The 71,006-nt window shown below is 40.5% G+C and overlaps 4 protein-coding genes and 4 long non-coding RNA genes across 8 annotated transcripts; all 8 read right to left on the minus strand.

Annotated features, from left to right (window-relative positions):
• Nucleotides 1–7,244: 7,244 nt before the first annotated feature.
• On the minus strand, nucleotides 7,245–8,020 carry LOC102079938 (uncharacterized). The gene is made up of 4 exons (XR_002062366.2): nucleotides 7,941–8,020; nucleotides 7,756–7,829; nucleotides 7,573–7,620; nucleotides 7,245–7,435 (listed from the first exon to the last, which is right to left on the minus strand). It is a non-coding gene; the product is annotated as an uncharacterized LOC102079938 (long non-coding RNA).
• Nucleotides 8,021–12,343: 4,323 nt separating this feature from the next.
• Nucleotides 12,344–13,279, minus strand: LOC109202452 (uncharacterized). The gene is made up of 4 exons (XR_002062367.2): nucleotides 13,066–13,279; nucleotides 12,881–12,954; nucleotides 12,677–12,724; nucleotides 12,344–12,540 (listed from the first exon to the last, which is right to left on the minus strand). It is a non-coding gene; the product is annotated as an uncharacterized LOC109202452 (long non-coding RNA).
• Nucleotides 13,280–17,344: 4,065 nt separating this feature from the next.
• Nucleotides 17,345–18,184, minus strand: LOC109202450 (uncharacterized). The gene is made up of 4 exons (XR_003220648.1): nucleotides 18,067–18,184; nucleotides 17,882–17,955; nucleotides 17,678–17,725; nucleotides 17,345–17,541 (listed from the first exon to the last, which is right to left on the minus strand). It is a non-coding gene; the product is annotated as an uncharacterized LOC109202450 (long non-coding RNA).
• A 4,160-nt stretch (nucleotides 18,185–22,344) lies between these two features.
• On the minus strand, nucleotides 22,345–23,110 carry LOC102080003 (uncharacterized). Its single transcript, XR_002062364.2, has 4 exons — nucleotides 23,067–23,110; nucleotides 22,882–22,955; nucleotides 22,678–22,725; nucleotides 22,345–22,541 (listed from the first exon to the last, which is right to left on the minus strand). It is a non-coding gene; the product is annotated as an uncharacterized LOC102080003 (long non-coding RNA).
• Nucleotides 23,111–46,295: 23,185 nt separating this feature from the next.
• On the minus strand, nucleotides 46,296–47,319 carry LOC109202652 (spore coat protein SP96-like). The gene is made up of 4 exons (XM_019360492.2): nucleotides 47,211–47,319; nucleotides 47,022–47,095; nucleotides 46,844–46,912; nucleotides 46,296–46,717 (listed from the first exon to the last, which is right to left on the minus strand). The coding sequence occupies exons 2-4, from the start codon at nucleotides 47,076–47,078 to the stop codon at nucleotides 46,469–46,471; spliced, it is 375 nt and encodes a 124-aa protein (XP_019216037.1). The 5' UTR covers nucleotides 47,079–47,095; nucleotides 47,211–47,319; the 3' UTR covers nucleotides 46,296–46,468.
• A 12,132-nt stretch (nucleotides 47,320–59,451) lies between these two features.
• LOC109202638 (spore coat protein SP96-like) lies at nucleotides 59,452–60,306 on the minus strand. The gene is made up of 4 exons (XM_019360467.2): nucleotides 60,203–60,306; nucleotides 60,014–60,087; nucleotides 59,836–59,904; nucleotides 59,452–59,709 (listed from the first exon to the last, which is right to left on the minus strand). Exons 2-4 carry the CDS (start codon nucleotides 60,068–60,070, stop codon nucleotides 59,479–59,481), a joined length of 357 nt encoding a protein of 118 aa, XP_019216012.1. The 5' UTR covers nucleotides 60,071–60,087; nucleotides 60,203–60,306; the 3' UTR covers nucleotides 59,452–59,478.
• A 2,620-nt stretch (nucleotides 60,307–62,926) lies between these two features.
• LOC109202646 (spore coat protein SP96-like) lies at nucleotides 62,927–63,813 on the minus strand. Its single transcript, XM_019360483.2, has 4 exons — nucleotides 63,678–63,813; nucleotides 63,489–63,562; nucleotides 63,311–63,379; nucleotides 62,927–63,184 (listed from the first exon to the last, which is right to left on the minus strand). The coding sequence occupies exons 2-4, from the start codon at nucleotides 63,543–63,545 to the stop codon at nucleotides 62,954–62,956; spliced, it is 357 nt and encodes a 118-aa protein (XP_019216028.1). The 5' UTR covers nucleotides 63,546–63,562; nucleotides 63,678–63,813; the 3' UTR covers nucleotides 62,927–62,953.
• Nucleotides 63,814–67,321: 3,508 nt separating this feature from the next.
• Nucleotides 67,322–68,242, minus strand: LOC102080116 (spore coat protein SP96-like). The gene is made up of 4 exons (XM_005458729.3): nucleotides 68,107–68,242; nucleotides 67,918–67,991; nucleotides 67,740–67,808; nucleotides 67,322–67,613 (listed from the first exon to the last, which is right to left on the minus strand). The coding sequence occupies exons 2-4, from the start codon at nucleotides 67,972–67,974 to the stop codon at nucleotides 67,383–67,385; spliced, it is 357 nt and encodes a 118-aa protein (XP_005458786.1). The 5' UTR covers nucleotides 67,975–67,991; nucleotides 68,107–68,242; the 3' UTR covers nucleotides 67,322–67,382.
• Between the last annotated feature and the right edge of the window lie 2,764 nt (nucleotides 68,243–71,006).

Below are 71,006 nucleotides of genomic sequence, written 5' to 3' on the forward strand. Positions count from 1 at the left end.
GCAGCCTGAGGGGATGGAAGCTTCTTCAACCTCCACCGGCCCAGGCCTCGCAGAGGCGGGGCCATGGGAGGAAACGCTGCAGCCATCATCCCCATTTAGCCTAAGAGGCACAGGATTGGGATGGGCTCTCCATGCCCGGCCCTCCTGCAGCTGTTGTGTCAAACTCCATCCATAGAGAGAGCGACAAAATGGCCACCAGCAGGGCATAAGTAACCCTCACGCCCCTGTTAGGGCATGCCGCCCTGCCCAGGGAAGGCCCGAAGGGGCAATTAGGGACCGGGGGGGGGGGGGGGGGGCTAACGGGGGAGGGGCCAAAGGCAACTACTCCCGCCATGCACGGCAGCAACCAACTGTGGGCAGGGGACCATAAATGCTGGGAGGCAGGGCACTCACTGCCTGCAACCAGGCCAACCAGGCAGCAGCGGCACCTTAGGCAGTAGGTGCTAAGGCTGCATGATAGCAAGAACCTTGAGGTCCTCTCTGCTAGATGGGACCTCAGGAAGGGCTAGTTCCCACACCCGGCATGCTCCAATCATGAGCTGAAGGGACCCATCTCACCTGACACTGTACCCAGGGACCAGCAGGGGGGAGCCCAGTGACAGGTGGGCAACACCGGAGGAAAGGATGGAAGCTTCTTCGACATCCATCACCTGACAGTCAACCTCCACCAGCCCAGGCCTCACAGAGTCGGAGCCATGGGAGGGACACTGTGGGAGGGGCCAGCAGTAAATCAGCAACAGGTGTGGGAGGGGACCGAGCCCATTGCCTGCCCAACTGGAGTCACAGCAGTGGCAGCCATGTTCCTCATAGTAGCCTGCTCTCTCATTTTTGGAGGCAGGAGAAGGGGGAGGGGCGGGCCATTTAATGCTTTCAGAAACCAAGCACAGCCTGGCTAGTTCGTGCTGGCAACAAAGCAGTGCATGCAAGCGTCAGCTACTTTAGCCAGCACAGCATGCTCTAGGCTGCTTTTATGTAGTTATTTATTTTTCCTTTTTCACCCAGGCACAGCCACACTGCTCGTGCCTATCGTAAAAAGGCAAAAATGCCATTCACAGACATGTTTGGGACGTGTGGGCTGCCATACTTCTGCTACCAAGCAAGGGGGCGGGGCCACACGCTAACCAGGAAGAGCTAACAGGTAGCCGGCATTAGCCGCAACCTGAAGTCCCCTTTCACTGTTTATTAGCTCCTGCGTCACAGTGCTGACAGGTAAAAGCATATGCGTGGAACTGTGACACATTTCCCCAATGTAGCCGAGCTACGAGTGGAGCCCTGCTGGCCGCGTTAACCCGCCAGCGACACGCCAGACAGGCTAACCGGCTGGAATGCTACTCGCAGGCCGGCTAACGATTAGCTGGCACGAACCGTAGCATAATTCCCCACTGTTTATTCCCCACAGTGTTAAGCAGGCCAACAGCGAACACTTGGAACGCTGAAGCCGTATCTCCTCTGCTTTGTTAACACACATAGCAGCAAAGCTGCACAATGCCCAGGCGACAGCGTATGCTTGAACGCTGAAGTTGTGTCCCTGCTGTATTTCATCACTGTAGCCGAGCTACTCGCTAGCTGGCAGCCACACAGTGTGGTCCGACCGGTGCATAAGCCTTTTTTTTTTGAGGCGATAAGCCGGGGAAGGGAGACCAACCAAGGGGAAGCAAAAGGCCAGCTAGGGGGAACCAAGCTAAGGGATACCAGGGCATACCAGGGGAACACCGGGAAAAACCAGGGCATACTGGGGGAATACCGGGGCTACCAGGGGAATACTGGGGAATACCAGGGGAGAGGCGGTGCCCACGGAGGATGCCGAAGCACGCTCCTGACGGACGCACATGCATACAGCACTCTCAAGGCACTCACACACACACACAACACAAGTGGAGATCAAACGATCACCGGTGTCACGTCTGCACAGCTGTTCTATACGTGAGCTGTGGGGCATAGCCGGGCGTGCCGGAGTGTCTTAAAGAAATATCCACACGGCACGACCAAAGGGGGGTCGTACCCCGTACATATGGAATATGTAACGGTGTGGAGAGATAGTCTCGATATGCTAGAGAACAGCAATTTTCTGAAACACCAAACTGAGGTACAGTTAATGCTGATGTATAGCGACACAGTTACATGGGTGATTAATCCTTTTGACTTTTTGTCTTTAAATTTATCAATAAAACAGCTGCAGATTTCACTGACAGCACATGTGGTACTTTAACCTTTGTACTGTTTTCATCACTTAATTTTGGAGTTACTACAAAGAGTGAAGATATAGGATGATTTGTCTGCTGTCACTGGGTGGTGCTGAGGTCTGAATCTGAGGACAGCTCCTGTAATCACAAAGAGAACAGAATCATCACAAACTGAAATATAAAGTTTATCTCTCAAATCTGAAATAAAGCTGATCCTTCTCTGTCCTCACACACTCGGGATCTGAAGTTGTTCAGTCCTACAGTTCTGCTGACAGCTGACATGAGCTGTTTATTTATTTATTTATTTTTCCTTATATACTAACACATTTTCCAATATCATGTTTACCTTTGAGTTGTTGATGCTTTATAAATAGACATCTGCAAAGATGAGATGATGGAGCAGGTTTCAGTCCTGGTTCAGTCTGCTGCTGCATCCTGGTCACAACATCCGGAGGTGTTAGTGGTATTGAACAAGAAATATTAATGCTTCAAATTATTTGTCTTAAAGGATGCAAGCTGTACAGAGTACTGCACATGTGACTTTGTGAACATAACTCATTAACAATAATTCGGACAGTTTTTTAACCTGAATATTTGCAACAAACTCAGTAAAAAAATATACAGAGTCAGACATTTTAACTTAAGCTGCTAAGCGGAAGTAGTTGATTTCAGTACATAAATATCGGGCTTTGCTATTTAATCCGTAGCTCTTGACTAATGAGGGGTTACTGAAGTACCAGCTTTTTAAAAGTTGGTGTTAATGTCCTTCCACGTGTGGCAAGCGAGAGAAAACATGCTGCTGTTTGCACATATTTAATAATCAGCTCTGCACAGAAGCAGAGCCCAGCCTGTTGCTCTTACAGTATAATACTCATAGTAAAAGTACAGTAACCGTGTTTAGTTAGTCACTGAGCAGCCCGGTGCGTTTCTCTTGATTTCTTTAGTCAGGGTAAATTCATTCAGCTGCACGGGTTAGCTAAACGAACAAGTTTCCCCTACAGCCAAGTGCTAATCTTAGCTAGCTAGGTAGCTAGCTAAGGACCTAAATTACGGATTAGCTTACAAACACATTTAACTTATCAAAAATATTGCGGTGGGGCCTCAGGTCCTCCTGTCCGGTAGTCCAATTTACTGAAGAACATCTCAGGCTGTCACTTTGAAATAGTCGGTAATGTAAACGCTAGACCTCTCAGCATCTGCCATTCCCGAACAGTGTCGGCCGTGTTTTCTACAGTCATTGGTCAGCATTACAATATATGCAAATACATGCGGGTCGGAGCCCCCCCCCCCCCCCCCCCCAGCGTGCCCCCGGACGCCAAAACAGTGCCTGCAGATTGAAACTGAAAAATGGATTGAAACTGAAATATGGATTGAAACTGAAAAAAGTGGATTGAAACTGAAAAAAAAATTGTAAGTGAAAACAAAAAATTTACAGTTTCAATTAATTGTTTTTCATTATCATTTTTTTTTCAGTTTCAATGCAAGATTTTTCAGTACATTTATTTCAGTTACAATATTTTTTTTCAGTGTCAATATGTTTTTTTGGTTTCATTTCAAGGTGACATCATTCTGATCCCATACTTACCAGGTTTCAGACTCATAGATGAAATACAGGGCAGGGGCTGGTTTTTTGTAATTTTGTAGGGGGCGCTGTGGCACCATTTTGTAATATTCCATGAAAATAATCACATAACAGAAAAGCCGTCATCACATTGGAGGTGTGTGCAAAAAGACATGACATTTCCTGTTCCTACTAGGTGGCACTCTGCGTATTCCTAAAAGTGGGCATATCAATCTGTTCAGGGCAGGTTTGTCATCACGCCTGTAAAGTCTGGTACTGATCAGACTGGATTTCTTTTGAGTTATACTAATTTGTTTCTTCATGGTGAGACATCAATGTTTGCCATGTTGCTGGGGTCACGCCCTTTCGCAAAAGCTCACAGTTTTCAATGTATTGCCAAGACCAACTCCATAAGGCTTTCCTGGAGGAATTTGAGGCTGCACGGGTCACCCATCTCTATACTGTACTCCAAAGTGTAAAACGTTAAATGTCCTGTTCCCACAAGATGGCGCTGTCACTGATGTCAAATATGGCAGTCGAAATTTGTTCAGGGGTGGAGCCTTATCAAATGTGTGCACTTCGATCCAGGTCGGACAATGTATGACGGAATGAAAGACAATAAGATTTTCATGGAAATCACGAATCATCGAAATTCGCCGTGGCGCCACGGCCACACCGTATCCCGAAAACTCAAAAGAAAACTGACTGTTTTGTTTGTCTCCACATGATACACGTGTGGGTCAAATTTCATTCATGTAGCTCAAACTATGTGTTTGTAGGACTGCATTTAACAAAGCATAGGTGGCGCTCCAGAGCCATTTTCTAATGCTTATATGTAAAACGATCAAAATACGAAATTTTTCACTAGACCTGACATGTGTGCAAAATTTCATGAGTTTTTGAGCATGTTAAAGCCCTCAAAAAGTGACTTGTTTTGCCTGAATAATAATAATAAGAAATGGATCAGATACAATAGGGCAAGCATATTCAAATGGCGGCCCGCGGGCCACATGCGGCCCAGAAGCAACCTGCAAGTGGCCCTGCCTGTGTTCCTGGCAGAAACACAGAGAAAATTTAAAAAATTAAAAAATTAAAAATTCCTACAGCGTAGTGTAGACTGTGAATGCAACACCCCTAGTAGCATAGCAATATTTAACCCACAATGCACCGTGATGTAAACATATTAAACAATCATCGTAATATATGATGCGACAACAGCATGTCTTTCTCAGTCCAAAAGCATAAAATTGACAATGAAAACCATCGGTTTAACCCTGCCTGGACTGACAAATACTTATTCATTTTACCGCCAAATCCAAATGCCAAACCTATGTGTTTAATTTGCAGTGAGTGTGTTGCGGTACTTACGAAGGTACCACAATGACAAACACCAGACTTTCTACACAAACTTTCCAGAGCAATCTCAGGACAGGGGTTCAAAAGTACAGTTTAATTGCGAGTTTAATAATCTTACAACCGGAGTTGTACTACCATGGTGAGGGTCCTGTACAGCCCAAGAAAGAGCTGCAGCAGCTTCTTTTCGTGTTGGCTTCTTGGCGAAGAAGAAAAGGCCTTTCACAGATTCTGAAACGGTGAAATACTGCATGCTGGCCGTGGTGAATGCGGTGAAAAGTGACGAAAAAATTAAAGTAAGTGTGACATCTGCTATTAAAAACGTACCCCCTGTCAGACAGTTCAAATATTCGTAGAGTTGAAGTTATGGCGTTAGACGAGTTTGAAATGCTGTTAGATGACCTGAAGAAAACTGATGTAATGTCTATAGAAGGAGATGGGTTCACAGACAGAACTGATCATGCACAGTTGTGCGTATATGTCCATTTTTTTGGATGGGAAATTGCTCGGCTTACTACCGTAAGAGGGACACACAGCTGGCGATATAATGTTTGAGAAGATTTCAGCTCTTTTTCAGGAAAATGGTCTGGATATGAAGCGTGTCTGTATACTTGTGACGGATGGGGCTCCATCCATGGCAGGAAAAGTGAGTGGTCAGCAAAACATTTATTTTAATTTGAAAGGGAATTATCAAAATGTTTTTTTTAAATTATTATTTCAAATGTCCAAAAAAATAGTTTAGTTATAGCTCCTTTTTTTTTTAAATGGACCTTTTGGTGTGCATTTGTGAGAGGTCACGAGATTTACAGGGGAAAAAGGAATAAAAAAATTACTTGTTTGTCAATACAGTTGTGTGGGTTTAAAATTGATCATGATCTGCTGCTTACTGGCTGCAAAAAAATATATGACCCAGATAAATTCCTCGGTTTGAAAATCTGGCCCAACTAACTTCTTAGTTGAATAGCCATGCAATAGGGCTTTCGCACTGTCAGTGCTCGGGCCCTATAAAAAGGATGTCAGACTAGGTGTTGTCTGCTAACCGCTTAAGCCGCTAAATCTCCTGATTTGTAATAATAGACTTGACTTGACTTTTGATTTTCTGGTCACTGTTGTGTTTAGTAGCTGCCAAATAAAGTTCATCAGTGAAAATCAGTTAGACTCAAAATGTGTCTTTTGTTTTGTTTTGTTTTTCACAAACACCATTGTAAGCCCTCAAAAAGTCACTTAGGCACAAGTTTTTGTACACAGATTTTGCCATTTTTTCTCTGTACACGATCACAGGGAATTTTAAATCAAACAATTGAGATAATATTGCAGAACTGCAGACGTTTACCTTTAATGTGGGTGGGTCTTTACAAAAATATGGCATCAACTGTTTAAGTATTACAAACATTTTTATCTTTAGTGCCCAATTTTCAGCAGCTCAGTAGTAATTGGATGGCCTGACATCATTTTATATACAAACATCATTTTTTAATGCTTTGACTGAAATACTTAAGTCTATACACCATGAACATCACAAATACTGTGTTTCCTCCCTTCAGATGTTCTTCTTGGCATTTACTACAGAGTCTTCGGTTGCTGCTTCTCTTTGGTTCTCTTTATCTTCAGTTTTGTCTTTAATAGCTGCTGTACTGCTTTGGTAAGTGGACTGATTCTTATATAGTGCATTTATACTCTCCCTGCTTTATACAACATGCCACATTCAACCATATGAACTTCCCTAATTAACATTCACACACATTCATACTCCAATGGATGCATCAGAGTAACTTGGGGTTACTAACTTGGGCCAAGTATTTTGCATGCAGACTGGGGAAGCCAGGGATTAAACCACTAGCCTTCCTAATCAGTAGATGACCTGTGCTACCTCCTAAGCTCCAGCCACCCCTTTTTCAATGTGTTTTTGCACTGTGACACATTAATCAGCTGAGCAAGAGTAGAGAGTAAGACATTTTTCATTGAAAATGGTCTGCTTTCTGAAAATAATTCAGAATTTCAAAAGATTTTTGTTTTTCTGTTAAGCCACAACACTGACCTATGAATCGTACAAAGCTTTTTTAAACTCTATAAGACCAAGTCATTCAAAAATAAGTGGAGATTTTCAATAATCTGTGTGAATAAATTATGAAAAACAACAATGCCATTCAACATAGGTTTTTATTCATTGTTGGTTCATTTTCAATTCATTCTTTGTAACAGTAGTAGCTGTTGGTGAAGGAGCAGCTTATCGTAGAGCGGCAAGAAGCGCTGCAAGGAGCGTTGGATTCTGCAGAAGTGTTGGATTCTGTAGAAGAGCTGTTAGCAGGGCAAGAGAATTCGTGGTAGTCCCAAAAGTCTGCAAGAAAATCAGTAATAAATATTATTACATGGGGATAATGCATTCTCTGTTGAATGGCTTTCTGTGGATATGATCATATCGGAGAGTCCAGTGTGTCTAATGTTCAAACCTAGAAAGACAAACATGAGACTCACCCCCTCCCCAGATGAAGAACGTGCATCACGCTCATGTGCTGAGTCAGTCTGTTTAAAAAAAGAAACATGCAAATGTGTTGTTTGGATATGACCGTACAGGAACACTGATACAGTTTCTGGTGAGATATATTTCTATATTACAGATGACATCACTAGTACAGTCTTCAGTCATATTACACTTACAGGATTTGCCAGAGCAAGGCTCAGCAGGCATCCAAGCAGAAACACAACCTTAATCATGGTTTCAGTGATTTCACCTGTTAACAATATTTCAGATGAGATGTGGTCCAAACCATCTACAAAATCACCATTTCGCCAACATTACACTGAAAACAGAGAAGCAATAAGAGATTGATGAGAAATGTTACCGTCAGGTCTTCACAACTTCAGCAGACTGTCTCAGAGATGTGGATAATTGTGGTAATGCTGTACTGACAGCAGAGCTTTTTATACACAGTTGCAAGTGATGATTTAACCTCATTTGCGTAACTGTTGGGCAATTGTAGTTCTCAGAAAACATTCTCATCTTAATATAAGAGGAAACACTATTAGGCAATATTTAAGAACACACCTGATTAAATCCTTTTGGTAAAGCACACTTAAAAAGCAACAAGCTGCAGCAATGCTGAGTCTCCATGTCAACTCCATGCTGTTGAAAGTTTCGATTTCAAACTATGTGCCAGTTTTTAAATTTTACTGATAGGCCACTAAAACAAGAGTTTTGATTAACAAACAAAAAACTGGATACTTTTTTCTGAATACTATCATCACGTTCAGTGTGTGAAGAAACTGTAAAAAACTGCATCTTCTAAGGACATTGAAAAAAATGCCACCCCTTTCCCTATTGGTGAAAAAATGTATCCTGTCAACCAATCAGAGAGTTATATGGCAACACATGATATCTGGTTGTTTAGGAACCCCTGAAAAGGTTAGAGGTGACGGCAGTGAGAGGGAGAGAGAGAGAGAGAGAGAGAGAGGTTATGAGAGCAATATCAAAAGGATGTCAGACTGGGTGTTGTCTGTTAACTGCTTAAGCCACTAAAGCTCCTGATTTGTAATCATAGCGAGATATTTCCATCTGTTTACCAGTTTGCAAACACTATAGGGTGGACACCTACATTACAGTGGTAATATGCATTGCTTTATAGTTATATGAAGCAGTGTTTCAAAAATTTTGGGAGCCACGGTCCATATTTCACATTGGAAAAATCACACAGCACACCACCAAACCAAAATGTCACAAAAAGCATATTGATAATTTTCCCTGGAGCACCCGTAGTGGAAATGATTCGGTTTGTCCCCAATATACCTTTTTGCCTCGTTCTGACCACTAGTCATGTTATGGCCTTCATCTTGGTCAGAATTTTCTCCAGAACCCAGGTCAGATTGACTACTTTTTCTTTTCAAGTATTCATCTACTGGTATTACGCCCTGCGTGGTCTCACAACATGAATATTATGTAATTTTTTCTTCCTGTCCTTCTGTTTTACTGGGAGTTGGCAACCTATTTAATTAGAGCAGGTAGTTGTACTGCCCTCTAGTGGAAGAAAAAGTAATTGTTCTGCCGGTTACTAATGCCCATTGCTTAGAGTACTAATCAGGTGGAACCAAATAATCTTCCAGGGCACGCCTGATCATTTCTCCAGTGGTTGGCAAACACTGATATTGTCACGGAAAACGGGGTGAGCCGTGTGGAGTAATAAATGAGGACCCAAGAGCAGGCATTCGCTGAGATGCGAAGGAGGTTTATTGCAAAATAAAACACAAGGACAGAATGGCGAAACAGAACTAAAGATAAACTAAACTGGGAGAAACTAAATTACAAAACAGCAAACCAGAACATGAAGGAAGGTGGGCGAAGGCACATGAAGGTTGGCAGCAGGGAGAACACACGGTAGATACACAGATGGACCAGCAATCAGCACACAAGTAAGCACGACTTAAATACACACTGAAAAACACAGGGAGCTTACGCACATGTGGGGAACACAGCTGGAACTGATGAGCCTGATAAGACGGGGGCAAGCAAACTGAATACAATGACGTAAGACATGGACCTTCAAAGTAAAACAGGAAACAAGAAACAGTTCACAAAGACGCAGACTTGACACTGAACTAAAGCTACACTAAACACGAAGGCACAAGACACAAACCCTAAGAACAAAACCCTAAACCAGAATAAACTGAAACATAGAATTATAGTATTCAAAACAGGATAACTAAACAATCAGAACATAAACCATAATACAGATAAATACCAAAATACAAGAAACTGAAAATGCTGGGTCAAATGACCCAGGACCGTGACAGATATAAAGACTAATGTTTACATTGAAGTATTGGACAAATCTATTGACCTTATTATTTCATCAAGAACATCCAGAACCCCACTACAACAACCTCCTTCTCTCTGACACAGTCTGCTGCAGCCTTAAAACTTAAGGTAATTAAATCTTTACTCTCAGCATTTCTTGTGTAAGGATTGTGAAAGATAATTGTTTTTTTTGTTTTTTTTTTTCAGTTTGATGTATTTGTCATTTTGCTATCTTATTTTCTTTAATATTTTTGTTTTTTCAACAGGTATAATAACTGAAACCATGCTGAAGGTATTTCTGCTTGGATGCTTCCTGCACTGAACATTCAGAATGTCACTACAACAACCTCCTTCTCTCTGAGACTGTCACAGTCCTGGGTCGGTGACCCAGTGTTTTGTATCTGTTTAATTTGTGTTTCTTGATTATTTGTTATTCATGGTTTTCACTGTTAGTGTTTTGGTTTCTGTCCTAGTATTTCTAGCTCCCTAGCATTTCCTGAGTTCTAGTTCTTAGGTTTTGTTATTTGGCTTCCCTGTGTTCTGTGTTGTCTGCTCATTGCCCTCCCATCCCACGTTTCACGTTCCTATGTTCTTTGTCTCCCCGGTCTCTTTGTTAAGTTTACGTAGCTTGTGTTCAGTCGCCATGTTTCCTGTTTTACTTTGAAGGTCTGTGTCTTATGTCATTGTATTCAGTTTTCCTTCCTCCCTGTCTCCCTCCTGTGTTACCTCTGCATGTCTTCCCTGTATTGCCTCAGCGTTCTCTCCGTCAGCTTTTCTGTGTTTCCTGGTTCCTCATCCCTTGGTTCTGGTCCACCTTCAGGTTATATGTTTATGGTTAGTTTTCCCTAGTTTAGGTTTTGTTAGTTTTCTCTGTTCCACCTGTTTGCAGTATTTATCATCCATAAATAAAAGCTCGCCTTCTGTTCAAAACATTCTCCCGCATCCATGTCGGCATTTGGGTCCCCATTCTTCTAAAATCCCATACGTCTGCCTCCGCAGCCATGACAGAGACAGTCTGCTGCAGCTGTACAAATAACATTTTTACTCTCAGTATTTTTTGTGCATGGATTTTGAAGGATAATTTTTATTTGCTTGGATGAATGTGTCATTTTAGTACATCTTATTGTATCTTATCTTTTTCTCAACTTATCTATTCATGTTATTGAACATCACTTTCTGTAAAATGTTCTGTAAAATGGATATTTTTCTCTCTACAGATGACCAACAACAACAACAACCCCCTTTAGCAGCTTCTCTCTGCCTTCCTACAAGCACTTGCTACAACTATTACAACAGCTGCACCCACTATAACTCCCTGAAATCATAAAGGAAACTAAAAAACCAATGAGTGGTTTTAAGCCAGCATTGCATTTATGACGCCAGCACAATGTTGCTTGTTTTGCATTAGTTTTTCTCTTTTCTAAACTGAATCTTGACTTTTGACTTTCTGATCACTGTTGTGTTTAGTAGCTGCCAAATAAAGTTAATCAGTGAAAATCAGTTAGACTCAAAATGTGTTGGGGGTTTTTTCTGTTTGTTTTTCACAAACACCATTGTATTGTATGGTTAGGCATAAGTTTTTTTACACAGATTTTGCCAATTTTAAATCAAACAATTGAGATAATATTGCAGAATTGCAGATGTTCACCTTTAATGTGGGTGGGTCTTTACAAAAATATGGCATCAACTGTTTAAGTATTACAAACATTTTTATCTTTGGTGCCCAATTTTCAGCAGCTCAGTAGTAATTGGATGGCCTGACATCATTTTATATACAAACATCATTTTTTTATGCTTTGACTGAAATACTTAAGTCTATACACCATGAACATCACAAATACTGTGTTTCCTCCCTTCAGATGTTCTTCTTGGCATTTACTACAGAGTCTTCGGTTGCTGCTTCTCTTTGGTTCTCTTTATCTTCAGTTTTGTCTTTAATAGCTGCTGTATTGCTTTGGTAAGTGGACTGATTCTTATATAGTGCATTTTTACTTTCCCTGCTTTATACAACATGCCACATTCAACCATATTAACGTCCCTAGTTAACATTCACACACATTCATACTCCAGTGGATGCATCAGAGTAACTTCAGGTTACTAACTTGGGCCAAGTATTTTGCATGCAGACTGGGGAAGCCAGGGATTAAACCACTAGCCTTCCTAATCAGTAGATGACTTGTGCTACCTCCTAAGCTCCAGCCACCCCTTTTTCAATGTGTTTTTGCACTGTGACACATTAATCAGCTGAGCAAGAGTAGAGAGTAAGACATTTTTCATTGAAAATGGTCTGCTTTCTGAAAATAATTCAGAATTTCAAAAGATTTTTGTTTTTCTGTTGAGCCACAACACTGGCCTATGAATCATGCAAGCTTTTTTAAACTCTCTATAAGACCAAGTCATTCAAAAATAAGTGGAGATTTTCAATAATCTGTGTGAATAAATTATGAAAAACAACAATGCCATTCAACATGGGTTTTTATTCATTGTTGGTTCATTTTCAATTCATTCTTTGTAACAGTAGTAGCTGTTGGTGAAGGAGCAGCTTATCGTAGAGCGGCAAGAAGCGCTGCAAGGAGCGTTGGATTCTGCAGAAGTGTTGGATTCTGTAGAAGAGCTGTTAGCAGGGCAAGAGAATTTGTGGTAATCCCAGTAGTCTGCAAGAAAATCAGTAATAAATATTATTACATGGGATAATGCATTCTCTGTTGAATGGCTTTCTGTGGATATGATCATATCGGAGAGTCCAGTGTGCCTAATGTTCAAACGTAGAAAGACAAACATGAGACTCACCCCCTCCCCAGATGAAGAACGTGCATCACGCTCATGTGCTGAGTCAGTCTGTTTAAAAAAGAAACATGCAAATGTGTTGTTTGGATATGACCGTACAGGAACACTGATACAGTTTCTGGTGACTCGATTCAACACACAGTGCAAGATATATTCCTATTCTACAGATGACATCACTAGTACAGTCTTCAGTCATATTACACTTACAGGATTTGCCAGAGCAAGGCTCAGCAGGCATCCAAGCAGAAACACAACCTTGATCATGGTTTCAGTGATTTCACCTGTTAACAATAATTCTGATGAGATGTGGTCAAAACCATCAGCAAAATCACCATTCCACCAACATTATACTGAAAATACAGGAGCAATAAAAGATTGGTGAGAAATGTTACCGTCAGGTCTTCACAACTTTAGCAGACTGTCTCAGAGATGTGGATGATTGTGGTAATGCTGTACTGACAGCGGAGCTTTTTATACACAGTTGCAAGTGATGATTTAACCTCATTTGCGTAACTGTTGGGAAAATGTAATTCTTAGAAAACATCCTCATCTTAATATAAGAGGAAACACAATTAGGCAATATTTAAGGACACACCTGATTAAATCCTTTTGCTACAGCACATTTAAATAGCAACAAGCTGCTGACTTGTATCCTGTCAACCAATCAAAAGATTATATGGCAACATGTGATATTTGGTTGTTTAGGAACCCCTGAAAATTTTTGAGATGACGGCAGTGAGAGAGAGAGAGATTATGAGAGTGATAACAATAGCGAGCAGATTCCATAAACCAGGACCTGCTCTTGATGTTCTTTTAATTGATTTTTGTCTTCTTATCTATTAAATAAACTTAATGTACCTTTGTCCTATAACAGCAAATTGTTAAAAAAAAAAAAAACAGGATGTCAGACTGGGTGTTGTCTGTTAACTGCTTAAGCCACTAAAGCTCCTGATTTGTAATCATAGCGAGATATTTCCACCTGTTTACCAGTTTGCAAACACTATAGGGTGGACACCTACATTACAGTGGTAATATGCATTTCTTTCTAGTTATATGAAGCAGTGTTTCCCAAACTTTTGGAGCCATGGCCAATATTTCACATTGGAAAAATCACACAGCACACCACCAAACAAAATGTTGCAAAAAGCATATTGATAATTTTCCCTGGAGCACCCGTAGTGGAAATGATTCGGTTTGTCCCCAATATACCTTTTTGCCTCATTCTGACCACTAGTCATGTTATGGCCTTCATCTTAGTCTGAATTTTCTCCAGAACCCAGGTCAGATTGACTACTTTTTCTTTTCAAGTATTCATCTACTGGTATTACGCCCTGCGTGGTCTCACAACATGAATATTATGTAATTTTTTCTTCCTGTCCTTCTGTTTTACTGGGAGTTGGCAACCTATTTAATTAGAGCAGGTAGTTGTACTGCCCTCTAGTGGAAGAAAAAGTAATTGTTCTGCCGGTTACTCATGCCCATTGCTTAGAGTACTAATCAGGTGGAACCAAATAATCTTCCAGGGCACGCCTGATCATTTCTCCAGTGGTTGGCAAACACTGATATTGTCACGGAAAACGGGGTGAGCCGTGTGGAGTAATAAATGAGGACCCAAGAGCAGGCATTCGCTGAGATGCGAAGGAGGTTTATTGCAAAATAAAACACAAGGACAGAATGGCGAAACAGAACTAAAGATAAACTAAACTGGGAGAAACTAAATTACAAAACAGCAAACCAGAACATGAAGGAAGGTGGGCGAAGGCACATGAAGGTTGGCAGCAGGGAGAACACACGGTAGATACACAGATGGACCAGCAATCAGCACACAAGTAAGCACGACTTAAATACACACTGAAAAACACAGGGAGCTTACGCACATGTGGGGAACACAGCTGGAACTGATGAGCCTGATAAGACGGGGGCAAGCAAACTGAATACAATGACGTAAGACATGGACCTTCAAAGTAAAACAGGAAACAAGAAACAGTTCACAAAGACGCAGACTTGACACTGAACTAAAGCTACACTAAACACGAAGGCACAAGACACAAACCCTAAGAACAAAACCCTAAACCAGAATAAACTGAAACATAGAATTATAGTATTCAAAACAGGATAACTAAACAATCAGAACATAAACCATAATACAGATAAATACCAAAATACAAGAAACTGAGAATGCTGGGTCAAATGACCCAGGACCGTGACAGATATAAAGACTAATGTTTACATTGAAGTATTGGACAAATCTATTGACCTTATTATTTCATCAAGAGCATCCAGAACACCACTACAACAACCTCCTTCTCTCTGACACAGTCTGCTGCAGCCTTAAAACTTAAGGTAATTAAATCTTTACTCTCAGCATTTCTTGTGTAAGGATTGTGAAAGATAATTGTTTTTTTTGTTGTTTTTTTCAGTTTGATGTATTTGTCATTTTGCTATCTTATTTTCTTTAATATTTTTGTTTTTTCAACAGGTATAATAACTGAAACCATGCTGAAGGTATTTCTGCTTGGATGCTTCCTGCACTGAACATTCAGAATGTCACTACAACAACCTCCTTCTCTCTGAGACTGTCACAGTCCTGGGTCGGTGACCCAGTGTTTTGTATCTGTTTAATTTGTGTTTCTTGATTATTTGTTATTCATGGTTTTCACTGTTAGTGTTTTGGTTTCTGTCCTAGTATTTCTAGCTCCCTAGCATTTCCTGAGTTCTAGTTCTTAGGTTTTGTTATTTGGCTTCCCTGTGTTCTGTGTTGTCTGCTCATTGCCCTCCCATCCCACGTTTCACGTTCCTATGTTCTTTGTCTCCCCGGTCTCTTTGTTAAGTTTACGTAGCTTGTGTTCAGTCGCCATGTTTCCTGTTTTACTTTGAAGGTCTGTGTCTTATGTCATTGTATTCAGTTTTCCTTCCTCCCTGTCTCCCTCCTGTGTTACCTCTGCATGTCTTCCCTGTATTGCCTCAGCGTTCTCTCCGTCAGCTTTTCTGTGTTTCCTGGTTCCTCATCCCTTGGTTCTGGTCCACCTTCAGGTTATATGTTTATGGTTAGTTTTCCCTAGTTTAGGTTTTGTTAGTTTTCTCTGTTCCACCTGTTTGCAGTATTTATCATCCATAAATAAAAGCTCGCCTTCTGTTCAAAACATTCTCCCGCATCCATGTCGGCATTTGGGTCCCCATTCTTCTAAAATCCCATACGTCTGCCTCCGCAGCCATGACAGAGACAGTCTGCTGCAGCTGTACAAATAACATTTTTACTCTCAGTATTTTTTGTGCATGGATTTTGAAGGATAATTTTTATTTGCTTGGATGAATGTGTCATTTTAGTACATCTTATTGTATCTTATCTTTTTCTCAACTTATCTATTCATGTTATTGAACATCACTTTCTGTAAAATGTTCTGTAAAATGGATATTTTTCTCTCTACAGATGACCAACAACAACAACATCCCCCTTTAGCAGCTTCTCTCTGCCTTCCTACAAGCACTTGCTACAACTATTACAACAGCTGCACCCACTATAACTCCCTGAAATCATAAAGGAAACTAAAAAACCAATGAGTGGTTTTAAGCCAGCATTGCATTTATGACGCCAGCACAATGTTGCTTGTTTTGCATTAGTTTTTCTCTTTTCTAAACTGAATCTTGACTTTTGACTTTCTGATCACTGTTGTGTTTAGTAGCTGCCAAATAAAGTTAATCAGTGAAAATCAGTTAGACTCAAAATGTGTTGGGGGTTTTTTCTGTTTGTTTTTCACAAACACCATTGTATTGTATGGTTAGGCACAAGTTTTTTTTACACAGATTTTGCCAATTTTAAATCAAACAACTGAGATAATATTGCAGAATTGCAGATGTTCACCTTTAATGTGGGTGGGTCTTTACAAAAATATGGCATCAACTGTTTAAGTATTACAAACATTTTTATCTTTGGTGCCCAATTTTCAGCAGCTCAGTAGTAATTGGATGGCCTGACATCATTTTATATACAAACATCATTTTTTTATGCTTTGACTGAAATACTTAAGTCTATACACCATGAACATCACAAATACTGTGTTTCCTCCCTTCAGATGTTCTTCTTGGCATTTACTACAGAGTCTTCGGTTGCTGCTTCTCTTTGGTTCTCTTTATCTTCAGTTTTGTCTTTAATAGCTGCTGTATTGCTTTGGTAAGTGGACTGATTCTTATATAGTGCATTTTTACTTTCCCTGCTTTATACAACATGCCACATTCAACCATATTAACGTCCCTAGTTAACATTCACACACATTCATACTCCAGTGGATGCATCAGAGTAACTTGGGGTTACTAACTTGGGCCAAGTATTTTGCATGCAGACTGGGGAAGCCAGGGATTAAACCACTAGCCTTCCTAATCAGTAGATGACCTGTGCTACCTCCTAAGCTCCAGCCACCCCTTTTTCAATGTGTTTTTGCACTGTGACACATTAATCAGCTGAGCAAGAGTAGAGAGTAAGACATTTTTCATTGAAAATGGTCTGCTTTCTGAAAATAATTCAGAATTTCAAAAGATTTTTGTTTTTCTGTTGAGCCACAACACTGGCCTATGAATCATGCAAGCTTTTTTAAACTCTCTATAAGACCAAGTCATTCAAAAATAAGTGGAGATTTTCAATAATCTGTGTGAATAAATTATGAAAAACAACAATGCCATTCAACATAGGTTTTTATTCATTGTTGGCTCATTTTCAATTCATTCTTTGTAACAGTAGTAGCTGTTGGTGAAGGAGCAGCTTATCGTAGAGCGGCAAGAAGCGCTGCAAGGAGCGTTGGATTCTGCAGAAGTGTTGGATTCTGTAGAAGAGCTGTTAGCAGGGCAAGAGAATTTGTGGTAGTCCCAGTAGTCTGCAAGAAAATCAGTAATAAATATTATTACATGGGATAATGCATTCTCTGTTGAATGGCTTTCTGTGGATATGATCATATCGGAGAGTCCAGTGTGCCTAATGTTCAAACGTAGAAAGACAAACATGAGACTCACCCCTTCCCTAGATGAAGAACGTGCATCACGCTCATGTGCTGAGTCATTCTGTTTAAAAAAGAAACATGCAAATGTGTTGTTTGGATATGAACGTACAGGAACACTGATACAGTCTGTAGTAACACAATTGCACACACAGTACAAGATATATTCCTATATTACAGATAACATCACTAGTACAGTATTCAGTCATATTACACTTACAGGATTTGCCAGAGCAAGGCTCAGCAGGCATCCAAGCAGAAACACAACCTTGATCATGGTTTTAGTGATTTCACCTGTTAACAATAATTCTGATTAGATGTGGTCAAAACCATCAGCAAAATCACCATTCCACCAACATTATACTGAAAATACAGGAGCAATAAAAGATTGATGAGAAATGTTACCGTCAGGTCTTCACAACTTCAGCAGACTGTCTCAGAGATGTGGATGATTGTGGTAATGCAGTACTGACAGCGGAGCTTTTTATACACAGTTGCAAGTGATGATTTAACCTCATTTGCGTAACTGTTGGGAAAATGTAATTCTTAGAAAACATCCTCATCTTAATATAAGAGGAAACACAATTAGGCAATATTTAAGGACACACCTGATTAAATCCTTTTGCTACAGCACATTTAAATAGCAACAAGCTGCTGACTTGTATCCTGTCAACCAATCAAAAGATTATATGGCAACATGTGATATTTGGTTGTTTAGGAACCCCTGAAAATTTTGGAGATGACGGCAGTGAGAGAGAGAGAGATTACGAGAGTGATAACAATAGCGAGCAGATTCCATAAACCAGGACCTGCTCTTGATGTTCTTTTAATTGATTTTTGTCTTCTTATCTATTAAATAAACTTAATGTACCTTTGTCCTATAACAGCAAATCGTTAAAAAAAAAAAAAAAACAGGATGTCAGACTGGGTGTTGTCTGTTAACTGCTTAAGCCACTAAAGCTCCTGATTTGTAATCATAGCAAGATATTTCCATCTGTTTACCAGTTTGCAAACACTATAGGGTGGACACCTACATTACAGTGGTAATATGCATTTCTTTCTAGTTATATGAAGCAGTGTTTCCCAAACTTTTGGAGCCATGGCCAATATTTCACATTGGAAAAATCACACAGCACACCACCAAACAAAATGTTGCAAAAAGCATATTGATAATTTTACCCTGGAGCACCCGTAGTGGAAATGATTCGGTTTGTCCCCAATATACCTTTTTGCCTCATTCTGACCACTAGTCATGTTATGGCCTTCATCTTGGTCGGAATTTTCTCCAGAACCCAGGTCAGATTGACTACTTTTTCTTTTCAAGTATTCATCTACTGGTATTACGCCCTGCGTGGTCTCACAACATGAATATTATGTAATTTTTTCTTCCTGTCCTTCTGTTTTACTGGGAGTTGGCAACCTATTTAATTAGAGCAGGTAGTTGTACTGCCCTCTAGTGGAAGAAAAAGTAATTGTTCTGCCGGTTACTCATGCCCATTGCTTAGAGTACTAATCAGGTGGAACCAAATAATCTTCCAGGGCACGCCTGATCATTTCTCCAGTGGTTGGCAAACACTGATATTGTCACGGAAAACGGGGTGAGCCGTGTGGAGTAATAAATGAGGACCCAAGAGCAGGCATTCGCTGAGATGCAAAGGAGGTTTATTGCAAAATAAAACACAAGGACAGAATGGCGAAACAGAACTAAAGATAAACTAAACTGGGAGAAACTAAATTACAAAACAGCAAACCAGAACATGAAGGAAGGTGGGCGAAGGCACATGAAGGTTGGCAGCAGGGAGAGCACACGGTAGATACACAGATGGACCAGCAATCAGCACACAAGTAAGCACGACTTAAATACACACTGAAAAACACAGGGAGCTTACACACATGTGGGGAACACAGCTGGAACTGATGAGCCTGATAAGACGGGGGCAAGCAATCTGAATACAATGACGTAAGACATGGACCTTCAAAGTAAAACAGGAAACAAGAAACAGTTCACAAAGACGCAGACTTGACACTGAACTAAAGCTACACTAAACACGAAGGCACAAGACACAAACCCTAAGAACAAAGCCCTAAACCAGAATAAACTGAAACATAGAATTATAGTATTCAAAACAGGATAACTAAACAATCAGAACATAAACCATAATACAGATAAATACCAAAATACAAGAAACTGAAAATGCTGGGTCAAATGACCCAGGACCGTGACAGATATAAAGATTAATGTTTACATTGAAGTATTGGACAAATCTATTGACCTGTATTATTTCATCAAGAACATCCAGAACCCCACTACAACAACCTCCTTCTCTCTGAGACAGTCTGCTGCAGCCTTAAAACTTAAGGTAATTAAATCTTTACTCTCAGCATTTCTTGTGTAAGGATTGTGAAAGATAATTGTTTTTTTTGTTTTTTCAGTTTGATGTATTTGTCATTTTGCTATCTTATTTTCTTTAATATTTTTGTTTTTTCAACAGGTATAATAACTGAAACCATGCTGAAGGTATTTCTGCTTGGATGCTTCCTGCACTGAACATTCAGAATGTCACTACAACAACCTCCTTCTCTCTGAGACTGTCACAGTCCTGGGTCGGTGACCCAGTGTTTTGTATCTGTTTAATTTGTGTTTCTTGATTATTTGTTATTCATGGTTTTCACTGTTAGTGTTTTGGTTTCTGTCCTAGTATTTCTAGCTCCCTAGCATTTCCTGAGTTCTAGTTCTTAGGTTTTGTTATTTGGCTTCCCTGTGTTCTGTGTTGTCTGCTCAATGCCCTCCCATCCCACGTTTCACGTTCCTATGTTCTTTGTCTCCCCGGTCTCTTTGTTAAGTTTACGTAGCTTGTGTTCAGTCGCCATGTTTCCTGTTTTACTTTGAAGGTCTGTGTCTTATGTCATTGTATTCAGTTTTCCTTCCTCCCTGTCTCCCTCCTGTGTTACCTCTGCATGTCTTCCCTGTATTGCCTCAGCGTTCTCTCCGTCAGCTTTTCTGTGTTTCCTGGTTCCTCATCCCTTGGTTCTGGTCCACCTTCAGGTTATATGTTTATGGTTAGTTTTCCCTAGTTTAGGTTTTGTTAGTTTTCTCTGTTCCACCTGTTTGCAGTATTTATCATCCATAAATAAAAGCTCGCCTTCTGTTCAAAACATTCTCCCGCATCCATGTCAGCATTTGGGTCCCCATTCTTCTAAAATCCCATACGTCTGCCTCCGCAGCCATGACAGAGACAGTCTGCTGCAGCTGTACAAATAACATTTTTACTCTCAGTATTTTTTGTGCATGGATTTTGAAGGATAATTTTTATTTGCTTGGATGAATGTGTCATTTTAGTACATCTTATTGTATCTTATCTTTTTCTCAACTTATCTATTCATGTTATTGAACATCACTTTCTGTAAAATGTTCTGTAAAATGGATATTTTTCTCTCTACAGATGACCAACAACAACAACAACCCCCTTTAGCAGCTTCTCTCTGCCTTCCTACAAGCACTTGCTACAACTATTACAACAGCTGCACCCACTATAACTCCCTGAAATCATAAAGGAAACTAAAAAACCAATGAGTGGTTTTAAGCCAGCATTGCATTTATGACGCCAGCACAATGTTGCTTGTTTTGCATTTGTTTTTCTCTTTTCTAAACTGAATCTTGACTTTTGACTTTCTGATCACTGTTGTGTTTAGTAGCTGCCAAATAAAGTTAATCAGTGAACATCAGTTAGACTCAAAATGTGTTGGGGGTTTTTTCTGTTTGTTTTTCACAAACACCATTGTATTGTATGGTTAGGCATAAGTTTTTTTACACAGATTTTGCCAATTTTAAATCAAACAATTGAGATAATATTGCAGAATTGCAGATGTTCACCTTTAATGTGGGTGGGTCTTTACAAAAGTATGGCATCAACTGTTTAAGTATTACAAACATTTTTATCTTTGGTGCCCAATTTTCAGCAGCTCAGTAGTAATTGGATGGCCTGACATCATTTTATATACAAACATCATTTTTTTATGCTTTGACTGAAATACTTAAGTCTATACACCATGAACATCACGAATACTGTGTTTCCTCCCTTCAGATGTTCTTCTTAGCATTTACTACAGAGTCTTCGGTTGCTGCTTCTCTTTGGTTCTCTTTATCTTCAGTTTTGTCTTTAATAGCTGCTGTATTGCTTTGGTAAGTGGACTGATTCTTATATAGTGCATTTTTACTTTCCCTGCTTTATACAACATGCCACATTCAACCATATTAACGTCCCTAGTTAACATTCACACACATTCATACTCCAGTGGATGCATCAGAGTAACTTGGGGTTACTAACTTGGGCCAAGTATTTTGCATGCAGACTGGGGAAGCCAGGGATTAAACCACTAGCCTTCCTAATCAGTAGATGACCTGTGCTACCTCCTAAGCTCCAGCCACCCCTTTTTCAATGTGTTTTTGCACTGTGACACATTAATCAGCTGAGCAAGAGTAGAGAGTAAGACATTTTTCATTGAAAATGGTCTGCTTTCTGAAAATAATTCAGAATTTCAAAAGATTTTTGTTTTTCTGTTGAGCCACATCACTGGCCTATGAATCATGCAAGCTTTTTTAAACTCTCTATAAGACCAAGTCATTCAAAAATAAGTGGAGATTTTCAATAATCTGTGTGAATAAATTATGAAAAACAACAATGCCATTCAACATGGGTTTTTATTCATTGTTGGTTCATTTTCAATTCATTCTTTGTAACAGTAGTAGCTGTTGGTGAAGGAGCAGCTTATCGTAGAGCGGCAAGAAGCGCTGCAAGGAGCGTTGGATTCTGCAGAAGTGTTGGATTCTGTAGAAGAGCTGTTAGCAGGGCAAGAGAATTTGTGGTAGTCCCAGTGGTCTGCAAGAAAATCAGTAATAAATATTATTACATGGGATAATGCATTCTCTGTTGAATTTCTTTCTGTTGATATGATCTTATCGGAGAGTCCAGTGTGTCTAATGTTCAAACGTAGAAAGACAAACATGAGACTCACCCCTTCCCTAGATGAAGAACGTGCATCACGCTCATGTGCTGAGTCATTCTGTTTAAAAAAGAAACATGCAAATGTGTTGTTTGGATATGAACGTACAGGAACACTGATACAGTCTGTGGTAACACAATTGCACACACAGTACAAGATATATTCCTATATTACAGATAACATCACTAGTACAGTATTCAGTCATATTACACTTACAGGATTTGCCAGAGCAAGGCTCAGCAGGCATCCAAGCAGAAACACAACCTTGATCATGGTTTTAGTGATTTCACCTGTTAACAATGATTCTGATGAGATGTGGTCAAAACCATCAGCAAAATTACCATTCCACCAACATTATACTGAAAACAGAGAAGGAGTAAGAGATTGATGAGAAATTTTACCTTCACGTCTTCACAACTTGAGCAGACTGTCTCAGAGATGTGGATGATTGTGATAATGTTGTACTGACAGTGGAGCTTTTTATACACAGTTGCAAGTGATGATTTAATCTCATTAGCATAACTGTTGGGAAATTGTAATTCTTAGTCAACATCCAAATCTTAATATGGAGAAACACCATTGGGTAATAATCAGGGACATACCTGATTACACCTAGCTCATAGTAGTTATGATTTCTGTCAGAAATTATATACCATGGTTGGTTTGTCTAACATTCAAATGTGAAACTGTGGCGTACATTGTCCTTACTTGATGTCAATTTTGGTCTGAGATACTTAAAACTAAAGGGTTAAGTACCAGTCTTCCAGTCAGCATTCAGTGATATTTTTTTTTTGTCCTGGAGGTCTTGAACGTGAAGAAATGTTGTATTTCATAGAATAATACTGGGGATTTGTGGTCTGTTGTGTATGCAAGAGCCACTCTTGTTGCTGCACCACAGGGATATGAGATTTGCCAGGTATGATTCACATACAAAACTAAAATATGTTTGTGAATGTTCCTTAAAGTACAATTGTCTATACACGTAAAAATATATGAAGAATGGTCACTATGTCCTCTCTATCTTTATATCTATATAATAATGCTTTGTGTATTACCACTGCAGTTTCAATTAAAAGAATTAAAAAGAAAATGCAAGTATCCATGACCATCTTTAGTTATCGTCTAACATCCAGGGATCCTCATGATGTGTTTCACAGTGTCTAACAAGCTTTGTAAAGTATCTTGATGCATGCTCAATCATCCTGGTAAGGAAGTCCAAAAACTGAATCTGTTCATCTTGATGTAGCGTTTAGAGTAGGAGAGCGCAGTGTTTAGAGAAAATGCTTCTCAGCTGTTCCGATGCTCGTAACACCTAAGCAATCACTAAGGACTTTCACTTAAAAAAAGTAGTTGTCCTACTCTCCTGTCTTGCCTGGGGCATTCTTTAATGAAATCAGTGGAGTTTGACGACGTGAACTGATAACTTTCTCCTTCAGGATTTTATGGTAGAGAGAAAAGAAGTCACTATCACTGTCACTGTTTTATCACTGTCACTGTTTTAGTTTTGCACCAAAGGGACTAGCCTAATGCCTCAAACCTCTCAAATAGGTCAACTTTTGTCTCATCAGTCCAAAGAAGATTTTACCAAAAGTTAGACGCAACTAGTCCGATACAACTTTATGAAGCTCACTTCTGTGTGATGACAGCGATACTGCGGTGGGTTGTTGAAGATATCCTGAACTTTTGTCTTTGTAACTGCTGCTGATTTTAGCTGTTAACTGATGTTAGCCAGCATTAGTGAAACTTTCTCTGAAGTTGCTGTAGCAGTGTTGGACTCAGCCACTTGACAAATAAACTCTCATACAATGTGAGAATGTAATGAAACTGTTTATCAGTGGAAAAGTGTGATATATGTGGTGTGATAGGGCACTTGAACCTAATCCTAGCAAAATGTGAGCTTATGACCTGGCTGGTTTTGTTGTTTAGTCAGCTCTGTGGTATAGCTCTAACTTCAGTGCAGTTCAAAAACACAGCAGATTCCACACGCAAGGACCCACTTTTCCTGTTCTTTTAATTGATTAGCGTTTAAGTGTTATGTCACACTGGGTGTTGTCTGTTAATTGCCTAAGCTGGGAAATCTCCTGATTTGTAATCATAGCAAGGAATTTCCATCTGTTTACCAGTTTCCAAACACTACAGGGTGGAGATCTACATTACAGTGGTAATATGTAGTGTTTTCTGGTCATATGAAGATTAATGTTAACATTTGGGTATTGGACAAATCTATTAAACTGCATTATTTCTGATACTTGTGATGAAATGAGTGCAGCATAATCATATCAGGTTGAATGATGAATTGCCAAAAATTTCAAAATGGATTGCTGTTGAACCTTGTGATGAAATGTTTTAAAAAACATTCAGTGTTAATTTTCATATAAATGTATTTGTATTTTCATTTGTGTCATATTTGCCATATCTATTTCCTTTTTGGGGGGGGGGACTTATAAACAATGCCGATCCAGTAAGTGTATCTTTGGATTCACGCCTGACACTCCTTTAGGTGGCGCTGTCACTTGGTGTTTGCTCTCTTTGCGGTACAGTAGCACTTCCAGTTCCTGTTCCACCACACGGTGATGTTTATGACTAGCTTATCTGCATGGCAATTTAATTAAAAACTTTTAGATAACTTCTGTTTTTGTAGTATAATCTTTATGTGCTTCATCCGAAGCACACTCTCTGTGTACTCACTCCCTAATTTATAGCCAAATTTACTCACTGTGTCTTTACTGTTCCGCTAGCTTAGCTTAGCTCGTAGCCAACTCGGTAGCAGCATGGCCTCTTCACCTGTCCCTCCTGCACTTTCCTGCTCATTGTGTCAGATATTTAGTTACTCCTCGGCCTCCTTTAGCAGTAATGATACTTGTAACAAATGTAACATATTTGCAGCTCTGGAGGCCACGATTACTGAATTGGAGACTCGGCTTCGCACCCTCGATTCACCTGTAGCTAGCCAGGCCCCTGTAGGCAGTGCAGGCGAAGATAGCGTAGGCCCTGCTAGCTGTCCCCCGGCAGACCCCAAGCAGCTGGGGAAAGAGGCTGGCTTGGTGATGGTCAGGAGAAGGCATAGTCTTAAACAGAAGCCCCAGGTACACCACCAACCTGTTCATATGTCTAACCATTTTCCCCACTCGGCGACACACCCGCCGGGGGTCAAACTCTGGTAATTGGCGATTCTGTTCTGAGACATGTGAAGCTAGAGACACCAGCAACCATAGTCAATTGTCTTACAGGGCAGGCAACATTGAGGGAAATTTAAAACTGTTGGCTAAGGGTAAACATAAATTCAGTAAAATTATAATTGACGTCGGCAGTAATGACACCCGGTTACGTCAATTGGAGGTCACTAAAATCAAAATTGTATCGGTGTGTAACTTTGCCAAAACAATGTCGGACTCTGTAGTTTTCTCTGGTCCCCGCCCCAATCAGACTAGGAGTGACATGTTTAGCCGCATGTTCTTCTTAAATTGCTGACTGCCTGAGTGGTGTTCAAAGAACAATGTGGGCTTCATAGATAATTGGGAAATTTTCTGGAGGAAACCTGGTCTTGCTAGGAGAGACAGCATTCATCTCACTTTAGATGGAGCAGCTCTCATTTCTACAAATATGGACCAATTTATTAAACCCCCCAAAATATGACTATTGTTACCTCTAAACAGCTTCACCCCAGTTTGTGGATTCCTCAGGCGTCCAGAGACAACACCGGGACTCAGTAGTCAATTCACAACACTTTTATTCATCGACACTTATTGATACAGCTTCTAGAAGGGAGATGTACAGGACCCCGGAATTCCTCTGCAGATCTCAACTCCTTTGTCCGTTAGACCCAGTTTTGTAGAAGTTATCCCCCTTCTAAGCCCTATATGATGTGCCATAAACTAAAACACTATATTCATGTGTGTGTATGTGGGTGCACATGAGTGCCTACGTGTGTGTGTACCTGTGTGTGTGTATGTGTATACATATGTAGGTACCCCTGTGTACGTGACTCCCTGCCGGTCATAAAAGTCCATCTCCCCTCCAGACCACAATTATCAGGTTACAAACACTGAGACCCTCACCCAGGCATCCCCTGGGGAATTTCCACTCAGCTATAATCAAAGGAGCTTGCAAAGAAAAGCGTCTGGACTTCTTTAAGCTGCTTGAAGATGTTTCACCTCTCATCCGAGAAGCTTCTTCAGTTCTACGGTCAAATGGCCGAGAGTCCCAGATTTAAACCCAGTGGGAGTTTCCCCCCCAAAGAGGGACAACATCAGGGTGATCATCACCTGAGCTAAGGTGTGAAAGCGGGTGTGGGTCCCAATCAGCCAGGGTTTCGGGTGAGCTCATTGTGAAACCTGGCCCCACCTTGTCATGCGAATTCCTGAGGTCAGATGGCCCAGGATGTGAGTGGGCGTTAAGGTGTCTGGGGAGGGAACTCAAACTCTATAATCCAGTTTTGAGACATTTCACCTTCTCGGATGAGAGGTGAAACGTCTTCAAGCAACTTAAAGAAGTCCAGATGCTTTTCTTTGCAAGCTCCTTTGACTACGATGATCTGGATGACTGAGAACCTTCACACACACACTCAGCTATAACTTCTCTTTGTCTTACTTTTTTCAGCTCGCGGTGAGGGAAGGTCTCCTACAAGTCTACTCCTAATTTTATGACACGTTCAGGACTTTATTACATCCAGGGCAGTGTCAGTGTCTCTACACTATTCTACATTCTATCTCACACATTTCTAACTCCCAAAATAAGCTACAAATATCTTCACTATCCAGGGTTGGGACCAGGAAGCAGAGTTGCAGTCTTACATGCCTCTCTGCAGCTTCTCTCCTCCTGTTACCCCCCAAAAAACCCATCTCCATTGAGACTGTGTCAGCTCCCAAACAGACAAAAAACAAACCAAAAACCAGCAATAAAAAACTTAAACATAAAAAATCACAAAGAAAGAACAATACAGTATCCACACCTGAACCAAAGAGTAAAACAGTGAAATGTGGATTATTAAACATTAGGTCTCTCTCTTCCAGGTCTCTGTTAGTACATGACTTAATAATTGATCAACAAATTGACTTACTTTACCTTACAGAAACCTGGTTGCAGCAGGATGATTATGTTAGATTAAATGAATCAACACCCCCAAGTCACTTTAACTGCCAGAAATCTCGAAGCACGGGCCGAGGGGGTGGTGTGGCAGCAATTTTTCACACCAGCCTATTAATCAACCAAAGACCAAGACAGACTTTAAATTCATTTGAAAGCCTGATGCCTAGCCTTGTCCACCCCAGCTGTAAAACTCAAAAAACAGTCTTATTTGTTATCATCTATCGTCCACCTGGGCCGTACACAGAGTTTCTGACTGATTGACTTTTTATCTGATTTAGTGCTCAGCTCAGATAAAATAATTATTGTGGGTGATTTTAACATCCATGTAGATGCTAAACATGACAGCCTCAACATGGTACTTAATTAGACTTATTAGACTCAATTGGCTTCTCTCAAAATGTAAAAGAACCCACCCACCACTTTAATCACACTCTAGATCTTGTTTTAACATATGGTATAGAAAGTGAACATTTAACAGTGCTTCCTGAAAACCATCTCCTGTTTGATCATTTCCTGATAACATTTAAATTTACAACAATTGATTACACAGCAGTGGGGAGTAGACTTCACCACAGTAGGTGTCTTTCTAAAACACTGTAACTAAGTTTAAGAATATAATCCACCCACTGTTATCATCTTCAATGCCCTGTACCAACATAGAGCAGAGCAGCTATCTGAACGCTACTCCAACACAGGTCGATCATCTTGTTAATAATTTTACCTCCTCACTACGTATGACTCTGGATACTGTAGCTCTGGCGAAAAACATGGCCTCAAATCAGAAGTACTTGACTCCGTGGTATATGATAGGTTTGTAGCTTGAACCTATTCGCTGGAACGTTGAAGGCAATGTGATTACACAGCAAGCAAGACACGAGTAGGCAACATTCTTAATGTTTCACATGCACGGGAGAGAACTGGACAGGCGCCGTTCCTTCGCTTGACCCCAGTTGCTCTCGTCCGCTCTCCCGTAACACTGCTCTTTTATTGTGGTTACATGAATATGCATAGGTTCATTAACATATGACATCTTATATAGGTATGCATGTGAACAAAGAATACCCTGAGTGTGTGTGTGTGTGTGTGTGTGTATCTGTGTGTGTGTGTGTGTATGGGGTCAAGATGTAACCCCAGGAAGACTCCCCAAAGCTGGTGCCAGGAGTCTAGCGGTACATCTGAACAAAAGGCTCTTAGCCTAAAACAGATATACGTATGTTTGCTATACCATATATCAGCAAGAGAAGATACGACCTCTCCTAGGAGGTGTGTGATCTATGCCAGAACACTCTGAAGAGGAGTGAACGCACTCCCCTCTTCATGCTACACAGAGTTGTTACAGACCTCCTGGGATGAAACATTCTTTCAATCTACAAATGATTATATACTTCTAAGCATATATGAGTAAATATTTCTAAGCATAAATGACAATCACAATACAAATCTAACATTTCCCCCCTTTTGGCAATTACGCTAGAAAAGTCCCCAGTTATGATCCCGTCATGTCTGACAGTGTCAATGCAGCCATTTTTATACTCAGCATATGTAAACGTATACAGTTTGACAAATGTATTAGCAGTTATCCAAGTTCTCATTGATCTCATTCAATAGTAAACTGCATCCTATGAGCAAACAAATGAATTATTAATTGTCAAAAGAGAAATTAACATTTTCAAGATCACTCCAGCTTGATGGTGCTCCTCTGCAAGACATGTAAATCGCACGTCTCTCTGCAGAGTGGTTTAAGTTCTGCAGGGCGTCATAAAGGTCTCTTCCAGTTGTTTCCATCACTGTTCATAGGACCAGAGTGTATGTAGAATAGACATTCAAACATACCAGTTGAGTTTGCCGTTTGTCAACATGGGTCTCAGCTATCTTGAAAGCTGCAGACCTCTTCAGCACTCGAGTTTTATGGCCTCTGCCAACCCCCATCACCTCACTTCAGGCCTCTGTCCTGTGGGGGATATTTATGACTCCTCCATTGTCCATCCTCTGCAGGAAAACCCTCTGTGGAACGGGTGCTGGATCCAGTTCTCTTACTGCTGTTATGATCCCAGCAGTCTTCAGTGTGCCATCGTATGCACAGTATAGTGACACAGCATTAGGTGATGTTCATAGGAAACTGCTATCATCACCACCATAGCTTCTGGTTCCTGTGCTTTTCACAGAATCATGATGCCATCCTTGAACTCCCCCTGCTCTGTCAGTGGAGCTTGGCACGCTCCCCTCATCCTTCAGGTGCCCATCTGTCGTCCACAATCTCCTCTGTTGGCCTCTGGAAAGCCCCCTTGGCACAGCTCTCATTCCAATGCAGCTTCATGGTCCTTGCTGTGGCTGTGGAATCTGATCTCCCAATGGGCCCCAAACAGCTCGACCTTTGACCTCAACCACTGCCTGGACTGTCAGCAATGCCTGGAATGGGTTGCTTCTCACTGGGCCTCAGAAGATTTCTCAGGAGATTCCTTTCAGCAATACTTTAACTGCTGCACCTATATTTCCTTGCTAGGAGGAAAAACCTATCTGGAAAGCATGTCAATCATCATCAAACCACATTCTTTAGTTCAGTGAGCTTCATTTATGGACCATCAAAGCCTCATCTGAACATGGATGCACCACTTTGCATAGGTTTAATACCTGTTGACTAACTGTTAATCACACAAAAATCATAGAAACATTGTTTAGAAAACATAGAAAACATAGTTTCATGTAATTCATGTAATTCTGGACCCCTCCTCTTGACGCATGGACACTCCCATGAGTCAACTCATCAAAACCAGATTCCTGTCTGAAAGAAAAAGGTTAGCTAGATCATGTCCCAGGCAACATCAGGGCATCTCCCCCGGAGCAGCTCCGTAACCCTGCAGTAAAAGATGTTAGTGTGTTTTGCATATTAAGTTTGCTTAAAACCTGGCTCTGTCTGGAGCCTACATACACACCATCATGGCCTGGAAAACAAGATCTGGAAGTGAAATCAAACTTCACACTTATAAACAATTGTATCATAAGTAGCAATAAAGCACTCAGCATCAACAGGACAAGAATCATGTGCAGGTTTTCTCAAATCAGTAAACTACAATTATTGCCATAATTTGCCTCAGACATGGATCATCCCATGTACTCAGTTAACATTAGTGTAATCGGTGACTTCCCTTAAGCAAAGTCACTCCATGTATTTAACACTAGGAGCTCAGTAGTGGCCAGCTAATGAGCCCCATATCAAACTATTCCATAAACACTGCATCTCTTAGTTGCTTTCTCATGTTACTTGTCCGTTTCTGCTGAATCCTCTACATGCACTCTTAGAAAAACAAACATTAGCAACACACATGGACAATCCTGGAGGTCAGGCACAAATTGACAGGGTCCAGAGGTGCTATAAAAAGACCATAAAGACCATAGCTGTGGACAGAAGTGGCACTAGTTTCAACACAGGGAATGTCTCACATGTTATTCACATCATCAAAGTAACCTTTAACATTTCCCCAACAACACAGTGTAACAGCATCACCAACTCATAACCTGTAAACACAGTTTTCTTCACACGTAAACCCAGAAATCCTGTAGTAGGAAAACATCAACCAGCTATCCTGGTATAAATCACATGATCAAATCACATGAAGAACTGTAATGCTGTAGAAAAGTTAGCGCTGCGCAGGTGTATACACACTTTCTCACAGTTACCTCTGTGAGCAACACAAGGTAGTGAATAACACCCCTGGTAGATGCACAGACACAGAAAGTGGCATTTAAAAGGTTGAATCGGTATGGCCAAAGCTCACGCAACCTCAAATGTTGTTGTCCTCTTTCTGCTCCAAAAAAGAGAAACACACATAGATTCGTCTGCACCTTTGTCAGGTGGGGGTTAACTTCGCACGGTGATGTCAGTCAGTCTGTCAGCTTCTGTCCGCTTTTACCAGTCAGTCAGTTTTATTTTCTCTCACTCATTCATTCATGCATTCTTTCTTTGCTGACAGTGGAAATTATTGTCGCATTTTCAGTTCCACTTCTCAGCAAAATGACGTCATTTCAAAAAGAAAAGAAGAACTTTATATGGGATTATCTCGCTTAATCCTTTTTTGGGTAGGGACCTATTTTCTAATTGTCCCATATAAGTGGCTTTCTCCAGAGCCCATTGTAATTTTTTGGAGAAACTCACTTGCAACAATTTTCTCGACGACGTGTCGTATAGCGCTTCAGTTCTAATCGTGCAGATCTGCTCAAACAAAGATCATCAAACAAAACTTTCAGTGCACTGTGAAAGTATCAAAATAAAAAGGCCTCGTTAAGTCATGACACATGCTCCTCATCTCAGGAGGGTAAATCATACCATTAGCATGGTTTATCATACCATCATACTAATTGGCAGGCTCAACTTCACAACAAAAGAAAAATCATCAGCTAGATTAATTCAAAACCAACCATCAGCCACACAACACACAACATAAGCCTCATGTCTCATTAGCTATGAATTTTAATCCCCAGGACTGTACTTTTTACTCATTTAGACCACAAATTTTATTTAATTTTCCTTTTTCCCCGTCATCATAAAACATGTAACATGTCGTCATGCATTTCACAAAAGACGTTTGTTCTGATGTATTCAGAGTTGTGTATCTGGGTGCAGGATTCACTCGCACATCACAGCAGGAAACTCAGTGTTTTAGAGTCTCCACTCCAACACATCCCATTCACTCGTACTAAAATTCAATCACCTTTCATTAATCTAAGAACCATCAACTAATTTGCATATCAGCTATTAACCCACTAAGATGACAGGACAACAGAAATGCATGTTCAAAATATCATCACAAAAATGGAATTTCCCTCACACAGTAAATTACTTGTGCTGCATCAATCAGGCAGAAAGCATCTCCCAATTTACTATATTAACAACTAAATTTATTGTCTGATCACTGGTTGGTCAAACCAGAATCTTTTTTTTCCCACAAAAATTAAACTGTTGTCCTGCAACCTTGAGAGTTAACTGTCAGCATTGGATAAATTCAGCATTTGATAACAAGTCTCTGTTAAATTTACACTATTTTAACACTGATGAGAGATAAGCTGATTTTCATTGCATGTGTGTTTGTGTTATTAGGCAGGTTTAATCGATGTCTGTGGAGCTGCATCTCCAGCAGGGCATGTTCTTAAAGCTGCCTTTCCTACACACTTCTCTGCTATTCATTGATCCTTTCTTAACCAATGTGCTGTGAGTCCACTGGTCTTTGCATCACACGAGGTGACTTGGACAAGATGATAAACAGACTCACATGCTTGAGATGCTGCCTAATCTTCATGAGCTCTCTTGTTTGTGTTAGTAGGGTTAATGCATGTTCTGCTTGTGTGTGTGATTTTGTATATGTTTCTTTTTGCAGTGTTTCAGATTCCTTCACAATTTTCCACTTAAGCAGTCAGTTTTCTTTTCCCCAGGTTTGCTAACCCAAATTTTGATTTCCCACAGTAAACAACAGCATTCCTCTGTGTCCTTACTTACTCTCACTCTGTTGTCCTCTCCCACTTCAACAGTCCAACAGCCGGCAGTTCTTCTTCAGCTTTGTCCTGTGTTCCACTGTCTCTTCTTGCCATTTTACTCCGAAAGTGGCAAATGTCAAACTCCAACAGTCTCCTCAGTTTTCCTCAAACGTTCTTTTCACAAGCACAGTGACTTTGCAGCTTGTTGGAAACACAGTGTCATTCATCCAATCAGTCAGGATGATGGTTTGCTCTTCTTCTCCACTGCTGTTTGTCCACACTGCTGCTGCTTGCTGGGTCTCTTTGCTCAGGACTTGCTGCTGTCTCTTTATCTGCCATGTTATTGCTCTTTGGAACCGCATTCCTTGTCTTCTGGGAGGAGTGAGAGCTCGCTTGTGAGGATGAGGGACACATGGAGCTGTAAATAAATTAGCCAGAAATTGCAGAAATTGGCCTGAATGTTTCCAATGATGTTAAACTATAACTTTCCTCCGACTGCTCCATATGGGAAATTGATCCGGGTCTGCTCCTCACCTGCAAGTGACACACTGAGACATTTTGATCATTATTCTCATTACTTAACCGACACACAGAACTCTCTCTCTGTTTTTTGTGAACTCTCCTTTCTTAAAAGCAGAAAGTGAGATTGTAGTTGTTCTTGGCTAATAAACACAAAACCTTTTTCCTATTATTTTTCATCTACAATGTAGATTTTGTCTCTGTTTTACTCTTTTTTCCTTTACACTAGCTGGTGACCTGCAGAATCACCGCTCTCACAATTTGTGACAATTACGTTTACACAACGCACACACACACTGCGACGTCAGGCACATTCACACTCACTTTTTTCATCTGCATAAATAAATCATATGGCTGATGATATGTGCCATGGAGATCCATAAGTATGATCACAAGTTTTATTTAATTATTTTTCAACCCAACAAAACAAATAAACAAAAACATGATGCTGATGCTATGAACACTCTACACACATGAATCAAGATCCAGGAAAACTGCTGCGCATCTGAAAGAAGAAGCTGAACTCACGGATACGCTACATACTCGAGTTATCATAGTTCTCTTCCCCTTTCTTTGATGAGTTCTCAGCCAGCTCCTGATCTGATAATGTGTAGCTTGCTCATCAGCCCAGAAGAGACAGCAACACAACCTCACACAGTGGTTGCGTGCTTTGCCCACAGTGGCAAAGACTTACACTTTCATATTCAACTCAGCTTCTCCATCATGTAGTTTTCAGCAGTTTCATACAGGGTTCAGCATAATAGTTGTTTTCATAGGTGTGCTCTATATCTCAACAATGGCTCATAATAAGACGACAGTCTTTCAAACAGGTCAAGTGCCTCTATGCACTTCATTAGTTAAAATATTTGCCTATTTTACTTCATCTCATATGTCATTGTACTGAATTTAAGCAACCTTAAGCTTAATGCAGATTACTGTTAACAACTGGTTAAATTAATGGTCTGGAGCACAGGCCGTTGTTGATCAGGGCAATCTAAAGAATCATCTAAACATTTTGTGTCAGCAAGGGGTGGGGGAAGCCATTCACCAGAGCATATCTTAACTGCTGCTGATGTGGGCTGGCCTTCTCCACACACTCTTCAAGGCTGCTGTTTTCTGAAAACTTAATCTCTTCCATTTATAAGCATGCAATTAACCGCACGGGTCAGGTCCGCGTGAAACCCGCGCGACCGTGCTCGCGTGAACCCGCGCAGCTAAGGAGCCGTCACTTTTTTTTTTTTTTAAATACTGTGCGCTCCCAGGAGCGAAGTCCAGCATAAACGTCTGTCACGCTCGGACACACTCTTGGTTGCTTAGGAACCAATGATAACAACAATAACCGTGTCCCAGACCACGCCTGCTCCGCAGTCATTAACACAAACACAACAAATATCCTCGCTCACAAACAACAAAAATTAGGCCTATTTTCTCAACGCAGTCTCACACAGTGGCTGCGCGCTTTGCCGCACTCAGTGGCAAAGACTTACATAACAGTGATCACGCGCTTTAACGCACACAGTGATGAAGACTTTCAACTCAGTCTCACATAGTGAATGCGTGCTTTGCCGCACACAGTGGCAAAGACTTTCAACGCAACCGCACACAGTGGATGCGTGCTTTGCCGCACACAGTGGCAAAGACTTTCAACTTACTCGGTGTTGCGTAGCGTGTAATATCAGCCTCGGATCCCGCCGATCGTCATTCGTCGAGGAGAGAAAACGGACAGCTAATCCACCGGCCCGATGACAAATTCTCACGTCTCGCTGACGTCAGGGTTCTCTCCTCGGTGAATGCCGACTCCAGGGATCCGGCGTCGAAGGACCAATTAATGATAGGTTTGTAGCTTGAACCTATTCGCTGGAACGTTGAAGGCAATGTGATTACACAGCAAGCAAGACACGAGTAGGCAACATTCTTAATGTTTCACGTGCACGGGAGAGAACTGGACAGGCGCCGTTCCTTCGCTTGACCCCAGTTGCTCTCGTCCGCTCTCCCGTAACACTGCTCTTTTATTGTGGTTACATGAATATGCATAGGTTCATTAACATATGACATCTTATATAGGTATGCATGTGAACAAAGAATACCCTGAGTGTGTGTGTGTGTGTGTGTGTGTATCTGTGTGTGTGTGTGTGTATGGGGTCAAGATGTAACCCCAGGAAGACTCCCCAAAGCTGGTGCCAGGAGTCTAGCGGTACATCTGAACAAAAGGCTCTTAGCCTAAAACAGATATACGTATGTTTGCTATACCATATATCAGCAAGAGAAGATACGACCTCTCCTAGGAGGTGTGTGATCTATGCCAGAACACTCTGAAGAGGAGTGAACGCACTCCCCTCTTCATGCTACACAGAGTTGTTACAGACCTCCTGGGATGAAACATTGTTTCAATCTACAAATGATTATATACTTCTAAGCATATATGAGTAAATATTTCTAAGCATAAATGACAATCACAAAACAAATCTAACAGTATAATTCTCAAACACGTAGCCTAGAGCAGATAATTCGTAAGCTGGAGAGGAAATGGCGTGTCACAAATTTAGAAGATTATCATTTAGCCTGGAGAAATAGTTTGTTGCTTTATAAGAAAGCCCTCCGCAAAGTCAGAACATCTTACTATTCGTCACTGATTGAACAAAATAAGAACAACCCTGGGTTTCTCTTCAGCACTGAAGCCACGCTGACAAAAAGTCAGAGCACTGCTGAGCCAACCATTCCTTTAGTGTTAACTAGTAATGAATTCTTGAACTTCTTCACAAATAAAATTTTAACCATTAGAGAAAAAATTACCCATAACCATCTCACAGATGTAATATTATCTACAGCTACCTTTATTACCATTGATATTCATTTAGACTCTTTATCTCCAATTGATCTTTCTGAGTTAACTTCAATAATTACTTCCTCCAAACCATCAACGTGTCTTTTAGAATCCTTTCCTACAAAACTGCTCAAAGAAGTCCTACCATTAATTAATGCTTCAATCTTAAATATGATCAACCTATCTCTAATAATTGGCTATGTACCACAGTCCTTCAAGCTGGCAGTAGTTAAACCTTTACTTAAAACGCCATCTCTAGATCCAGTGGTCTTAGCTAATTATAGGCCAATCTCCAACCTTCCTTTCATATCAAAAATTCTTGAAAGGGTAGTTGTAAAACAGCTAACAGATCATCTGCAGAGGAATGGCTTATTTGAAGAGTTTCAGTGAGGTTTCAGAGCTCATCACAGCACAGAAACAGTTTTAGTGAAGGTTACAAATGATCTTATGACCTCTGACAGTGGACCCATCTCTGTGCTTGTCCTCCTAGACCTCAGTGCAACGTTTGATACTGCTGAGCAAAACATTCTGTTAGAGCAATTAGAGCATGCTGTACAGGTTCTGTGCTGCGGTGGTTTGTATCTGTATAAAAGGCTCTGAGATTTAGGTCTATGTTCTGCAATAGTGTGTGGGGTGGAGTCACGGGAAATGACGTAGGCAGAAGTTTGGGGTACCGCACTGCTACTCCAGAAGGGGAGATTGTTTTTGCGTGTTAGTTCTGTTTTACCTCATCACGTAAGCTGTGTTCCTGTTTGCCATCCTTCACGGTGATGCTCCGAGTGTTAAGTTCATGACTGGAAGTACGTTTCCTTAAAAATGTATTAAATATGTTTATTTTGTGATCCTGATGTTTGCCGCGGCTTCAGTTACTTTCTACCGCGTTGTAGCAGCACATTTTTCACCTCATGATTAGAAGCATGTGCCGCTGGCTGCCGCCGTTATATAGTAATTTTATTCGGCCACATGATGGGGCCAAAGTCCTTTGTTCACAGTTAGAGTGGATGTTTCTGCTATGTATGACATTCTCACTGTGTTTAATTGTGTCCTGTCTGTGTTTGGAGTGAGAGATGTAAGATTGGCATAGTTCAAGTCATGTTATGTTATATATATATTCAGATGGATGTCTTTGTTTATTTCATTTAATATTTTATGTTTATCTTAGTGGAGCTGTTGCTGTATATATTTATATACTCATATCAATTTGTTTGTTACTACAGACTGCTGTCAACACTGAGCATCTAGGTGGCAATAAACAGCTGGCGGTGACAATCCAGCAAAGTGGAAGCCTCTAGTCCTCCTTCCTGTATCCTGACCGATTCACCATCTTGTTAGCTGCTGAACCTAAAAGAACTAGCCCTCACCAAGTACTCCTCAACACTGGTCCATCGAGCCGGTTTGCAGTTATCAAGATGGAGCCAGATGGAGCGACATGTCCTGATGTAAGGTCTAAACACCAAACACGTCGACCAAGCCGGTTTGAGGACTTTGATGTTAACTATACAGGCCATCCCTTTAGGGAAATGCTGCAGTGGGACACCCCACAGCCTCACACAAGAAGCGGGAGAGTTCAGCCTCAGTATAGTCATACGCCACCCCTCTACAGCAACAGGGATGGGGCCTAATACAATACACCCCCTCCACTGGGAAGAAGTGAGCAAGATGTGGACTTTAATAGGAGCCTCTCACCTGAATTTACCCCCTTCCAATTGGCCAGGGTCTTCAATACACCCATTTCATACAGAATTCAGAGCCTTGCAGGCCGAAAGAGAGAAGCTACTCCAATCACAGCAAGTTTTACAGGAGGGCCTCAGAGAATTTAAGGAAGCAAAGAGTGATATCAGAGAGCTGATTGAAGTGGCTCACCTGCTGAGGAAAGATATGCCTCACAGTATAGCACCAATCAGCCTCCCAAGCGCGGTTCAGGAGAGGTATACACCACCACTGAGACAATGTCACAGGAGGAGGATGAGGAGGTGTGGCCCGACCCACCACCATGGACTGGTGGGTCGGGCCACACGGGATACTTGTGGACCACCTCAAGCTAGATGACGCTTGACTTATCACCGATGCTTACCTGAACTCACCCAAGCCTTATATTGACACCATGGTAGCCCTCCACGACAAATTTGGACAACCGTATCAGCTGGCCTTGAGAAAGATAGCAAGTGTCCTGGATGGTCCTGAAATAAGGCGAGGTGATACAGTAGCCTTCCAAAGGCTCTCCCTTCAGGTGCAGTCACTAGTTGGGCTGTTACAAACATTAGGACTTGAAGGAGAAGTGGAGTTGAACTGTGGTTCCCACATTGCCCGACTAATAAGTAAGCTCCCTGCCGGAAGGACTGGATACAGGTCAACAAACGATGCTGGGACTGTGGCCGAACTCATTTAGCTGCTCAGTGCACGCTAAAGAAACCCTGCAGCCTCTGCCAGGACAAACATCTGCTGGCTCTTCACAAGGTAAATGCCAAAACGGAAGGAAACAACACTGGCATGGCTGCAAAGGAGGAAAGCTGCCTAACCAGTTCAGCTTCGGGCTCACTCTACCTTGATCGGCATGGGGCTGGCAATCATGTCATGCTAAAGATTGTACCTATGCTTTTGAGCCATGGAGAGCAGACTCTAGACACCTTTGCTATACTTGACGACAGTTCCGAGAGGACCATGCTGCTCCCCGCTGCTGCAAAGACCCTTGGTCTGACAGGCATCCCGGAGGACCTGCCATTACGAACTGTCCGCCAAGATATTCAGTTGCTTCACGGACATACCGTATCATTCAGCGTCTCTGCTGCTACCAACCCTGGATACTACAAGATTGACGGAACGTTCACAGCTGATTGTCTCAACTTAGCTCACCATACCTATCCTATCGATCAGCTGCGAAGGAAGTACAAATACTTGCAAGGGATCCCGGTCCCTGCCTTGAAGGAAGCCAAGCCTCTGCTCCTTATTGGTTCATACCAGCCACACCTGATCACCCCCATAGAACCAGTCCACCTCGGCCCACCTGGAGGCCCAGCAGCAGTCCACACCCGGCTTGGCTGGACCCTTCAAGGGCCAAGTTTTTTCAGGCTGGGGCGGCAGACCCAGCCTGTCCTATCCCTGTATACATCCGCCCAATCAGACGAGTTGCTCAAGCATGTGGAGCGGCTCTGGCAGGTGGACGAAGTGCCCTACCGATCCGAGAAAGAGGTCACTCGGTCGAAACAGGATCAGCAGGCTGTGGCCCTGCTCGAGGCAAGAACAACTCGCAGGATGGTCGATGGAGTCTTCAGGTATGCTACACCTCTACTCCATCACGCACAGATGCCGCCATTGAACGCACCAAAGGAATCAGTCATGCCCATGCTTCGAAGCATAGAAAGGCGCCTGTTAAAGGATCCCAGTCAGGCCGATGCCTACAGGGCAGAAATGCAGAAGCTGATCCAATCAGGAGCCGTGAAGGAAGTTACGCATGAGACTTCGCCCAAGGAGAGCTGGTACATACCCCATCATCTTGTCAGTCATAACGGGAAGAATCGCCTTGTGTTTAACTGTTCCCATAAATACCTTGGGTAGTCCCTGAACCAGTTCCTGTTGCCTGGCCCAACTCTTGAAGCTTCCCTGCTGGGGGTGCTGGTCAGGTTTCGTGAACACCCTATAGCTGTGAGTGGAGACATCAAGGGGATGTTCCATCAGGTACTGCACCTTCCCCAAGACCGGCCCCTGTTGAAGTTCCTTTGGCGGGACTTAAAGGTGAATGAACTTCCTAAAATCCTCGAGTGGCAGGTCCTGCCATTTGGGACAACTTCAAGCCCCTTCTGCACCACATTCGCCCTGCAGCGTCATGTGACAGAGCATACACAGCCTGACGACTGCCTGAGATTCTCCATCGAGAGGTGTTTCTACGTAGACAACTGCCTACAGAGTGTTGGCTCACCGGAAGAAGCTAGAGATCTGGTGGATCGGCTAAGAGAGTTGCTGAAATCAGCTGGCTTTGAGCTACGTCAGTGGGCTTGTAATGATCCAAGCGTCATGAGCCATTTGCCTCCAGAAGGTAGATCACAAAGTCTGGATCTGTGGTTAGCCGAAGACAAATCCAACCCGCTAGAGACCACGGTCGGGCTCAGCTGGGACTGGAATACCGACTCCTTGGGGTATAAGCACAGGCCCGTGTCCTATGAGATGCCAACCCTGAGAAATATCTATAGAGTCCTAGCCTCACAGTACGACCGTTTGGGCTATCTGTTACCCTTCACCACTCGGGCCAAGCTCCTCCTCAGGCAGCTATGGGATAAGAAGCATGGTTGGGACGACTCAAATCTCCCCGCCACCCTCCTGCAAGCTTGGTCTGACTGGGAGGTGGAGCTTCAGTTTTTACCTCACCTTACCTTCCCACGTGCCTATGTTCCTGCCAGTGCTAACTCAACGGGGGCCATCTTTGAGGTGCACATTTTTGTGGATGCTTCTGAGAAAGCTTACGGAACAGTGTCTTATATGAGGACTGTAGAACAGGATGGGCAAATTCACCTCACCTTCATCCTAGCTCGCTCCCTTGTATCCCCAAACGATCTCTCTCTATTCCCTGCCTAGAGCTCTGTGGAGCTTTGCTGACAGCGCAGCTGGCCAGTACCCTGAATAGGGAACTCACCTCAACGATTTTTCTAGGAGCCAGGGTAGCTGAGATACAGGAGTTGACGGAACACTGTACCTGGCGCTACATAGACTCAGAGAGTAATCCAGCGGATGACCTGATGAGAGGTAAGGCTCTGGCTGAGCTCAAAGTGCCTAATCGGTGGTCTAATGGACCCCCCTTTCTGCTCAACAGTCCTGATACATGGCCAGAGAACCCGAGCTCCGAGCCCAGTAATGACGAACTTCAGCTCCGGAAGACGGTCTTCTGTGGAACCTCTATCACCTCCACACCTACCTGTCAGGATGGAATGGCGTGCAAGACTTGGCAGGAGCTCTTGGACATTACTGTTAAAGAACTTTGTGGTCAGGGGCTCTCGACTGTGCCACCTAGTGCCGAGGACTATCAGAATGCTGAACAGACCATCCTTCAGCAGGCTCAACAGGAGTCATTTCCAGTGGAGTGCACATTGCTTTCAGAAGGGAAACCTGTCTCATCCAGAAGCCGCTTACTTACCCTGGCACCTGAACTGGATACCTCAGCGGGCCTCATCCGAGTACGGGGTCGATTACGACGTGTGGAAGGTCTTGACGGACCTATATTGCATCCGATTGTCCTGGATCCTTCACACCCTTTCACACGTCTGCTTATCCAGAAATTCAATGTTGATATGCATCATCCAGGGTCTTCGCGGAGCTGCGGAGGTCTGTTAAAGTGAATTGTTAAATGTTGTCATTTTTATGCTTACCATCTCTACATTATTTTAACTCTGTGATGAAAGGAATTCTTTTATCCCCCTCCCCAGATTCTAGAGGTTCTGGGGGGGGCTGTAGTGTTTTATTGCAGATACATTCTATCTGGAAGATCTGTTTCTTGTGATGTTGCTTCCTGCTTTTATGACCCTTTTGGTCAGCAGGAGCACACATATACATACAGTGCCTTGTCTTAGAACTATTTGGGGGGTTTTATGGTGGGCGTTGTTTTGCTGTGATGTGTATTGTGTGAACTGTTTTCCCAATAAAAGGCAGCAAGCGGAGGCCGGATTTGGGGTCATTTTGTGGTAGATACCAACGAGGCCTCCCTTGCAAGTAAATCGATCTATCGCTGACTGTCTTGTTTTCTTCATGATGAATAAGTCTCTAAACCAGCGGGGCTTGTGGAAACACAGACCCAACAAGGTCTTATTGGATACTACGTGGAAGAGAGGCAATTCGCAAGCACCAGCGAACCTGTCCTGAGTGCCAGAGTTGGAGGGCTCAACCCTCTGTTCCCAAGATGGCTGACCTCCCGGCTGCTCGGCTTAGACTGTACAAACCAGCCTTTTACTCAACCGGTGTTGACTGTTTAGAGCTGGGGAATCATTTTCAAGTGTTTGACGACGAGGGCGGTACATCTGGATCTCCTAAGTAGCTTAGACGCGGTTGCATTCCTCATGGCCCTGAGGCGATTCATAGCTAGAAGAGGGACACCGGCAGAGTTATGGTCTGACTGTGGGACCAATTTCAAAGGGGAGAACAAGAACTCAGAGAAGCCTTTGCCAACATGTCAGAGACATTGCAAGGGAAGCTTGCCCGTCAGAAGATCAGATTTTAGTTCAACTCACCGGCTGCCCCACATTTTGGAGGTGTATGGGAAAGAGAAATCCATTCAGTGAAGTCAGCTCACCGCACCTGTGTGGGTTCCCAACCTCTTCATGAGGAGGTACTCCTTACAGTTCTGCTGGAGTTGGAATTGATCCTTAACGCAAAGCCCTTAGGCTACGTTTCCACCGACATGGCCGATGTGGACCCTGTGACACCTAATAGTCTCCTCATGGGGCGGCCTAATGGATCACTACCTCAGGTGGTCTACCCAGAGACAAGACAGAACCTCAGTCGAAGACGTTGGAGGCACTCACAGATTCTTGCTGATCAGTTCTGGGCAAGATTCTTCAAAGAACACTTACCTGGCTTACAGGCGAGGCAGAAGTGGCAGTCAACTCCTCCTGAACTTCTGGAAAAGGCAGTTGTTATGGTTGCAGATCTGCAGCTGCCGAGAGCCTTGTGGCCAATAGGCCATGTGATCAAGATTCACCGTAGTGATGATGGACTTGTCAGATCTGCTGATGTGAACGTTGATGGATGTGTCTACACCAGACCAGTTGCTCGGTCGGTGGTTTTACCTGCCGTGCCATCGGAAGACGGAGATACTGAGAAGAATAGCAAGTCACCTCCTGAAACTGATTAGGGAGCCTTTTTTGGGGGGAGCAAATGTGGTTACACATTCTCACTCCATCCAGAAAAAAATCAAGTGCAGTGCTGGCTGTGTTTTTGCATGCAGCATTAAGATACATAATCTAAACGGGGGGGAAATTGATTAACACCACCACATTAAAAATTCATACATATATACAAAATTATTTATAGGAGGACACGTGACAAGAGTGTGCAAACCATCATAATTCTGTTACGTTCTTAGTCTAGGCGTGTAAGAACGCAACAAGAATTTGGCCCACTCACGCTCCACCAAAGCAAGAACACAAACAACAATGTCTTCTAAAATGCTAAGCAGCCATTTATTTGCTTCAGCTGTGAGCAGTGCCAAAAATAACAAACAAAACTCCCTAATGGTCCCTACGCTTTCCTACACAAAATAAACACCAACCAAAAGACAATCCACTTACCTAACTTTCTAACAAAAAAACAGGAGAAAACTTAATCAACAAAAATGGCTTCTCACGCCTACTAGGCTGCTGCAGTGAAGAATATGTACAAAGTGAACAAAATACCCGATTGCTACTTGACGAGACTATTTACAACTATTTACAAAACTAAAATACTAACACCAGACACACGAGTGGAACATGGTGGATACACAGACGGACCAGCAACCACAAAGACAGAAGACGCGACTTAAATACACACAGAGAAACACAGGGAGATTACACACAGGTGGGGAACACAGCTGGGAATAATCAACCAGACGAGACAGAGGTAAAACTTAACACACTCACATGAGACGCAGACCTTCACAATAAAACAGGAAACAAGAACACTACACTAAAACGCAGACCTGACACTGAGAGACAGACAGACAGAATGACACATGGAACCTGAACTAAACTAAACGTGCGATACAACCGAGAACAAATCCTTAAACATGACATAAAACAAAACACTGACAACATTAAATCATAACAATACACAAGATGATCAAAATATGTGAACTGTACAATTACATAAGCAGAGAGAGAAAAGATAACAAGATGTGAGAAAGTCTTTGTGGATTTAATAATATGTGCTGTTTTTGGGTACGCAACTTACCTTCCTAGAGAAGATATCTATGCCGCCAAATATCACTATGTTGTATCTGGTGAAAAATAGATAAGCAAAGCGTAATTCTGATGGATAAAAATATTCAGAATTATGTTAGTCATTTAATTTTCTATGCTAAAACAAACCTAATTAGTTTATGATTGGTGTCAATGTGCTGTAGGAAATGTGGGCCTTGAACAGAGTACTTTTGCCGAACCACACAACCCAAAGTTGACATTCTTGTTAAGATGCCCTCTGTATCAACTCTGTGCATTGATGCCTTTAGTCTGTTCCACTGTACACGGTGACCTGCAACTTGAAGGCAACCCTTGACAACCTGATATCCAGCATGAGGTAGTCCGGTTTTAATGTCTCTCACTTTGGCATCCAGAGCGTCATCAGATGTGGTAGAGTAAAGACTCCTAACTGACATGTTGTACTCCTGCATTCTCCTGTACATGGTACATCTTGAGACACCAAGAAGGTCTGCTACACATGTGGCAGGTAGACCAAGCTGAAGAAGACTTTGGAGGTGATTCTCTGTGACCTGAAGCCTAAAACGCCCATAAGGACCAATCATCTGTACCACAGAGTTGAAGGGGGGAGGGTTGTTTCGCTGGTGTAACAAGCTGCTCAGTTCTTCTATAGCTTTGCAGACATCAGCGGGAAGGTCAGCATTCTCCAGTGCATTCATGAAAGTCCTCTCTTGGGTCACAATGTACTCCAGAAAATCAAGGTCAAGAGGGTCGTTGTTGAGGACATACTCCAGCCTTTGCCTAAATCTGGACAAGCACTCCTGAATGAATATATTCTGCAAAAGCAATGCAATACAATGTCATTTAGTATTAAGATAACTGTTAATAATAAGTGTCACTTAAGGCCATTACAAACCATCAGAGTTCCCTTTAAATTTTAAATCCACAAGAAATGAACAATAATAAGCACAGTTTCATGGATTTCCAGCGCTTTAATTAATTAATAGTGCTTTTCATGAAATCTTAAATTGAGGAAACTTGCAATTTCCTCACACCTGAAACTAGCCTGTAAATTTTCCCTCATCCTACTGTAGGGGCCTCTGCAAGTGTAGAGGACTCCGGAAGGCTACAAGATGACAACTTTGGAATTCTATTGAAATGAGTCTTTCACATTTGTTTGTCAACGCTGAACCCAGGGCAATCTATGCTAAATTAGCGTTTTTAGCTAACAGCTACAACACACATAAACGTTACTGTACGGGTATTATTTGTTAATATGACGCTTGTTCTTATACATGTAATACATTTATTACCAACCCGAGAGTTTCTCAACTGGTCTTTCGACATCACGAATGTCTTCAGAAGAATTACTCCAGCTCCAGCTCAAGATGCCGTAGATTGCCACTTGCGGTCCGCTAGTAAAACGAAGTTCGATTACTCTGCGCTCGATTATGCTTGAACCAGATGTAAGTTCCAAAAAACTGAATTTTGGAACTGAAATTGAATTGTAGAACTGAAACTGAATGGTGAGAAGTGAAACTGAAATTATTCGAGAGCTAAATTTTTAAAGGATAAAATGCAGTTTCAAAGCAAATGAATTCATTTTCAAAATATAAAATTCAATTTCAATTTAGTGACGATCATTTTCAAACCATAAATTCAATTTCAAATTAGACTAATTCAAATTCAGTTTTCAAAAGCATTTATTCAAGTTACAATTCAGATTCAATCTGAGCAATTCAAATTCAAATTTAACTTATTAAAATTCAGTTTCTGATGGCACAGATTTCTGCCCATATATTGTACACACCCAGGACATCAGGTGTTTACCCTGCTGGCTGGCAGGAGATTCAGGCTGCTCACGGACAAACAGACTCAAGGTTCCCAATAGATCAAATCATTTTTAAAAAAGCTGGATCAATTAACACAGGTTTTCAAACACTGCTGATTTTATTTTATTTTTTTGTATCAGTAGAAACTACAGTATAATGGTAGTTCCAGCAGTAGCAGGAAGTGCCGTAGCAGACTATGGGCGCAGGAGGCTAATGAGGAGCTGGAGTATCTGGGCAATCCTAGGATCGATAGTGGTGGTAGCTCCAGCAGTGGTAGTAGTAGCTCCGGTTGTAGTTGTAGCACCAGCAGTGGTAGTAGTAGCTGCGGTTGTAGTTGTAGCTCCAGCAGTGGTAGTAGTAGCTGCGGTTGTAGTTGTAGCACCAGCAGCAGTGGTTGTAGTAGCACCAGCAGTGCTAGTAGTAGCGGCGGTTGTAGTTGTTGCCTGTAAGAAAATGAAATATTTTGCTATCAAATCTGCAGTACAAAGAATGATCCTTTAGTAATGTAACAATAACACGCAGTCAAGTGTCTCAATTGCTGAACTCTGGAAGACAGATAATATCCTCACCCGAGTAGTGACACCATGGTTCTCATGAGAGCCAGAATGTCTGTGCCAGTGACCAAAATGTCCAAAAGTCTACACAAATTAAATATTTTGAATGTGTTAACTGAATATCACAGTACATTATACACTCTTACACTACAAGGGACAAAACTGATGCAGTCTTCAACACTCAGACACTTACAGGATTTGCCAGAGCCAGGCTCAGCAGGCATCCAAACAGAAACACAACCTTGATCATGGTTTCAGGGATTTCACCTGATGAACAAATATCAGTAATGCAGATGAGTGTCTATTCTAAAACAAAAGTAGACTCATCATCCTACCAACATTATACTGAAAGCACAGAAACAGTGAAAGAATGATAAGTTACCGGCAGGTCTTCACAACCTCAGCAGACTGTCTGAAAGATGACAATGTTGTCCTGAATTAGGAGCTTTCCTTTTATACAGTTACAGGAGTGTGTTTAATCCTATTAGCATACTGTGCTGTTGGGACATTGCAGTTATTACGAGATCTTCCATCTTCATATTTCAAAATGAAGGAACACATTGGGAAATAAACCGAGACACATCTGGCTCATGTTGTTTGATGTATGTGATAGCTGTTGTCTGAATTTATGTGTCACACTTAACCTGTGTAGTCTCAATATTACATTTAATTTTCAGTGAATTTCCAGGAATATCCAATGAGAAGTTGTTAAAACGTTTTGATTTTTAGCTGCAAAATGTGAAATCTTTTCTGTTTAAAGGGATTATCCCACAGACTTACTGTCCATTGTCCATGCAAGACTTGGTTCTAAGCTCATTGCTATTTGGAAATAATGAATTATTATGCATCAGACATGATGAATTGGCACAGCTTAAAGATGTTTGTACATCCTCTTTATAATATGCTGTGCAATTTCTTGCTTGCGTTTGGGTCCACTTCCTGCCTGCCACACAACCGAATCATGACAGTATGACTGTATCTGTTTCACATAATGCATAGTGTCATGTTTGGTGAAACCCAAACTTAGGTACTGGAGCAAGGTGTTGTATGTGAAAAATGAGATACAGCAGGTGATACAATGTCAAATAATCTTCCACCTCGCATGTCTGAATGTTTTCATTTTGACATAATACTGTGTTAACACAATTGATCTAAAGTCAAACAAAAAACATAAAATCAGAGTAGAAAAAGTTAGATTTTGTTCTGTAACAACCACAAACATGTTAATTGAATCATATTTCATAACTTTAAATGCAAATATAAATTGTCAATTTTAAAATCATATGCACCAGTTTTGCAAACAAAGGTATTTGCAGCCATTTACCTTTTACCTTCTTTTTAATAACCATTTCAAACTATTTACATAACATTCAGATGTTCCGCATTCATTAAGATGCCACACAAATTATTTGTGCCACTCCAAAAAAATAATTTCTGTCCACTATAAAGGAGAACATCACAGGATTGATACCGGGAGACACCAGTCGCCTCATTGTTCTGACACACAACACAAAACTATCCACAACACTACACACTAAGTACACAAGACAACACATTAACTACACATACGCTTAACGTTACAAATCTCTCACATCTCAAAACTCCCTCTCTCTCTTTTTCTGCTGTCTTTCTTTCTCTCTCTCTCTCTCTCTCTCGCTCACTGTCACTCCTAAAACTCCCCCCTCGTCCTTAACAACCAAATGTCATGTTGCCATATCATTTTTTGATTGGTCGACATGGTGCATTTTTCCACCAACACCAAAGGGCTGTTTTTTGTTTCATTTTTTTATTTTTTGGTCATAAGCAGAGAGTGCTTGCTAGCGCTGTCCTTAAACAGTAAACGTGACGAAACTATTGAGGAAAAAACACCGCGTATATATTGTTTATCACGACTCTGGTTTTACGTGGCCTATCAACACAATTTAAAAACTGTTATATATCACCTTGTTGCTTTGTCATCTTGAAGTGGTCATGTGATTGGCTTATGTGGAATTACAGGGATTATTTTACATAACCATCATCTCATCATTGCATTAATTATCATTTCATCAAAGTGTTTATTGAAGTTGCTGGCATTATGTTATAATTTATATTATAGGGGTTATCATAATCAAATATTAACATTTTTATTACAGGTGCAGTTATAACTACTTTAAAATGATTGAGTTAAATATATATGTATCATAACTCATATGCTGAGTATATTGGTATAGTAAAAAAGTAGCTGAGCAAAGGCCTGAATGTATTCAGCTTCTTGTTGCATTTGAGTTTGCTTAGTTACAGGTGACGGAAGGATGTCCAGTCCATGGTGACCTCAAAGGCCTTAGGTCATCACCATGTTCGGAAGAGTATGCCACAAGGAGGAACCTCTATGTTGCATTTAATTCTTAAAATACATGAATGTTCTGTACATGCAAATTATGTGCTTGTAAACGCAAGAAGGGGCGTTACAATACCCTGATGTTATAAAAGCAATCTAGAGTGTATTTTGGGCAGAGATGTACAACTGTTTGGCAGTTTACACCTCTCCACGCTGCGTGCATTCATTAAAAATCAATTGTTTGATTGACCTCTTCTGGACCATCATTGTTTTACTCTCATCCTCAATTTCGAACCCGTAACATTTGGTGCATTGGCCGAGGGTTGAGGGAGAAAAGGTGGAGGTTGAGACCGAGAGGGTCCAAGGTGCTCAAACAGGCAGACACGAGTCAGTGGTCGAAGTGAGTGGACATAAGCCGGCTTATTCAAAGGTAAGGCACTACCTGTTGAATTATTTCCAAACAGTGCTGAATTGGTTCTGACAAAATTGAAAGTCTACTCACTGAAAATTACTGGTAAAGGTCTGTTTTGATTTTGGTGAAAATCTCATGAGAATTGAAGTTGAAGTAATGATAATGTAAGGTTAAGTGACAGTACTGATTAAAGGAAATGCAGTTGGACTGCTAAGGAAAGAGAATTTAAAGTAGTTGGACTACTGAATTTAGGATATAGGTCATTTGAAATCTGTATATGGTCATACAGTTATAATTGAATATAAAGCCGGGCTTGGACACCGATATGGTGGGTTTGTGATTTTTGGGGTGTCTTCAAAATAATTAAATTGTATAGAGCGGGACTCTGGGAGTCTAACAAGTGCATTTGTCGGAAGGTGACGCTTCCAAGTTGTCGGTGACGATCGACAGCTGCCTCGGGGAGGGATAGTTCACTTGGCAAGTGTGGAGAACTACGACACTCCAAAATAGCCACTGACTGGGTCAGTTTACCGTCCGGGGCGGTGGTTTGCACTTTTTTGGTCAGTAGAAACCGGGTTTCGGGCGTCTACCTTTTAACTTAAAACTTCGGGGAAGCCTGGGATGTGGGGTGTCCACATAACAGGGCTTTTCGGGTTGAGTTGATTGATGCTTTTAAATTGTGTAGGGTCTTAGATATTTGGCCACGGCCCGGGGCCGAGACTGGTTATAATTGATGACAAAAAACTCAGGGAGTTTATCGGTCGGACCGTTAATTTAAAAATTGTCTAAATTGTGTAGGTTTTGAAATGAGAGGCCTAAAATCTGTGCAGTTGTAATCATAGGACGTCTGTGTAAATAGATTAAGAGACTTGTCTGAGTCTGAGAGTCAGGCTGGTATTATTTTTAGATTGTGTGTGTGTGTGAGAATGCAAATAAGGCAGCTGAGAGGTCAATAGAGTATGAGGAAGTTAATAGGGACTGCTAGACATTGCTGGTGCATGTACTTAAGATGCTGGTTTTGTTTATTACAATATGTAAGTAAAGTTTTATTTCTTGCCATGACTGTATGACTTTTTGAGGGGTTTTGAGATAGGATACATAAACTGTTGATACTTAAGACCGTTACCTGGGTTCTGAGAACTGAAATTGAATTTGAGATAATTTAATTAATAAATATGTCTGTAAGCGATGTGTGTTTTGGGGTGTCGAAGTAAGATGTTTTAGGATTTTAGATGGGTTTTGTTTCAGTTTGAGATAATATATACAGTTACATTTTCTGTGTGTGTGTTGTTGAGTGACAACATGCGCAGTTTAAATTGGGCGCTGTTCCTTCCTCTTTTAGTTTCAAAACACAAAGGCTGTTAGATTAAAAATTACTTTGTGAGGAACGGTTTGACTTTTGACTAGGGAAATAATATGCTTACTTTTGGGTCTATGAAGATATTTGACCTTCAGTGATGTTATGAGAGGTTTCAGTTTTCTTTTTCTTTTTCTTTTGACTTGCTCTTTCTGATCATGGAAGGCATGTCCAAAATACTCGTATGAAAGCGTATTTTGTGTGATTTTAACTGTGTGAATGCTGTCAGTATTTGATTTGAGTGACTGGGTGATTTGTCTGAGTAAGTGAAAAGGGGAAGTTTGAGAGAGAGAAAGGCAGTGCGTGTGAGACGATTTATGGCGTCTGAAAGAGGTTAGAGCATTTAAAAGGTGTGTATGGAATAAAGGAGTGTGAAATATATTTCTTGTGTGATGAAAAGTAGGATGTGCTAAAGTTTGAAAGTGCTTTTAATTCAAGAAAACAAAAAACAAAGGAGTTAGATTAGTTTGAGGAACAGGAAATATGGCTCTGTGTACCGAGGCTGCTGCAACAGGAAGTGTGTGTGTGTGTGGGACAGGAAATGCATGCCCATAAAAAGGGAAGCTCACGGTGACAAGTGTGCACCCAGAGTAGAGAGAGAGATTTAACTCTGGGCAGATGAAGCAAAAGGGAGGTTTTAAGATAAAAATGAATATGATACTAATTATATGGTTTAGTGTGTCAATACAGGTGGGCGTCTTTCAACTTTGCAACTTTGAGTTCAGCAGCAGAAAAGTAGATTAAAAGAATTGGGAGAAAATAAGCCAGTCTTTGGCTCGAAATTGTGCAGCTTGAGCTCTTACTTTGTCCTTGACCCGAGAAGAAACGCAAAGGACAGTCAATTTCCTGATGAAGGTCGATAGAACATCGTGGACGTGAAGAAGTAACGGAAGCTAAAAGACAGTGCACGCGAAAGCAGTAACACTGACAACGACTGATGAGTCCAGCAGCATGACAGAAAGCACGAGATGCAACATGCATGCTGGTGAAGAACAGCGTGATATGTCTGCTTGAAGGCACTGACTGTCATATTTGCCAAGCTTGGAGCAATCTTGGAAGAAAAGACTGAAAAGATGGATGCAGAAGAAAACAGAGCAAATGAAAATAAGACTGAAGGAAGAGGAAATACTGAAAGATCAAAACAGAGGAGAAACAGACTGTGTTTGCTGGGGCTCTGAAGCCCGAACAGGACACTGTGAATGAAAAAGGACCAGTGAGAGATGAAGCTGGACGAGTTTGACTGCGAGAAGATAGGAGATGATTGGATTGAAATTGAACCCTGAACCCATGAATTGTTTAGGGATGTCCACCATATCACAACAAAGAGGTAAACAATACAAAAGGTAAAGATAATCAAAATAACTGACAATTATATTAATGAATAGAAAACACACATATACCAATTGTTACATGTGAGATTATTTTTGAAACGAATCAGAAGTGAGATAGTTTGAATCTAGAGCTCAGTGAAAAGATGCATAAATTAAATATGAATACATGAAAATGCAATGAATATATAAGGATGCAATGAAGAAAACAGCTTACACTGCATTTACATGACCACATAACGCAAGGAAGAACACGCTTACATACATGGCATAATTGGTATTTTTGACTAGAAAAAGAGAAATGGGTTATTTAACCACTGGTGATAATAATGAAAATGTCTTAGTTTTGTTATTTTCAGGAGTAAAGCAGACTTGGACCGGCTCTCCAGATCCAGCAGTCGGAAGAAAGTTAGAGGTTAACATCTATGGATAAGTTAAGGCAAGTTTCTGGTTGAATTGTTCACAGCATGATGTGTCCAGGAACCTGAAAAGCAAGCCCCAGCTCCTGGCTGAAGACCAGGAGGGCGGTAATTTAAGGTGGGAAATCAAAATGTGGGTTAGTAACTCGGGGAAAAAGAAAACTGACTGCTTAACTGGAGAGTTGGGAAGAAGTCTGTGAGACTGTGAAGCCATATATGCAAAATAGCACACACAAACATACGCAATGAAGATCGGCTTGCTACTTGTATGAGTGATAGAATGGTGTGAATGTTGAATAAACGGATTAAACTAGTTTAAAAGGGTGACTTAGCAGTGCTTTTGCACTGAGTGATCAAAACAAGTGATTAGTATAGAAAGAAAATGAAAATAATTCAATAATGTGATAAAGTTTAAACATGTATTTCTTTTGCCAAGTTAAATTGTTGAGATATGGCTGAGTATGGAAAAAGTTTGAGAGCTTGTGTGAATGTGGACAGAGGAGCTTGCTGTGTGGGTGTGATTGAGGCCTTAAAGGAGGGGTAGATTGTTCAGAGGTGCAAATTTGATTAGGAGGTGTATAAATTAGTGTTGACACATTGTTGTAAGGTGTTAGGCTGAATCTGAGTATGGTAAAGTGCCTAACCGGGGTTATTGTTGTGTACGAAACGGTGCAGCTTTTGGCGAGGTTTTCAGTGTGTCGAACGGGTGAAATTTCAGATTGTTGAAGATTTTTGAGGTTGTTGTTTTATTTTTAATAGAGGGAGTTTTGATAAACATGGACATGTCTAAAAGGGCCCATAGTTTTTATAACAGTGCACTTAGAAAAAACCTGTCAGGTGATTTTGTTTTGTACTTTGATGAGCTAATAATCAGCTCTCTTTTTTCATTTTTGTTCTAAGCAGGCCTGGAAGAGAGTGAACGGACGGCGTTGACAAAATTACCAAGTACGAAAATCAGGTGGGCATTACAGAATTATAATTGATTACAATCAGAGACTGATTGGCGGCAAGTCTCTGTCTAAAAATGGATTGATCGATTCAATCCAGTCAAAACTATAGAGAACTATTTTCCTAAAAAGGAAAACGAAATAAAACAAATGATTGAGCTCATTTTGCTGATGTGGAGCATCTGATGACGTGCGCAGAGGGCTGCAGATCAGCAAAAATATCACGTGTGAATGCATGGGAGTGAATGTGAGTGAATGTGTGGGAATGGACAGGTGAATGGACGGACCAGGCAGACCATAGGTTGGACCGACTGGACACTGACAAAAGACTGGACTAAGGTTGGACACATGACTGATAACTGAGTATAAAAGGTGATGTTCTGGTTAACACAGGCTTTTGTTTATAGGACGTTTCAAGGATGCAGGCTGTGGATGGAGCCAAGGAAAGATTTGACATGATGATTAATTTGATTTCATTCCTTAAAAACAGGTTTGAAGGTCCGGAGCATGTAGACTTAATATGATATGACTAACCTTTTTTAATGCCCTAACCTGAGTGAAGGATTTTGAGTTTGTAACACATGAGATGTGTCACAAAAAGGGGGGAGTTACAGGATTTAAGGTTTAATTTGAAAGGGGTTTTAGGATTACTTGATGATGTTTAGGTTTTTGATAATTTAGGTATGGTAAAACTGAGGCAGAAAGTGTTATTTTCAGGTTATTTTTGATTTCTAGAATAAGAGGTTATAATTTAGGCGTGCACATACAGATATGTCAAAGGAAAATTGTATATATGTTATCAGCTACATGAAATGTGTCTACGTGACGTTTACCTAATAACTTATGTGATGATAAAGTTGTTTACCGACTAGCAGCTTGCTCTCTTCTTGAACCTACAGACTTAGAAAAGGGGAACTTCAGCTCTGAGTTCTGAGAATAACTCTGGTATTTTTGTAAGTAGACAGGAAACACGTCGAGACCGCCGTATAGGGCAAATATGTTTGAGCTTGTAATTAAATGTGGGGCTTGAAAAGAGGAAGCAAATTTGGTACAGGACGTACTTGAGATGATCAGACGAGAGAAAGGAGAAGAACAGAGCACAAATACACCTAGTTGTTTATATTACAAAGAAGATCAAAAGCTTGTTAGACACAGGTTATAATGGAAGCATAAAAGGGATGAGAGGAACTTTACATAACATAGAAATCCTGCAACAATTCGTAAATTGCCCAAACACAGTGTTCAGACCGGATATGCGCTACCCGTTAAAGGGGGCGAAGAAATCAGGCCTAAGTTTGAAAAATGAAATGGGTTAACTTGATAGAGGATGTTTCCAAAGGTAGAGAAAATAATGTAGGACCTTTTACCAGGAGAAAGCTAATTGTATCTTTTACACTTTACAGTGTGCATTGAGGGAAGTCAGGAATAGTTTAAATTAGGATTGAAAAAATTAAACTAGGTGAAAAGGGGGTGTAGCAAGTAGATTTAGGGCAGTTCACAGCCTGGCGTAAACGCAAGGTGCTGTCACACAGCTTAAGTTATTTGGTTGATTTATTTTATGACAAAATAATAATAAATAAAGAACAATACAGAATCCAAATCTGAACCAAAGAACAAAATAGTGAAATGTGGATTATTGGGTTTTTCTCTGTATATATGAAGTATTTGTAATGTGTATCTGCTAATGAAGGCTTGTAGAGGCCAGTTTATACTCACAAACAAGTGCTCAGCCAGACTGAAAAACAGGAAGCTTTAGTGCACAAGGCATATTAATAAATATAGACACAAAAAGAGGAACTCCCCATATAAACAACGTTCAAAAATGTGTGAAGTATAAAGTACCGAAATAACACTATATAAGTCACAGCTGATGATTGTAATGTTAGAGAGCTCTTGCAACTGGCGTCTGAGCTGTGCAGAGGTCGCTCTTAGGACAGGTACTTATGTAGGTTAACATAAGGTTGAGTCGAACAGAAGCAAGGCACCCTAAATGCGCACAGCATGCAGCAGGGGTGGCCAAAATAATATAGGAAACAGCACATGTAGGGAGAGAACACTCACTAAAAGTTCTGACTACACATAGTGTGGTGGCATATGTGAACTCGCAGGCGTTCACTATGACATCATTAGCACAACAGAGACTGAGTAAAGTTTTAGATGCTCGAAATCTGACATTTACACATGAAGGAATTAATATGGCAGATTTAATGGGATTAGGAGGACCTAATTATTGTACTAAGAAAGCAGAACTTGAAGGGAAAGTCAGGGAAGATTTAAAAGCAGGACCTGTTGGGATTGGGGATTTAGAGATTTTTTATTGCTATCATATAATCTGCCTTAGGATGACTGTATTAATAACATGTTGTACAGTATTATTTTATGTTTGTCATAACAGTGATGTCTCTATATACAGGTTGAGTTCATTTTATACACAATGCATAACTGTGCTGGTTTAGAGCTGATGTTCCGTCCAAAAGGGTTTTAAGCTTCACTGGTGAGAGTGTCCAGGTGATACATGTTGAGGGAAGATGAGAACATAGCAGGTTAATTGCATGCACGCTTACAAACACACATGATTTAAACATAGGCCAGGCCAAAGGCCTGGACTTGATGCAGCTCCTAACTTGCAGGAATGGCGTGGAGTGTAATGAATGAATGCAAAATATGCTTACAGACACAAACATGACAGGGGTTTATTTTACAGGATAAAGGTGGACCACAGGTTGCTTTGTTTCTGCTTAGCAACTACTGAGGTAAATGGTGTTAAAGATAAATATGCAATAAGTGAACAGGAAATGTGTAAGGGTGAGCCGGGTGAAACAAAATGTTGTAGATAATGGAAACTTGTCTAACGGGCATTAACAGTAACCTTTGCATGTTATGTATATGCTTGAGGCCAAAAGAGGCGTAAATCCAGATAGAAAACTTTGAAGTGTGCTTTTTAGCGGAGAGTCAGCCTGACATGGGGATGGTGTGTATTTTACTGGGGCTGTGTTTAATAAAACTAAAAGCGTTGCTCACACACATAAAGAGTATTGAGATTGAATAAAGTTAATATAATGGATAGAGCCCAGAACAGGATAATATATAAGTGAAATCAAATGCAATGTATGATTTCACTTTTAATGGGAAAATAATTAGCCAAGAAATGTGTATTGAACTCTCCACATACTTTGAAACTGCGCAACTCTGAGTGGGCAATGCAATGAAGCAACTGTTACATATCTGTATTAAACTAGCCAACATAGACTCACCACAAAATGATGCAGGATGTGGCCCTGCAGCGGGGGCAGAAAATCATTTGCAAACCAGGGATCTTACGTTGATTATCATATCCTTACTTATGTATACACACACACACACACAGAAGGGAAAAATTTCAAAACGAAACAAAAAAACAACTTCCCTTATCCTGTCAAGCACAGGAGCAAAATAAAAATCTCTTTGGGCTCTGTTAAAATTTCTTTAGTAAAAGTGTAAAAGGCCAAACCTAGGAAGTTCGGCAAACAGGAAAGTTCCTCGAGTATCAGGAGTTAATAGTCAGGAAACATTTCTCACATTAACGCCATATATGTGAAAAACCATTGACTCATAGATGCAGATAGACATACAAGTGCACATACATCCAGATGTGCATTTAGACATTAAAAGTGTAGAGACATGTACACACAGATTGGCAAACCGGTACAGAGTCTAACTGAAGAGCTTAACAAAGTAGACGTGGCAGTAGGGTTTGTGATTTTGCCTGATATGATATGGTGAACCAACTACGAATAATGACAGGAACCTGAGATGAACACAGTAAGGTGTAGCAGAGAGAGGTTGTTTGTTTTTATCCCTTACAGGAGAAGATTTCCACTAGAGAGGGACCCAGAAAAGGAGCAGAGACCACTTAAGCATGAAGTGTTTTCAAGTGGGAGCTGGTGTTTTATTGCTGGACCACCTAGAGGACATGAGGTGGTTGTCGGATTTGCTGAGTCAGGGGGCGGCTAGAGAGGGTCAGAGCGAAGGTAGTGGACCTGGGAATAGTGTAGTGACGTCTTTGGAAGACGTCAAGAGAGGGAATTGTGGAATTACAGGGATTATTTTACATAACCATCATCTCATCATTGCATTAATTATCATTTCATCAAAGTGTTTATTGAAGTTGCTGGCATTATGTTATAATTTATATTATAGGGGTTATCATAATCAAATATTAACATTTTTATTACAGGTGCAGTTATAACTACTTTAAAATGATTGAGTTAAATATATATGTATCATAACTCATATGCTGAGTATATTGGTATAGTAAAAAAGTAGCTGAGCAAAGGCCTGAATGTATTCAGCTTCTTGTTGCATTTGAGTTTGCTTAGTTACAGGTGACGGAAGGATGTCCAGTCCATGGTGACCTCAAAGGCCTTAGTTCATCACCATGTTCGGAAGAGTATGCCACAAGGAGGAACCTCTATGTTGCATTTAATTCTTAAAATACATGAATGTTCTGTACATGCAAATTATGTGCTTGTAAACGCAAGAAGGGGCGTTACAATACCCTGATGTTATAAAAGCAATCTAGAGTGTATTTTGGGCAGAGATGTACAACTGTTTGGCAGTTTACACCTCTCCACGCTGCGTGCATTCATTAAAAATCAATTGTTTGATTGACCTCTTCTGGACCATCATTGTTTTACTCTCATCCTCAATTTCGAACCCGTAACACTTACCACTACTACTTTATTCTTCCTCAGTCAAACAGCAGCACTCATGCGATTGTTTTGCCCCCTAGCTACAGGTGTTGTGCCAAAAAGTGATTGTCTGCCAGAAAGTGATTGTCGTCCGTGAGACTGTAGTGCCCAGATTACTTACAGCTACTTGCGTGCAACTGATATAAGATGCAGTAAGCTAAACACAGCTTCAACTGTCTGTTTGTTGAAAAATAGTAACGTGACTGCACCGCATTTCCTTGTTAGTAACGGTAACAGCGTTGTAACGATAGAAATAGTAATTAGTTAGATTACTCGTTACTGAAAAAAGTAACGCCATTACTTGTAATGCCCTTATTCCCTTCACTGCTCATTAATTCCAGGCTGCTTCTAAAGAATTTATGACATGTACAGTCACATAATTAGCTTTCAAGAATTTTGGGGATTTTTTTCTTTCTTTCTTATTTAGTGTAAAAAAACAGTGTACTTAGACAGATGATCCAGAGACTTACTGTCCATTGTCTATGCAAGATGTGGATCTAATGTAATCATTGTCTAAACACACTAGAAATTTCTAGTCTTGCTGCATGCTTTAAGTCAGAGGTGTTAAACATAAGGCGTGGGGGCACAGAATCAGCCCAGTAAAGACTTGAATGCAGCCCATTGGACAGCTGTAGAAAATGTGAATCAATATGTAGATTTTCAACTTTTAAGAGGGGTTTTTTTCTTTACGGCTTTTCCTATTAATAAAACTGTCCACCCTCAGTGCCAGAAATTACCTAACACTGAAACAAATAAGTGACAGGGAAGTTCCTGTTTTTCCACTGCAACCAAATCCACAGTAAGTTAACAAAATTTTATATTCTATAACTACCATAATGACAATGAAGAGTTATCTCTCTCTAGTGGGAGATACGTTTCATCATTGATTCAAGTGACTTCTTCAGCCTCTGCTAACTACATGTTTCCCCAACCTTATAAAGAGTACATTTGAGTAATAACTAAAACTAGCACCACTGGCAAACAATGGGCTGTGAGGTCACTCTCTGGTTCTCAATAGATCAAACCATTTTAAAGGAGCTGGATCAATTAACACAGGTTTTCATATATTATTGATTTTTTATTTTTATTTTGCATCAGTAGAAGCTACAGTATAATGGTAGTTCCAGCAGTAGCAGACTATGGGTTCAGGAGGCTATTGAGGAGCTGGAGTAACTGGGCGATCCTGGGATCGATAGTGGTGGTAGCACCAGCAGTGGTAGTAGTAGCTGCGGTTGTAGTTGTAGCTCCAGCAGCAGTTGTAGTAGCACCAGCAGTGCTAGTACTAGCGGCGGTTGTAGTTGTAGCACCAGCAGCAGTGGTTGTAGTAGCACCAGCAGTGCTAGTAGTAGCGGCGGTTGTAGTTGTTGCCTGTAAGAAAATGAAATATTTTGCTATCAAATCTGCAGTACAGAGAATGATCCTTTAGTAATGTAACAATAACACGCAGTCAAGTGTCTCAATTGCTGAACTCTGGAAGACAGATAATATCCTCACCCGAGTAGTGACACCATGGTTCTCATGAGAGCCAGAATGTCTGTGCCAGTGACCAAAATGTCCAAAAGTCTACACAAATTAAATATTTTGAATGTGTTAACTGAATATCACAGTACATTATACACTCTTACACTACAAGGGACAAAACTGATGCAGTCTTCAACACTCAGACACTTACAGGATTTGCCAGAGCCAGGCTCAGCAGGCATCCAAACAGAAACACAACCTTGATCATGGTTTCAGGGATTTCACCTGATGAACAAATATCAGTAATGCAGATGAGTGTCTATTCTAAAACAAAAGTAGACTCATCATCCTACCAACATTATACTGAAAGCACAGAAACAGTGAAAGAATGATAAGTTACCGGCAGGTCTTCACAACCTCAGCAGACTGTCTGAAAGATGACAATGTTGTCCTGAATTAGGAGCTTTCCTTTTATACAGTTACAGGAGTGTGTTTAATCCTATTAGCATACTGTGCTGTTGGGACATTGCAGTTATTACGAGATCTTCCATCTTCATATTTCAAAATGAAGGAACACATTGGGAAATAAACCGAGATACATCTGGCTCATGTTGTTTGATGTATGTGATAGCTGTTGTCTGAATTTATGTGTCACACTTAACCTGTGTAGTCTCAATATTACATTTAATTTTCAGTGAATTTCCAGGAATATCCAATGAGAAGTTGTTAAAACGTTTTGATTTTTAGCTGCAAAATGTGAAATCTTTTCTGTTTAAAGGGATTATCCCACAGACTTACTGTCCATTGTCCATGCAAGACTTGGTTCTAAGCTCATTGCTATTTGGAAATAATGAATTATTATGCATCAGACATGATGAATTGGCACAGCTTAAAGATGTTTGTACATCCTCTTTATAATATGCTGTGCAATTTCTTGCTTGCGTTTGGGTCCACTTCCTGCCTGCCACACAACCGAATCATGACAATATGACTGTATCTGTTTCACATAATGCATAGTGTCATGTTTGGTGAAACCCAAACTTAGGTACTGGAGCAAGGTGTTGTATGTGAAAAATGAGATACAGCAGGTGATACAATGTCAAATAATCTTCCACCTCGCGTGTCTGAATGTTTTCATTTTGACATAATACTGTGTTAACACAATTGATCTAAAGTCAAACAAAAAACATAAAATCAGAGTAGAAAAAGTTAGATTTTGTTCTGTAACAACCACAAACATGTTAATTGAATCATATTTCATAACTTTAAATGCAAATATAAATTGTCAATTTTAAAATCATATGCACCAGTTTTGCAAACAAAGGTATTTGCAGCCATTTACCTTTTACCTTCTTTTTAATAACCATTTCAAACTATTTACATAACATTCAGATGTTCCGCATTCATTAAGATGCCACACAAATTATTTGTGCCACTCCAAAAAAATAATTTCTGTCCACTATAAAGGAGAACATCACAGGATTGATACCGGGAGACACCAGTCGCCTCATTGTTCTGACACACAACACAAAACTATCCACAACACTACACACTAAGTACACAAGACAACACATTAACTACACATACGTTTAACGTTACAAATCTCTCACATCTCTCTCTCTTTTTCTGCTGTCTTTCTTTCTCTCTCTCTCTCTCTCTCTCGCTCACTGTCACTCCTAAAACTCCCCCCTCGTCCTTAACAACCAAATGTCATGTTGCCATATCATTTTTTGACTGGTCGACATGGTGCATTTTTCCACCAACACCAAAGGGCTGTTTTTTGTTTCATTTTTTTATTTTTTGGTCATAAGCAGAGAGTGCTTGCTAGCGCTGTCCTTAAACAGTAAACGTGACGAAACTATTGAGGAAAAAACACCGCGTATATATTGTTTATCACGACTCTGGTTTTACGTGGCCTATCAACACAATTTAAAAACTGTTATATATCACCTTGTTGCTTTGTCATCTTGAAGTGGTCATGTGATTGGCTTACCACTACTACTTTATTCTTCCTCAGTCAAACAGCAGCACTCATGCGATTGTTTTGCCCCCTAGCTACAGGTGTTGTGCCAAAAAGTGATTGTCTGCCAGAAAGTGATTGTCGTCCGTGGGACTGTAGTGCCCAGATTACTTACAGCTACTTGCGTGCAACTGATATAAGATGCAGTAAGCTAAACACAGCTTCAACTGTCTGTTTGTTGAAAAATAGTAACGTGACTGCACCGCATTTCCTTGTTAGTAATGGTAACAGCGTTGTAACGATAGAAATAGTAATTAGTTAGATTACTCGTTACTGAAAAAAGTAACGCCATTACTTGTAATGCCCTTATTCCCTTCACTGCTCATTAATTCCAGGCTGCTTCTAAAGAATTTATGACATGTACAGTCACATAATTAGCTTTCAAGAATTTGGGGGATTTTTTTCTTTCTTTCTTATTTAGTGTAAAAAAACAGTGTACTTAGACAGATGATCCAGAGACTTACTGTCCATTGTCCATGCAAGATGTGGATCTAATGTAATCATTGTCTAAACACACTAGAAATTTCTAGTCTTGCTGCATGCTTTAAGTCAGAGGTGTTAAACATAAGGCGTGGGGGCACAGAATCGGCCCAGTAAAGACTTGAATGCAGCCCATTGGACAGCTGTAGAAAATGTGAATCAATATGTAGATTTTCAACTTTTAAGAGGGTTTTTTTTCTTTACGGCTTTTCCTATTAATAAAACTGTCCACCCTCAGTGCCAGAAATTACCTAACACTGAAACAAATAAGTGACAGGGAAGTTCCTGTTTTTCCACTGCAACCAAATCCACAGTAAGTTAACAAAATTTTATATTCTATAACTACCATAATGACAATGAAGAGTTATCTCTCTCTAGTGGGAGATACGTTTCATCATTGATTCAAGTGACTTCTTCAGCCTCTGCTAACTACATGTTTCCCCAACCTTATAAAGAGTACATTTGAGTAATAACTAAAACTAGCACCACTGGCAAACAATGGGCTGTGAGGTCACTCTCTGGTTCTCAATAGATCAAACCATTTTAAAGGAGCTGGATCAATTAACACAGGTTTTCATATATTATTGATTTTTTATTTTTATTTTGCATCAGTAGAAGCTACAGTATAATGGTAGTTCCAGCAGTAGCAGACTATGGGTTCAGGAGGCTATTGAGGAGCTGGAGTAACTGGGCGATCCTGGGATCGATAGTGGTGGTAGCACCAGCAGTGGTAGTAGTAGCTGCGGTTGTAGTTGTAGCTCCAGCAGCAGTTGTAGTAGCACCAGCAGTGCTAGTACTAGCGGCGGTTGTAGTTGTAGCACCAGCAGCAGTGGTTGTAGTAGCACCAGCAGTGCTAGTAGTAGCAGCGGTTGTAGTTGTTGCCTGTAAGAAAATGAAATATTTTGCTATCAAATCTGCAGTACAGAGAATGATCCTTTAGTAATGTAACAATAACACGCAGTCAAGTGTCTCAATTGCTGAACTCTGGAAGACAGATAATATCCTCACCCGAGTAGTGACACCATGGTTCTCATGAGAGCCAGAATGTCTGTGCCAGTGACCAAAATGTCCAAAAGTCTACACAAATTAAATATTTTGAATGTGTTAACTGAATATCACAGTACATTATACACTCTTACACTACAAGGGACAAAACTGATGCAGTCTTCAACACTCAGACACTTACAGGATTTGCCAGAGCCAGGCTCAGCAGGCATCCAAACAGAAACACAACCTTGATCATGGTTTCAGGGATTTCACCTGATGAACAAATATCAGTAATGCAGATGAGTGTCTATTCTAAAACAAAAGTAGACTCATCATCCTACCAACATTATACTGAAAGCACAGAAACAGTGAAAGAATGATAAGTTACCGGCAGGTCTTCACAACCTCAGCAGACTGTCTGAAAGATGACAATGTTGTCCTGAATTAGGAGCTTTCCTTTTATACAGTTACAGGAGTGTGTTTAATCCTATTAGCATACTGTGCTGTTGGGACATTGCAGTTATTACGAGATCTTCCATCTTCATATTTCAAAATGAGAAAACACATTGGGAAATAAACCGAGACACATCTGGTTCATGTTGTTTGATGTATGTGATAGCTGTTGTCTGAATTTATGTGTCACACTTAACCTGTGTAGTCTCAATATTACATTTAATTTTCAATGAATTTCCATGACTATCCAATGAGAAGTTGTTAAAATGTTTTGATTTTTAGCTGCAAAATGTGAAATCTTTTCTGTTTAAAGGGATTATCCCACAGACTTACTGTCCATTGTCCAAGCAAGACTTGGTTCTAAGCTCATTGCTATTTGGAAATAATGAATTATTATGCATCAGACATGATGAATTGGCACAAAATAAAGTTGTTTGTACATCCTCTTTATAATATGCTGTGCAATTTTGAAATATGCTTTGTACAAAGAACAACTGGGTTAGATATTTCTTAATGTTGTCTCTTTATTTAAAAAAAATCTATTTGGTGCAAATCTGTGCTTGGAGACTCATTTTTGAGATCTATCTAGGAGAAAATTTATATATATATATATATCTCTGACATCTTCCCACAACAACTAAGGTGTGATCCAGGTCAGCTTTACAAATTATGGGATTTGGGGGCTCTGTGACAGAATCAGTGAGTTCAACTTACACCTGTTACATCTACTATATTTTTTATGATTTATTTAAAAAAAACTAAGAAAAAACGCACAAGCACAATATGAAAAATTAACTACACTCCATGATTGGACAGCTAGTAGAACCACATTTAGAACACTAACTTGAAGTCAGTGTTTTCCATATGTGTCATGATCCTGGGCCATGTTGGCCGAGCATTCTTGGTTCTCTTGTATTTTTGGTATGTTGTTCTGTATTTAGGCCATGGTTCCTGCCCTGTTACATTGTTCCTTATGTTTTTTCCCCCTTGTGACTCTTACCCCCTGTGTGCCCCTCTGTGTATCTGTGAGCCCTCGTCTCTCCTTGTGTTTTATTCCATGTTTTCCCCAGCCCATTATGTCTGTGCTCTCCCCGTGCTCTCTCTCCTCCTGTCTGAACCTCTGTACCTCCTGTTTTACTTTGACAGTCTCCCGTCAGTGTTGCGTTTACTCCTGCCTTGTCTTGTTATGATTATCAGTGTCACCTGTGTTCCTCGTGTGCTCCCACTTCCCTCCTTAACCCTCTGTGTATTTAGGTCTGCGTCTCCCTCAGTTCTGTGTCGCATTCTCCCTCATTCATGGCTGTGTGTTTCTCCGTGTACCAGTGTATTGTTTCCCAGTTTAGTTTCATGTCAGTTTGCTTCGCCGTTTTCCTGTCCAGCAATAAAGCTGTGTTTTGAGTTTATTCCTGCCTCCGCGAGCTTGCGTTTGGGTCCACTTCCTGCCTGCCACACAGCCGAATCATGACAATATGACTGTATCTGTTTCACATAATGCATAGTGTCATGTTTGGTGAAACCCAAACTTAGGTACTGGAGCAAGGTGTTGTATGTGAAAAATGAGATACAGCAGGTGATACAATGTCAAATAATCTTCCACCTCGCGTGTCTGAATGTTTTCATTTTGACATAATACTGTGTTAACACAATTGATCTAAAGTCAAACAAAAAACATAAAATCAGAGTAGAAAAAGTTAGATTTTGTTCTGTAACAACCACAAACATGTTAATTGAATCATATTTCATAACTTTAAATGCAAATATAAATTGTCAATTTTAAAATCATATGCACTAGTTTTGCAAACAAAGGTATTTGCAGCCATTTACCTTTTACCTTCTTTTTAATAACCATTTCAAACTATTTACATAACATTCAGATGTTCCGCATTCATTAAGATGCCACACAAATTATTTGTGCCACTCCAAAAACATAATTTCTGTCCACTATAAAGGAGAACATCACAGGATTGATACCGGGAGACACCAGTCGCCTCATTGTTCTGACACACAACACAAAACTATCCACAACACTACACACTAAGTACACAAGACAACACATTAACTACACATACGCTTAACGTTACAAATCTCTCACATCTCTCTCTCTTTTTCTGCTGTCTTTCTTTCTTTCTCTCTCTCTCTCTCTCTCTCTCTCTCACTGTCACTCCTAAAACTCCTCCCTCGTCCTTAACAACCAAATGTCATGTTGCCATATCATTTTTTGATTGGTCGACATGGTGCATTTTTCCACCAACACCAAAGGACTGTTTTTTGTTTCATTTTTTTATTTTTTGGTCATAAGCAGAGAGTGCTTGCTAGCGCTGTCCTTAAACAGTAAACGTGACGAAACTATTGAGGAAAAAACACCGCGTATATATTGTTTATCACGACTCTGGTTTTACGTGGCCTATCAACACAATTTAAAAACTGTTATATATCACCTTGTTGCTTTGTCATCTTGAAGTGGTCATGTGATTGGCTTACCACTACTACTTTATTCTTCCTCAGTCAAACAGCAGCACTCATGCGATTGTTTTGCCCCCTAGCTACAGGTGTTGTGCCAAAAAGTGATTGTCTGCCAGAAAGTGATTGTCGTCCGTGGGACTGTAGTGCCCAGATTACTTACAGCTACTTGCGTGCAACTGATATAAGATGCAGTAAGCTAAACACAGCTTCAACTGTCTGTTTGTTGAAAAATAGTAACGTGACTGCACCGCATTTTCTTGTTAGTAACGGTAACAGCGTTGTAACGATAGAAATAGTAATTAGTTAGATTACTCGTTACTGAAAAAAGTAACGCCATTACTTGTAACGCCCGTATTCCCTTCACTGCTCATTAATTCCAGGCTGCTTCTAAAGAATTTATGACATGTACAGTGACATAATTTGCTTTCAAGAATTTTGGGGATTTTTTTCTTTCTTTCTTATTTAGTGTAAAAAAAACAGTGTACTTAGACAGATGATCCAGAGACTTACTGTCCATTGTCCATGCAAGATGTGGATGTAATGTAATCATTGTCTAAACACACTAGAAATTTCTAGTCTTGCTGCATGCTTTAAGTCAGAGGTGTTAAACATAAGGCGTGGGGGCACAGAATCGGCCCAGTAAAGACTTGAATGCAGCCCATTGGACAGCTGTAGAAAATGTGAATCAATATGTAGATTTTCAACTTTTAAGAGGGGTTTTTTTCTTTACGGCTTTTCCTATTAATAAAACTGTCCACCCTCAGTGCCAGAAATTACCTAACACTGAAACAAATAAGTGACAGGGAAGTTCCTGTTTTTCCACTGCAACCAAATCCACAGTAAGTTAACAAAATTTTATATTCTATAACTACCATAATGACAATGAAGAGTTATCTCTCTCTAGTGGGAGATACGTTTCATCACTGATTCAAGTAACTTCTTCAGCCTCTGCTAACTACACGTTTCCCCAACCTTATAAAGAGTACATTTGAGTAATAACTAAAACTAGCACCACTGGCAAACAATGGGCTGTGAGGTCACTCTCTGGTTCTCAATAGATCAAACCATTTTAAAGGAGCTGGATCAATTAACACAGGTTTTCATATATTATTGATTCTTTTTTTTTATTTTGCATCAGTAGAAGCTACAGTATAATGGTAGTTCCAGCAGTAGCAGACTATGGGTTCAGGAGGCTATTGAGGAGCTGGAGTAACTGAGCGATCCTGGGATCGATAGTGGTGGTAGCACCAGCAGTGGTAGTAGTAGCTGCGGTTGTAGTTGTAGCTCCAGCAGCAGTTGTAGTAGCACCAGCAGTGCTAGTACTAGCGGCGGTTGTAGTTGTAGCACCAGCAGCAGTGGTTGTAGTAGCACCAGCAGTGCTAGTAGTAGCGGCGGTTGTAGTTGTTGCCTGTAAGAAAATGAAATATTTTGCTATCAAATCTGCAGTACAGAGAATGATCCTTTAGTAATGTAACAATAACACGCAGTCAAGTGTCTCAATTGCTGAACTCTGGAAGACAGATAATATCCTCACCCGAGTAGTGACACCATGGTTCTCATGAGAGCCAGAATGTCTGTGCCAGTGACCAAAATGTCCAAAAGTCTACACAAATTAAATATTTTGAAAATGTTAACTGAATATCACAGTACATTATACACTCTTACACTACAAGGGACAAAACTGATGCAGTCTTCAACACTCAGACACTTACAGGATTTGCCAGAGCCAGGCTCAGCAGGCATCCAAACAGAAACACAACCTTGATCATGGTTTCAGGGATTTCACCTGATGAACAAATATCAGTAATGCAGATGAGTGTCTATTCTAAAACAAAAGTAGACTCATCATCCTACCAACATTATACTGAAAGCACAGAAACAGTGAAAGAATGATAAGTTACCGGCAGGTCTTCTCAACCTCAGCAGACTGTCTGAAAGATGACAATGTTGTCCTGAATTAGGAGCTTTCCTTTTATACAGTTACAGGAGTGTGTTTAATCCTATTAGCATACTGTGCTGTTGGGACATTGCAGTTATTACGAGATCTTCCATCTTCATATTTCAAAATGAGAAAACACATTGGGAAATAAACCGAGACACATCTGGTTCATGTTGTTTGATGTATGTGATAGCTGTTGTCTGAATTTATGTGTCACACTTAATATGTTTAGTCTCAATATTAAATTTAATTTTCAATTACTTTCCATGACTATCCAATTAGAAGTTGTTAAAATGTTTTGATTTTTAGCTGCAAAATGTGAAATCTTTTCTGTTTAAAGGGATTATCCCACAGACTTACCATCGATTGTCAATGCAAGACTTTTTTTTTTACAGCTTTTATTATTTTATTCTATTAATAAAACTGTCCACCTTCATTGCCATTCATACTAAACCAAAGATATTACCTAACAGTGAAACTATTAAATGACAGGGAAGTTCTTGTATTTGCACTATAACCAATTCACTGTAAGTTACCAAATTTTATATTTTATAATTACAATACAGTCTGTCCAATGAACTGTGTTTGCCTGCTTAATAACAAAGTGATCTGTATGTTGCCCACAAGGTAAAATGAACTTTAAATCCCTCCTCTAAGTGGTTTACATGACAAGGAACATTCATTCACTCACACACACACACTGTCATGCAACACGTTTTCATTTCTGCAACATGGCATATGAAACAAATGTTGGTTTGTCTCAACAGTGCTATCGAGAAACTGTTATTACATTTCAAAATGCGAAAACATATTAGGCATTGCACCACTAACAACTGACATACACAATTTATGAAATATTCATTATCTGATGTTTTAAAAAAAAATCATTAGTTTGGTGTCACATTGAAACCTTTTCAAAACTTTAATTTTTTATTTGTTATTGATAGATTGATTCATTGCCTGTAATTTTTAATGACAGTACTTTTTAAAGTTACACCTAAAGGGCATACAATGAACATTTAAAGATCTTCCCAATCTTCCCATTTTTCCTGAGAAATGAAACTGATGTAATTCTCAGTGTTTACCATCTACTGTCCTCATCAAAATGTTGCAATGACATTGCTCTTATGACATTACCAGGTATGATTCATGTACACAGCTTTATGTTGTTGCTTCATGTTGGCTTATCTCGTAAGTTGTTTTTACATGCTTATATTGTGCGTGTGCGTGTCACATACACACATGAATGTAACTGAACCTATATATATATATATATATATATATATATATATATATATATATATATATATATATATATATATAAAATTCAATATTTGTATTTGAACTGCTGTAAACAAGGAATGCTTTCAAAAATGGTGTTAAAGGGTTAAAGTGTTAAACATTTATTCTCATCAATTAAGAAAATGCAATGAACAAAACAGAAATCTAAATCAAATGAATATTTGCCTTTGCTTTGAAAACAGCATCCATTCTTCTAAGTACGCTTGAACACAGTTTTTGTAGGAATTGGGCTGGTAGGTTGTTCCAAACATCTTGATAAACTAACCAAAGATCTTCTGTGGAAGTAGGCTTCCTCAGATCCTTCTGTCTCTTCATGTAATCCCAGATGTTGATGTTGAGATCAGGGCTCTGTGGGGGCCGTACCATCACTTCCAGCAGGGGCGATTCTAGGATCAGAGCTTTGGGGGTGATTAGTACTCAGAGAGTTGACCAGGCAGGCAAGATAAACTTTACTCGTAACGATGAGACTTCTTCCCTGTCTTTGTCAATCCCTTAAATGTCTCCAGTTGTCCCGAGTTCTCTCTGACTATCTCCTTGGTGCATTTAAACCCCTGTTCCTCCCTGTCCTCGTCGTCTGTTGTCTTTGTCTCTGTTCTCAGTCATCATAATTTTACCATCTCTGTGCAAGTCTGCAAATTTCTTTATTAAATCATAAGATTCTTAAATTCATCAAGTCTCTCTGTGCCTGGCTCCTCGTCACAAAACATGACATCACTGTTTTGTACATTTTAACACAATTTAATCCCGACATTTGTGAAAGAAAAGCAAAACACTTCTTTGAAAAGTCTGTAACAAAACCATCAAATCTGATAAAGGTTATTTAAATGCTGCAAAAGAATAATGGATTGGAATTTAAAAAACAAACAAACATATCCTAACCTTAATTACTGGGGGAGAATAATGAATGATGCTCATGGTGAGTAAAAAGTAAACTGAGTGCATTTTTTGGACAGAGATTCACTTTTAATGTGTATGTATAATATAATACAGATACATAAAAATACACTCCAAAAATAGAACAGTCCTTGAAATGTACAAATGTACAAAATATTAATAAAAAAATTATAACAATGGAGGCAACTTTGCCTACTGTACAATGTATGAAAAGATCTTTACTGCAGATACTCTTATGGCTTTGCAGATTTTTTCTTTTATTTCAACCTATGTCGCCTCACCTTGAGGTTGACAAATCTGTCAATCACTTTTTGGTGGTCAACTCTCTCAAGCATCTCTTTCTCGATTGACATCACAGCCAGGTGCTGGAGTCTGCTTTGACCCATGGTCCTTCTCAGCCAGGTATGGAGCCGACGCAAGACACTAAAAGACATCTCACAGCTACAGCTTCTAACTGGGATTGTAAGGTCAACCTGAATAATAGTTTTCAGTGTGGGGAAGATCTGATTATCCATAAGATTATACAATGTTAACATATCTGAAATGGCACTAACCTCACTCTTGAACTTCAAAACGTTTTTAGTAACCGTGACTTCCTCTGACTGAAGTTCAATGTGGTAATGCAGTGCCAGGGCTGACAAATGAGGCTCAGACAAGAAGTGGTTT

This window comes from Oreochromis niloticus, linkage group LG6 (assembly GCF_001858045.2).
Source record: "Oreochromis niloticus isolate F11D_XX linkage group LG6, O_niloticus_UMD_NMBU, whole genome shotgun sequence".
Lineage (NCBI taxonomy): Eukaryota > Metazoa > Chordata > Actinopteri > Cichliformes > Cichlidae > Oreochromis > Oreochromis niloticus.

Coding starts and splice junctions, on each gene's coding strand:
- LOC109202652 (XM_019360492.2), bottom strand. CDS start 47,078: ATGATCAAGGTTGTGTTTCTGTTTGGATGCCTGCTGAGCCTGGCTCTG. Junction 46,913..47,021: donor GCCTGGCTCTGGCAAATCCT/GTAAGTGTCTGA, acceptor TAATTTGTGTAG/ACTTTTGGACATTTTGGTCA. Junction 46,718..46,843: donor ACCATGGTGTCACTACTCGG/GTGAGGATATTA, acceptor ATTTTCTTACAG/GCAACAACTACAACCGCCGC.
- LOC109202638 (XM_019360467.2), bottom strand. CDS start 60,070: ATGATCAAGGTTGTGTTTCTGTTTGGATGCCTGCTGAGCCTGGCTCTG. Junction 59,905..60,013: donor GCCTGGCTCTGGCAAATCCT/GTAAGTGTCTGA, acceptor TAATTTGTGTAG/ACTTTTGGACATTTTGGTCA. Junction 59,710..59,835: donor ACCATGGTGTCACTACTCGG/GTGAGGATATTA, acceptor ATTTTCTTACAG/GCAACAACTACAACCGCCGC.
- LOC109202646 (XM_019360483.2), bottom strand. CDS start 63,545: ATGATCAAGGTTGTGTTTCTGTTTGGATGCCTGCTGAGCCTGGCTCTG. Junction 63,380..63,488: donor GCCTGGCTCTGGCAAATCCT/GTAAGTGTCTGA, acceptor TAATTTGTGTAG/ACTTTTGGACATTTTGGTCA. Junction 63,185..63,310: donor ACCATGGTGTCACTACTCGG/GTGAGGATATTA, acceptor ATTTTCTTACAG/GCAACAACTACAACCGCTGC.
- LOC102080116 (XM_005458729.3), bottom strand. CDS start 67,974: ATGATCAAGGTTGTGTTTCTGTTTGGATGCCTGCTGAGCCTGGCTCTG. Junction 67,809..67,917: donor GCCTGGCTCTGGCAAATCCT/GTAAGTGTCTGA, acceptor TAATTTGTGTAG/ACTTTTGGACATTTTGGTCA. Junction 67,614..67,739: donor ACCATGGTGTCACTACTCGG/GTGAGGATATTA, acceptor ATTTTCTTACAG/GCAACAACTACAACCGCCGC.